The sequence below is a fragment of the Aquarana catesbeiana genome, linkage group LG01 (genome assembly GCF_042186555.1).
Source record: "Aquarana catesbeiana isolate 2022-GZ linkage group LG01, ASM4218655v1, whole genome shotgun sequence".
Taxonomy (NCBI): Eukaryota; Metazoa; Chordata; class Amphibia; order Anura; family Ranidae; genus Aquarana; species Aquarana catesbeiana.
In genome coordinates this window covers 95,094,945-95,163,621 of record NC_133324.1, presented here as the reverse complement: position 1 = coordinate 95,163,621, position 68,677 = coordinate 95,094,945, and the positions used below count along the sequence as shown (strand labels likewise).

Genomic DNA, 68,677 nt, shown 5'->3' with positions numbered 1-68,677 from the left:
TGCAGCGGTTCTTGGGCAGGTACCCGGGCTTACAGGATGTCCTGAGGCAGGCCAGGAAAGTCTGTGTGCATTTCCGCCGGTCATATAATGCCAGTGCTCGGCTGACGGACCTCCAAAAGGAGTTTAACCTGCCCAAGAACCGCCTAATCTGTGACATGCCCACCAGGTGGAACTCAACGTTGGCCATGCTGCAGCGGCTGCACACGCAGCAGAGGGCCATCAATGAGTACCTGTGCGACTATGGCACCAGGACAGGGTCAGGGGAGCTTGGTTTTTTTTCCCCACGCCAGTGGGCCATGATCAGGGATGCATGCACTGTCCTGTCACCATTCGAGGAGGCCACGAGGATGGTGAGCAGTGACAGTGCATGCATCAGTGACACTGTCCCCCTTGTCCACCTGTTGGAGCACACGCTGCGTGGAATAATGGACAGGGCACTTGAGGCAGAACAGAGGCAGGAAGAGGAGGACTTCCTTAGCTCTCAAGGCCCCCTTTATCCAGACAGTGTTCCTGCGTGCCCGCCGATCACACAGGAAGAGGACGAGGAGGAAGAGGAGGAGGAGGAAGATTGTGTCAGTATGGAGGTGGAGCCTGGCACTCAGCATCAGCAGCAGTCTTTAAGGGATCAGTCCCAAGAAACACATGGACTTGTACGTGGCTGGGAGGAGGTGGCTGCGGACCATGTCGTTCTTAGTGACCCAGAGGACTCCGGACCGAATGCCTCAGCAAACCTACGCTGCATGGCCTCCCTGATCCTGCAAAGCCTGCGTAAGGATCCTCGTATTCGTGGTATCAAGGAGAAGGACCAATACTGGCTGGCAACCCTCCTTGATCCACGTTACAAGGGTAAGGTTGCGGACCTTATCTTGCCATCGCAGAGGGAGCAGAGGATGAAACATCTTCGGGAGGCCTTGCAGAAAGGTCTGTGCAACGCGTTCCCAGAGACTGGGAGGTTACAAACTCCTGTTTCTGGACAACGTGTTGCTGAGGCTTCGGTCAGTCAAAGAAGGAGCGGTGGAGAAGGTGGCCGTCTGACCGATGCGTTCAGACAATTTTTTGGTCCGCAGCCCCAAGGTATGATCGGTTCCAGCAACCATCGCCAGCGTCTGTTTTACATGGTGCAGGAATACCTAGGGGCAAGATCAGACTTGGACACCTTTCCCACCGAAAATCCTCTGGGTTACTGGGTCTTGAGGATGGATCACTGGCCAGAGCTTGCACAGTATGCAATTGAGCTACTGGCCTGTCCTGCATCCAGCGTTCTTTCGGAACGCACATTCAGTGCTGCTGGAGGCGTGGTAACCGATCACAGGGTGCGTCTGTCCACCGACTCGGTCGATCGGCTGACCTTCATAAAAATGAATGAGTCTTGGATCACCACCAGCTACCAAGCACCTGATGCTGATGTAACCGAATAATTTTTTTTGAAATCTCAGATCCCTTCAAAGACTGCCTATGCTGATGCTGAGTGACTATCCCTGAGTAATTATCCTCTTCCTCCTCAATCATCACGCTGATAGCTTGTAAGAACATTTTTGGTTCTGGGCGCCACCACCAGTGCCTAAGGCACAATTTTTCAGCCCCTGTTTAACAGGGGCGTGTAATTACAATTTTTGATGTAATACTTTGCAGCAGGGCTCGTTCCTGCATTCCAACTAGAGTGTCTGTGAGGGGTTGCAGTGTTGTGGCACCAGCACCAGTGCCTAAGGCCCAATTTTTCTGCCCCTGTCTAACAGGGGCGTGTAATTACAATTTTTGATGCAATACTTTGCAGCAGGGCTCGTTCCTGCGTTCCAACTAGAGTGTCTGTGAGGGGTTGCAGTGTTGTGGCACCAGCACCAGTGCCTAAGGCCCAATTTTTCTGCCCCTGTCTAACAGGGGCGTGTAATTACAATTTTTGATGCAATACTTTGCAGCAGGGCTCGTTCCTGCGTTCCAACTAGAGTGTCTGTGAGGGGTTGCAGTGTTGTGGCACCAGCACCAGTGCCTAAGGCCCAATTTTTCTGCCCCTGTCTAACAGGGGCGTGTAATTACAATTTTTGATGCAATACTTTGCAGCAGGGCTCGTTCCTGCGTTCCAACTAGAGTGTCTGTGAGGGGTTGCAGTGTTGTGGCACCAGCACCAGTGCCTAAGGCCCAATTTTTCTGCCCCTGTCTAACAGGGGCGTGTAATTACAATTTTTGAAGCAATACTTTGCAGCAGGGCTCGTTCCTGCGTTCCAACTAGAGTGTCTGTGAGGGGTTGCAGTGTTGTGGCACCAGCACCAGTGCCTAAGGCCTAATTTTTCAGCTCCTGTTCAACAGGGGCATGTAATTACAATTCTTGATCTAATATTTCACAGCAGGGCCCTGTGAGGGCTTACAGTGTTGTGGCCACAGCAACACCTAAGGCCCAAATTTCTGCTGAGTATATAGGGCAGGACCCTACTTTCAAACATCTAACTTACAAACGACTCCTACTTGCAAACGGAAGGAGACAACAGGAAGTGAGATGAAATCTACCCCTAGGAAGGGAAATTCTTTCCTGTAAGAGTTAATATGGGAAAACAATTTCTCCTTTCCACTGATGCTTTCCAATCCTTGTTCCACAAAAAAACCCAAATTTTCAAAAAACATTTTTCATTGGGACAAAAAAGTGAGGTGAAATCTTCTGAAGAGGAGGAAAGACAGCAAAACAAATGTCACAGGGGTGATAACCCTTCCCTATGTTTTCCAAAAAGCTTAGAAAAGATTTTTTGGCTGGAGCTAAACACGTTAAAAATGTTCAAAATTACAAACAGATTCTACTTAACAACAAACCTACAGTCCCTGTCTTGTTTGCACCGCCTGTATACTGCTGTTCAGAGTATATAAGGCCTGGTGGCCCCACACCTTTCCTTATTTTAATTTGGGTGCAGGGTTCCCCTTAATATCCATACAAGACCCAAAGGGCCTGGTAATGGACTGGGGGGTACCCATGCCGTTTGTCTCACTGATTTTCATCCATATTGCCATGACCCGACATGACATTAAACCCGCAAGCAGTTTTAAATGAGAATTTTTCCTTTAAAAATGACATTTGGTGCAGGGACTGTTCTAAACATGGGAAACACGCATCACTTTACAGGCATACTATAGACACCCCCCAGGTACGATATTTAAAGGAATATTTCACTTTTTTTTTTTTTACTTTAAGCATCATTAAAATCACTGCTCCCGAAAAAACGGCCGTTTTTAAAAGTTTTTTTTGCATTGATACATGTCCCCTGGGGTAGGACCCGGGTCCCCAAACCCTTTTTAGGACAATACCATGCAAATTAGCCTTTAAAATGAGCACTTTTGATTTCGAACGTTCGAGTCCCATAGACGTCAATGGGGTTCTAACGTTCGTGCGAACTTTCGGTCCGTTCGCGGGTTCTGGTGCGAACCGAACCGGGGGGTGTTCGGCTCATCCCTATCAGGGAGTGTGTCCTGCACTGGGCTCACAGCAGCTGATTCCTACACCATCAATTTAACACACGTGTCTTCCTTTGTCTCCAGCCTCCTCCAATAGAGGCAATAAGGTGTCTGGATTCAAATGTACGCATTTTTCATTGTTAGATTTGTACATAAACAAACTCATATTTTAAACCTTTCATTAGACAAACATTTAGTTAGCTGTATATTTGCTGCACAGAATGTCGGACCATTAAAAATTAAATGTTTGACCAAAACAATATCTAACTTTGTCTAATAGCACCTTTGCATAAAAGCTGCAGCTCTGATATATCGGGGTGAACCATTTATTACTGGGTCCAGCTTGCATAAATATATTACAATAGCTTGTTTTCTATCATGCTGTTTGTGTAAGAACTCCAGTTTCATGTTTCAAAAGACAACTTTTTCCTGGCAATATTATAATAAATGATAACAATACCCTGCGGTCATGCAGAGATGTCCATAAATCCAAAACTATTCTTCTGCTTATACCACAGTACTTACAAGGAAAAGGGGCACATCATTTCACAATCCACACATTCTGCTTTGGATTTCAAAAATAAAAATAAATAAAAACAAAAGGACCAATCTGTATGATGGACCAGAAAGCATCAAAAACTATAAAACAACTGGCTGCAGGTGGCATCTATCCTAACAGGGTGTGTGGACTTGATGTGATGGGTCTGCTATATTTAAATTTTATTTATTATTACTCTTACATCATGGACCGCACATCAAAAACCTTACAATATCATTTTTGTAGAAAAACTTCTTATGTATCCCATCCATCTTGGCTTTGTTAAATATTATGGCAGCTTTATTCAAAATAACAACCTCATCTTAATCTTTTTTTCTCTCAATAAGGGCTTATTGTATAAATGTAAAATTACAAAATTGTTATCTTAATCTAAACTAATCCCATTCATTACAAATTTCCCCAATAACCTGGATTTCATTTCCAACCAAAGGTTGTCTAAACCAGTTTCATTATATCTATATAATTGTTAAACTCATATTAGAAATTAATACTCATTATTACTTAATTTTACTTAATTTCCCTTTTTTAAATGCACTGTTTCCACTATCAAAGGATATTCAATTTGTGTAATACACGGTTAAATGTAACCTTCATTTTACCATGTTTGGAAAACAGATTCAAAATAATTGTGATCACATTGTTTACCATTAGATTCGTTAACCCGGCACATTTTGTTATAAATGTTTTGTCTAAAAAACAGAAATTGGCAATGGTGTCCTTCCAGCTTATCACTGACCTCTCATCCCAGCCACATTTCTTTCATGAGAGCACAAAGGAGGGGGTCACATCTGTGTACATGACACACACAAGCAATAGAACTAAAGGTCCCAGCATTCGCACACACACCAATATCTCTCTAAAATCGCTTACATTTTTCCCATTTGTACACAACATGTGCATATCATTCTCTCACTTTCTTTTAACTCTTTAATATTTCCCTGCCTAAATTCTGCTTTCCTTATTTTGTTCAGATATCTTTTAATATTTAGCTCCTATGATCAGACGGGCAGCCAGAGTGCTCATCCCATCTTCCCTCTCTGACAACATATAAAGTATTCTGTTTTACCTCTCATTTCTCTGTTTCTGACTTTTACTAGTTGTAGTGCCTGACCCCAAATTCATCCCACAACTTAACATGAAAATGTCCCTTTCTGTCTAGTTCTAATGTCACCCTTGATCCATCCTGCTCACATAGATAACTGTTTCTCTAGCTGTTTACTCTGCACGATTCTTAGTCCCTGTGGACTTTGGTAACCCAGTTACCCATTGTGGATCCCTGTCCACTTTAACCATTAATCTAGGGGCTCAGTATAGGCGGAACCGCACCTTCGGTTCATATATAGCGCTCCTCTTGCGCTGGGCATTTTTGAGGGTCTCTTACCCTTCATTCCCTTACTTAATTCAATGCCCATAATGACTGGCCAGTCTTCTCTCTCTTCTCTACGTGTGCCTATACCTTCTTGCCTCTAAACTACTTTATCTAGCAGATGTACTACATATACCTGTGAACAGCACTATTCTTCCCTTTCTTATCTATAACACTCCGATGGACAATAGACAGGGACAACATAACATATAACCACCAATCAATACAGTTCGATTAAGGGGAGTAAAATAGGTACCCTTTGTCCCGAAAATGCCTTACCGATCAAGGAAGTCTGATAACGCAAATGTAAGCAAAAGGCTTACCTCAGCCGGCTGATTATCAGAAATTCCCGGATCGTCTCAAGCTCCTCGTTTCGGATACTCAGGGTCACCTGGAATCCCCTCCTAAGGCAAAGCTCGCCATGCTGACTCGGTTAAATTGATGATAGGCAACCCCTATCCTCATATTGATTAGTGGTTCCAAATTAATAATAACTACTGCAGTAGGGAACAGACACAAAAGATACGCTCAGCATCTTTCCAAATTACTGTTCTGCTTTATTATGACGCAATTGAAGGTTTTTATGCACATGATTATGTAGGTATCACATTAATATTACAATTGTACATTTATGGTAACAAGGGGCGTTACATAGGCAGGCTAATTCTAATCAGGACTCGAAAGAATGTAAACATTTACTGAAAACATTATTAGTGCTGTGTGCACAGTGAGGGCAGAGTGCAATACATACAAAATACAATACAATTATATACAGAACTTACAAATTTCCATTACAAAAGGATGGGGAGATGGCGAAGGTATTGAATTTATTCTTCTCCTCCTCAGTCTTCACAAGGGAATCGGGGGGCTTCAGTAACCAAAACTGCAGTGTTTATCCTCATGACACAACACAGGAAGCACCTCCATGGTTAACAGAGGACAGAATTAAAATTAGATTTGGGAAACCTAACATTAATAAATCACTGGGACCAGATGGCTTGCACCCGAGGGTACTTAGGGAACTTAGTCAAGTAATTGCCAGACTATTGTTCCTAATTTTTACTGATAGTCTACCGAATGGAATGCTACCAGCTGATTGGAGAAAAGCCAATGTAGCACCAATATTTAAAAAGGGCACAAAATATATCTCTGGGAATTACAGACCAGTTAGCCTAACATCGATAGTATGTAAACTCTTGGAGGGGTTGATAAGGGACTATATACAAGATTTTAGTAATGAGAACGGTATCATTAGCAGCAATCAGGATGGATTCATGAAGAATCGTTCTTGCCAAACCAATCTACTAACCTTCTATGAGGAGGTGAGTTGCCAGCTAGATAAAGGAAGGCCCGTAGATGTGGTGTATCTGAATTTTGCAAAAGCATTTGACACAGTTCCCCATAAATGTTTACTGTACAAAATAAGGTCCGTTGGCATGGACCATAGGGTGAGTACATGGATTGAAAACTGGCTACAAGGGCGAGTTCAGAGGGTGGTGATAAATGGGGAGTACTCGGAATGGTCAGGGGTGGGTAGTGGGGTTCCCCAGGGTTCTGTGCTGGGACCAATCCTATTTAATTTGTTTATAAACGACCTGGAGGATGGGATAAACAGTTCAATCTCTGTATTTGCAGACGATACTAAGCTAAGCGGGGCAATAACTTCTCCGCAGGATGTGGAAACCTTGCAAAAAGACCTGAACAAATTAATGGGGTGGGCAACTACATGGCAAATGAGGTTCAATGTAGAAAAATGTAAAATAATGCATTTGGGTGGCAAAAATATGAATGCAATCTATACACTGGGGGGAGAACCTCTGGGGGAATCTAGGATGGAAAAGGACTTGGGGGTCCTAGTAGATGATAGGCTCAGCAATGGCATGCAATGCCAAGCTGCTGCTAACAAAGCAAACAGAATATCGGCATGCATTAAAAAGGGGATCAACTCCAGAGATAAAATGATAATTCTCCCGCTCTACAAGACTCTGGTCTGGCCGCACCTAGAGTATGCTGTCCAGTTCTGGGCACCAGTCCTCAGGAAGGATGTACTGGAAATGGAGAGAGTACAAAGAAGGGCAACTAAGCTAATAAAGGGACTGGAGGATCTTAGTTATGAGGAAAGGTTGCGAGCACTGAACTTATTCTCTCTGGGGAAGAGACGCTTGAGAGGGGAAATGATTTCAATATACAAATACCATACTGGTGACCCCACAATAGGGATAAAACTATTTTGCTGAAGGGAGTTTAACAAGACTCGTGGCCACTCATTAAAATTAGAAGAAAAGAGGTTTAACCTTAAACTACGTAGAGAGTTCTTTAAGAGCGGCAAGAATGTGGAATTCCCTTCCACAGACGGTGGTCTCAGCGGGGGCCAATGATAGTTTCAAGAAACTATTAGATAAGCACCTGAATGACCACAACATACAGGGATATACAATGTAATACTGACACATAATCACACACATAGGTTGGACTTGATGGACTTGTGTCTTTTTTCAACCTCACCTACTATGTTACTATGTAACTATGTATGTGTGATTTTTTTCGTTTTTCATTTTTAATAAATTTTCAAAGATTTCAAACAAACTTCGTTCACGTTGTCATTATGGGGGATTGTTTATAGAATTTTGAGGAAAATTATGAGTTTGATCAATTTTGGAATAAGACTGTAACATAACAAAATGTGGAAAAAGTGAAGTGGTGTGAATACTTTCCGGATTCACTGTACTTCTGTACCATGCAATCCAGTGCATGCAAACGCAGTGCATTTGCGACCTGCATTTGGGATATCATTAACCACCTCCAGCTCCGGAAAGTTTTACCTCCTTCGTGACCAGGTCATTTTTTGTTATTTAATACTGAGCTACTTTAACCGCTTCAGCCCTGGAAGATTTGGCTGCTCAATGACCAGGCCATTTTTTGCGATTCGGCACTGTGTCGCTTTAACTGAGAATTGCGCGGTCGTGCAACGCTGTAACCAAACAAAATATACATCCTTTTTTCCCACAAATAGAGCTTTCTTTCAGTGGTATTTGAACATCTCTGCGCTTTTTTATTTTTTGCGCTACAAACAAAAGGAGAGCGACAATTTTGAAAAAAACAATTGGGGTTATTTACGAAAGGCAAATCCACTTTGCACTACAAGTACAAACTACAAGTGCAAAGTGCACTTGAAATTGCACTTAAAATTCACTTGGAAGTGCAGTCACTGTAAATCTGAGGGGTAGATCTGTAATGAGGGGAAGCTCTGCTGATTTTATCATCCAATCATGTGCAAGCTAAAATGTTGTTTTTTATTTTCCTTGCATGTCCCCCTCGAATCTGCAGCGACTGCACTTCCAAGTGCGCTTTCAGTGCAATTTCAAATGCACTTTGCACTTGTAGTTTGCACTTGTAGTGCAAAGTGGATTTGCCTTTCGTAAATAACCCCGAATATCTTTTACGTTTTGCTATAATAAATATCCCACAATTTTTATCAAAAAAACAAATTTTTTCCTCAGTTTAGGCCGATATGTATTCTACATTTTTTTGGTAAAAAAATAATTGCAATAGGCGTATATTGATTGGTTTGCGCAAAAGTTATAGCGTCTACAAAATAGGGGATAGATTTATGGCATTTTTATTATTATTAATTTTTTTTACTAGTAATGGCGGCGATCTGCGATTTTTATTGGGACTGTGACATTATGGTGGACACAGACACTTTTGACACATTTTTGAAACCATTGCCAATTATATAGCGATCAGTTCTATAAAAATGCACTGATTACTGTGTAAATGTCACTTGCAGGGAAGGGGTTAACACTAGGGGGGCGATCAAGGGGTTAAATGTGTTCCCTGGCTGTGTGTTTTAACTGGGGGGGTGGGACTGTCTAGGAGGAGAGAGAGATCGGTGCGCATAATTTGTATGAACACATGATCTGTCTTCTCTCCCCTGAAAGAACCAGGATCTGTGTGACAGATCCCGGTTCTCGCTTTGTCACGAGCGATCGCAGGAGCCCGGCGGGCACTCGCATTGGGGTCCGGCACATGCTGCGGGCATGCGCGCCCCTAGTGGCCAAAAGGCGAAGCGACGTAACATAATGTCGTTTCGCCCAGCCATGCCATTCTGCCGCAGTAAGGTACTGTAAATATCTCCTAAACTTAGAGATATTTACCATATACGCTTGTGCTGATGTCATCGGCGCATGCACTGTGAAGAAACGGCCCTCCATACCGTTTCTTCACTAGCAAGTGCCGTGACTGACTGCTCCCGTGCGCATGCGCAGGAGTGACGTCACACCAGTCACAGAGACGGAGCCCGCGGCCACAGAAGGAAGAGCTTTTACTTTGCAGGGGAATAAGTGGAAGTAAAACTCACCAGGGTTTACTTCCTCTTTAGCTGGTAATTGCGCTATCACTTAGCACTCTACCCAAACAAAATTTATATCATTTTTTTTCACACAGAGCTTTCTTTTGGTGTTTCTTTTGAAAATTATATATATATTTTACTTTCTGCTATAAAACATATCCAATGAAAAATGTAAAAAAAATCACATTTCTTTGTAAAATAAAAATGTGCTCTGCTACATGTTTTTGGTTAAAAAAATCCCAATAAGTGTATATTGATTGGTTTGCATGAACGTTATAGTGTCTACAAATGCATGGTAAATATTTTGGAGTTTTTTTTTAATACTAGTGATGGCACTGGCACCAATGATGGGGCACTATTCTTTCCACTGGCACCAATGATGGGGCACTATTCTTTCCACTGGCACCAATGATGGGGCACTATTCTTTGCACTGGCACCAATGAGGCGGGAACTATTCTTTGCACTGGCACCAATGATGGGGCACTATTCTTTGCACTGGCACCAATGATGGGGCACTATTCTTTGCACTGGTACCAATGATGGGGCACTATTCTTTCCACTGGCACCAATGATGGGGCACTATTCTTTCCACTGGCACCAATGATGGGGCACTATTCTTTGCACTGGCACCAATGAGGCGGGAACTATTCTTTGCACTGGCACCAATGATGGGGCACTATTCTTTGCACTGGCACCAATGATGGGGCACTATTCTTTGCACTGGTACCAATGATGGGGCACTATTCTTTGCACTGGAACCAATGATGGGGCACTATTCTTTGCACTGGAACCAATGATGGGGCACTATTCCTCCCACACAGAGCGACGGGTTGTTTTTCATCTTCTCTTTTGCTATTTTTATTAATGTCATTATATATATTTTTTTCTTTATTGTTATCACAAAGTGACCAGCAAGTTCCCTATGTGATGATATATTGCAGGTGACAGGTCCTCTTTATGGAGATATCAGCAGTCTATGAGACCCCCAATATCTCCCCTGCAGCTAACCAGGCACAGACCAGAGTGGACCATCTGATACAACATCCGGGGAACCCAGAAACACTCAGAGCCTCACACACAATGACAGCTGTCTGGTGGCAGCATCAGCATGAATGACGTGCCGTGATCCGCCTCTGCAGTAACCCCTCCTACATGGGCGGGGTTAGGTGAGTGGCTCAACCTTTCAGCCAATGGCACATTAAACGGCAGCGTCTAATCAGAGCTGGATTTTGGGGCCAATCCTCCCAGAGCCTCCCGGAAGATCCCGGCAGGTGCGGAGAGATCGTCTGTGTGAGAGGAGCTCCGTGTGTGTTCTCTTCTAAGGGGGCCCTTCATCTCCGGGGCCACAGTGTGATCTGTATGGAGGGCTGGAGGTAAGGAGCCGCTGTGCCGTCTTCACTTCTCTCAGCCTGACATGACGCGGTGTGTCCGGGGAGACTGAGAGCCGGGACTGCAGGATGTGCTATACAGGGGGGCCCCGGGGACCTTCACCCCACACACCCCCTACGTGACCCGGATCACCCCACACCCCCCTACGTGACCCGGATCACCCCACACACCCCCTACGTGACCCGGATCACCCCACACACCCCCTACGTGACCCGGATCACCCCACACCCCCCACTACATGACCCGGATCACCCCACACACCCCCTACGTGACCCGGATCACCCCACACACCCCCTACGTGACCCGGATCACCCCACACACCCCCCTACGTGACCCGGATCACCCCACACACCCCCCTACGTGACCCGGATCACCCCACACACCCCCCTACGTGACCCGGATCACCCCACACACCCCCCTACGTGACCCGGATCACCCCACACACCCCCTACGTGACCCGGATCACCCCACACCCCACTACGTGACCCGGATCACCCCACACACCCCCTACGTGACCCGGATCACCCCACACACCCCCTACGTGACCCGGATCACCCCACACACCCCCCTACGTGACCCGGATCACCCCACACCCCCCCCCCCTACGTGACCCGGATCACCCCACACACCCCCCTACGTGACCCGGATCACCCCACACACCCCCTACGTGACCCGGATCACCCCACACACCCCCCTACGTGACCCGGATCACCCCACACACCCCCTACGTGACCCGGATCACCCCACACACCCCCTACGTGACCCGGATCACCCCACACACCCCCCTACGTGACCCGGATCACCCCACACACCCCCCTACGTGACCCGGATCACCCCACACACCCCCTACTACGTGACCCGGATCACCCCACACACCCCCTACGTGACCCGGATCACCCCACACACCCCCTACGTGACCCGGATCACCCCACACACCCCCTACGTGACCCGGATCACCCCACACACCCCCTACGTGACCCGGATCACCCCACACACCCCCCTACGTGACCCGGATCACCCCACACACCCCCCTACGTGACCCGGATCACCCCACACACCCCCCTACGTGACCCGGATCACCCCACACACCCCCCTACGTGACCCGGATCACCCCACACACCCCCCTACGTGACCCGGATCACCCCACACACCCCCCTAGTGACCCGGATCACCCCACACACCCCCTACTACGTGACCCGGATCACCCCACACCCCCCACTACGTGACCCGGATCACCCCACACACCCCCCTACGTGACCCGGATCACCCCACACACCCCCCTACGTGACCCGGATCACCCCACACACCCCCCTACGTGACCCGGATCACCCCACACACCCCCCTACGTGACCCGGATCACCCCACACACCCCCTACGTGACCCGGATCACCCCACACACCCCCCTACGTGACCCGGATCACCCCACACACCCCCCTACTACGTGACCCGGATCACCCCACACCCCCCACTACGTGACCCGGATCACCCCACACACCCCCCTACGTGACCCGGATCACCCCACACACCCCCCTACGTGACCCGGATCACCCCACACCCCCCCCCCACGTGACTGGGATCACCCCACCCCCCCCCCCCCCCACGTGACCGGGATCACCCCACACCCCCCACCTACGTGACCGGGATCACCCCACACCCCCCACCTACGTGACCGGGATCACCCCACACCCCCCACCTACGTGACCGGGATCACCCCACACCTCCCCCCTACGTGACTGACCATACAGGAACCACCACCGCCAACATCAATTATAACAATCGTTTTATTCCTATTAGTATTATTATTGCAAATATTATTCCTAATGTTTTTTCTTTGTTTTTTTTTTTTTTTCTTTCTTCCCTTCTGTCTTCCCCCTCTTCTCTCTTCCCCCCCCCCCCCTCTTCTCTCTCCCCCCCCCCCTCACTCTCTCCCCCCCCCCTCTTCTCTCTCCCCCCCCCCTCTTCTCTCTCCCCCCCCCCCTCTTCTCTCTCCCCCCCCCCCTCTTCTCTCTTCCCCCCCCCCTCTTCTCTCTTCCCCCCCCCCTTCCCCCCCCCTCTTCTCTCTTCCCCCCCCTTCTCTCTCCCCCCTCTTCTCTCTTCCCCCCCTTCTTCTCTCTCTTCTCCCCCCCCCCCTTCTTCTTCTCTCTCTTCTCCCCCCCCCCCCCTTCTTCTTCTCTCTCTTCTCCCCCCCCCCCCTTCTTCTTCTCTCTCTTCTCCCCCCCCCTTCTTCTTCTCTCTCTTCTCTCCCCCCCCTTCTTCTTCTCTCTCTTCTCTCCCCCCCCTTCTTCTTCTCTCTCTTCTCTCCCCCCCCTTCTTCTTCTCTCTCTTCTCCCCCCCCTTCTTCTTCTCTCTCTTCTCCCCCCCCCCTTCTTCTTCTGCTCTCTTCTCCCCCCCCCCCTTCTTCTTCTCCTCTCTTCTCCCCCCCCCCCTTCTTCTTCTCTCTCTTCTCCCCCCCCCCCTTCTTCTTCTCTCTCTTCTCCCCCCCCCCCTTCTTCTTCTCTCTCTTCTCCCCCCCCCCCTTCTTCTTCTCTCTCTTCTCCCCCCCCCCCCTTCTTCTTCTCTCTCTTCTCCCCCCCCCCTTCTTCTTCTCTCTCTTCTCCCCCCCCCCCCTTCTTCTTCTCTCTCTTCTCCCCCCCCCTTCTTCTTCTCTCTCTTCTCCCCCCCCCCCTTCTTCTTCTCTCTCTTCTCCCCCCCCCCTTCTTCTTCTCTCTCCTCTTCTCCCCCCCCCCCCCTTCTTCTTCTCTCTCTTCTTCTCCCCCCCCCCCCTTCTTCTTCTCTCTCTTCTCCCCCCCCCTTCTTCTTCTCTCTCTTCTCCCCCCCCCCTTCTTCTTCTCTCTCTTCTCCCCCCCCCCCCTTCTTCTTCTCTCTCTTCTCCCCCCCCCCTTCTTCTTCTCTCTCTTCTCCCCCCCCCCCCCTTCTTCTTCTCTCTCTTCTCCCCCCCCCCCTTCTTCTTCTCTCTCTTCTCCCCCCCCTTCTTCTTCTCTCTCTTCTCCCCCCCCCTTCTTCTTCTCTCTCTTCCCCCCCCCCCCCTTCTCTCTCTCCCCCCCCCCCCCCCTTCTTCTTCTCTCTCTTCTCCCCCCCCCCCTTCTTCTTCTCTCTCTTCTCCCCCCCCCCCTTCTTCTTCTCTCTCCTCTTCTCCCCCCCCCCCCCCTTCTTCTTCTCTCTCTTCTTCTCCCCCCCCCCCCTTCTTCTTCTCTCTCCTTCTCCCCCCCCCTTCTTCTTCTCTCTCTTCTCCCCCCCCCCTTCTTCTTCTCTCTCTTCTCCCCCCCCCCCCTTCTTCTTCTCTCTCTTCTCCCCCCCCCCCTTCTTCTTCTCTCTCTTCTCCCCCCCCCCCCTTCTTCTTCTCTCTCTTCTCCCCCCCCCCCCTTCTTCTTCTCTCTCTTCTCCCCCCCCCCCTTCTTCTTCTCTCTCTTCTCCCCCCCCTTCTTCTTCTCTCTCTTCTCCCCCCCCCTTCTTCTTCTCTCTCTTCCCCCCCCCCCCCCTTCTCTCTCTTCCCCCCCCCCCCCCCCCTTCTTCTTCTCTCTCTTCCCCCCCCCCCCCCTTCTTCTTCTCTCTCTTCTCCCCCCCCCCCCTTCTTCTTCTCTCTCTTCTCCCCCCCCCCCTTCTTCTTCTTCTTCTCTCTCTTCTCCCCCCCCCCCCCCTTCTTCTTCTCTCTCTTCTCCCCCCCCCCTTCTTCTTCTCTCTCTTCTCCCCCCCCCTTCTTCTTCTCTCTCTTCTCCCCCCCCCCCTTCTTCTTCTCTCTCTTCTCCCCCCCCCCCTTCTTCTTCTCTCTCCTCTTCTCCCCCCCCCCCCCCTTCTTCTTCTCTCTCTTCTTCTCCCCCCCCCCCTTCTTCTTCTCTCTCCTTCTCCCCCCCCCTTCTTCTTCTCTCTCTTCTCCCCCCCCCCTTCTTCTTCTCTCTCTTCTCCCCCCCCCCCCTTCTTCTTCTCTCTCTTCTCCCCCCCCCCCTTCTTCTTCTCTCATATTATTATTATTGCTTTTTATTATTCCTAATACCGTATATACTCGAGTATAAGCCGAGTTTTTCAGCACATTTTTTTTTTTTTTGTGCTGAAAATGCCCCCCTCGGCTTATACTTGAGTCAAGCACTTTTCTGCAGCAGAGAATGACATTTTCCGAACCGACTTTGGGGCCCCGTATCTCCGGGCCACTTGGTGCTAGAAACCCTAGCTTTGGATTTGGGGTTCCTAGCACCAAGTGGCCTTGAGATACGGGGCCCCAAAGTTGGTCAACTGTGTCCATCTGTAACAATGTCATTTTGGGACCCTTTGGGTCCAGAGACCCCAAATTTTGGCTGCAGCTAGGGGGCATCCAGGAACCCTTAACTATCGAGTTTTAAGTTCGGGGGACCTATGACTGCAATTGGGCATTGTTGACCCTCTTTTCCACTTACAGTAGCTGCGCATTTCTGACCCTAGGCTTATACTCGAGTCAATACGTTTTCCCAGTTTTTCGTGGTAAAATTAGGTGCCTTGGCTTATATTTGGGTCGGCTTATACGCGAGTATATACGGTACTTTTATTATTTAATAAAACTTTTAGGAATAATATCAGCAATAATAACATTAATTAGGAATAATAAATAACAAAATTAGAAATGATAAAAATATTAGGAATAATATTTATAATAACAATAATAATTGTATTCTAATATATTAATATTATTAGCAATAATAATTTTAGGAATAATAACTATATATTACTAAGAATATTATTCCTAATATTTTTATTATTACTGGTCCTAATACTTATTGATTACTTGTATTTATATAGTGCTGAGAATTTACGCAGCGATTTACATTATAATATTGTACATTCACATCAGTCCCTGCCCTCAGGGCCGCTTCACACTGGGAATCGCACAGGAACGCGTTGTGCATTCCTGTGCGATTCCCATGAGGTTCAGTGCGGTGACATTTGAGCCAATTAATTTAGAATGAGCTTAAGTCGCAAAAAGTAGTGCATGCAGTACTTTTGGAAATGCACTGCAACCAGGTGGTGTGGTATTTTTGTACCATACAATCCAATGCAGGCAAACGCCCCGTGTTTGGGGTGTCCTTCACTTAACATCGACACCCGCTGCAGATCGCAACTGCAGTGCTTTTTTTTTTTTTTCTTGTGTGTTTTTATGACAAGTCAAAGCTCCTATTCAGCGTACTTTCTCCAGGCCTCTGATTCAGATCTTGAAGTTGTAGATTCAGGATAACTGCCAGGCGATTGGCACTTTCAGGAGGAGATGGCGGCAGCTTTCATCCATGATCATCACACGTTTCCTTTAGATGACCTCTATAAAAAGGCGCAGTAGTTATAGAGGTACTTCCGTCGTTCCTGAAACATTAGCAGCTACAAACACTGTAGCTGCTGACTTTTACCCAAGAGACACCTTGTTCCAGGATCCAGCGCTGTCCTCACCCGGGCCAGTTCTTCACTGGTCTTTGGCTCCCTGGGGGGGCCGCCATCTTGCATGTGGGAAAAGTGACTCCCGGTGTGTCATAGCTGGCTCCACGCTGCACGAGATGCACTGTACTTTTAAAATGGTCCCACAGTCTACTGGGAACTGTCACATCCCTGGAGGTTGCAGGGGGACCTTCCAATCTTCTTGCCTAGGAGTGGGGACCTGTCAAAAATAGGTACCCGCTACCCGAAGAAAAAAAGATCACTTTTGTGAGAGTGTTTGAGGAAGATGAGCAGAACTTTTTTGGTGAAGTTCCACTTTGATTTATCTGTTATACAATGAGATTTGCTGGTCTCAGGGGGCAGATCTGGTGCTGTATTCCTGCAGTATCACACACTGATAGCAGTCCATGTACTGAATGTGGTCACACTTGTTTTTCATGAGCGCCTCCGGAGGTTCTTATTACCGTGTGTGTAGTTTTTTTGCAATGCAACACTATTTGCATTTAAAGTGGCCACATAACTTTTAACCCCTGTGCCTTCCCGATAAGCAACCTTGTTTAGAGCAAAATAATCTACTTTTGGCTAGTAACCACATTGCCTTGTGGAAGATTTACCCCCTTCATAACCAGGCTATTTTTTGCCCTTTGACACTGTTACTTTTAAGTCTAGGTCCACATCTAGCTGTGCTTGATGCGTTTCACTGGCGCGCTTTGCAGTGCCTTTTGTGTGTTTAAACCTGCGATTTTGATGCATTTTTTTATGCATTAAAAAAAAATAAAATCCATACCAGACCCTTATCTGCACATGCAGGTCAGGAAAGGGAGGGGGACGAGTAACCTCCTCTGGAAGCTGCCCCACTGTAGAATAAAAATATATATATATATATATATATATATATATATATATATATATATATATATATATATATAGCTAGCTAGCATTTCTACTTCAATTGGTGTTATTTTACCAGTGGCGGGATTTCAGCTTTAAACACCTCCCGCCCGCGCTATAGCCGAATGACAGCTATTGCGCGGGCCTTAAGCCTTAATTGCCGAGAGGACGTCTATTGCCTGCACACCCCGCTCTGTGATCACTGAGTCAATGAGACTTGAGACTTGGCCGATCAGCCAATGACAGCTGATCATGCGATATAAACAGAAGATCAGTAATCTGCTTTTTTAAAAAATTTTTTTACCTCACGCTGACAGCATGAGGGGGAAAAAAAAACACTTCTGACAGAGGGACATCGCTCCCGAACAGGGAGAGGCACTGCTGCTACGCAGTGCCCACCAGTACCACCTACAGGTGCAAATCAGTGCCCATCGGTGCCACCAGTCTGTGCAGCCTCATCAGCAATTTTTTTTTTTTTTTTTTTTTGTGACTGTGACATTATGGCGGACATGTCGGACATTTTTGACCATTGTCATTTATACAGCGATCAGTGCTATAAAAATGCACTGATTCCTGTGTAAATGACACTGGCAGTGAAGGGGTTAACCACTAGGGGGCAGGGAGGGGTTAAGTCATTACTAGGGAGTGATTACTAACTGTAAGGAGGATGGGCTAGCTGTGACACTACACTGATCTCTGCTCCCGATGACATGGAGCAGAAATCGGTGACACTGTCACTAGGGCTGGGGAAAATATCGATTTAAATCTTGAATCAAGTTGAGAGGTCAAATCTATTCAAAATTTAAGCAAATCGATTTTTTTTTTTTTTTTTTTTTTTTTTCACCGTGGCGGTCCTGAGGTGCTGCGGGCATGAGTTTTTATGTGAGTCCGCGGCTTCGGCCTAGTCCGCAGCTTCGGCCGGACGCCGCGGACTAGGCCGAAGCCGCGTCCTCGCCTAAAATCTCCTGCCTGCAGCTCTCCAGGACCGTCGCTGACACTGCGCCGGTCCTGAGGAGCTGTGGGTAAGAGCCTTTAGGTGAGGCCGCGGCTTCGGCCTAGTCCGCGAGGCCGGATGCTGCGGACTAGGCCGAAGCCGCGGCCTCACCTAAAAACTCATGCCCGCAGCACCTCAGGACCAGCGCGGTGTCCAAAAAAAAATAAAAAATTCGAATCGTGAATCGAGTTTTTTTAAGAAAATCTCCCAGCCCTAACTGTCACTAGGCAGAATGGGGAGATGCTGTTTACATCAGCATCTCCCCGTTCGTCCTCTCCATGAGGCAATCACAGGTATCCCTGCGGCGATCGAGTCCGTGGGACCCGCGACTCCACTCACGGAGCTCCCGGCCGGCACGCACGCAATGGCACGGCGGGGGAATTCAAATAGACGTACCTGTAAGCCCATTTGCCCAGCCGTGCCATTCTGCCATTCGGCGTGCGCCGGATGGAAAGGGGTTAATATATCTAAAAAAATTTTTTACATTTTTTTTACTGTCCACCGTTGTGTCTCTTGTAATCTTTTTTTTTTTTAGCCACCCTGATTGTGTTTTTACACTTCTTATTGGATTCCTTTGTAGTGTTGGAATGCTGATGATGACCCATCCCTTTTTTTATATTTTTTTTAAAAGGCCATATTTTTCTCTTTTTGATGAGGCTTTTTACATGGTTTAGTCCCCCAGGTTTAACCTTCTCTCTTCTATATTTATTGCCCATTGGAATGCATTGTGTGGTACCTTTTTGTTTAATATCCTCCAAAAGCATTCCCATTTTTCTTCTGTGTTCAATGTTTCTAGGATTTTGTCCCGATTGATGTCGTGTAGTAATAACCGCAGTTCAGAAAAATTGGCTCGTTTTTGTGCTACCCTCGTGCCTCCCTTTTTCTATGATTTACACTAAATGTGATCATCCTTTGATCACTGGATCCCAAGTTGTCCCGTATTGCCACATCGGAGATCAGATTTGGATCGTTTGTAACTAATAGATCTAGCAGGGCATTCTTTCTAGTCCACCAATTGGGACATGAAGTTGTCCTGTAGGACATTCATGAAATGACGGGCCTTTAATAGGTGAGCTGTCTCCTCTGCCCGGTTAATATCGGGATAATTGAAGTCCCCCATTATGATGACATTTCCCTACCTCACTGCCATTTCTAACTGACAGTAGCTCCTCTCCTCTCCATTTCCCACTTCTTCTCTTTGAAGTTCTACCCACACGGATTCCACCTCCACCCCTGTCCCATTCACAATGACACTCCTCTCTACCACCCTTGCATCATTTTTGACATATAGACACATCCCTCCCCCTCTTCTACCTTCCCTGTCCTTCCGATACAAGGAATACCCCTGGATATTTGCCAGCCAATTGTGTAAGCTGTCAAACCGAGTTTCTGTTATTCCCACAAAGTCTAAGTCCACCTCGTGTAATGGCAATGGCAGCTCCAGTTCCTCCATTTTATTAGCTAGGCCCCTAGCATTTGTGTATATGCCTCTGTGTTGTATGAGTGCATATTATTTCCTCATTATGTTTCCTCGGGCTTTGTTTTCATATTGTCCATTCACCTCGGATTAGAAGTTATGGCTATATTATCACTGCTGACTCCCCTATTACCCTCTGTCCCTTGTTCACTGCTGGCTATTTCTTCCTCTGACCCCCCCCCCCCAATACCTAGTTTAAAAGCCCCTCCAGCTTTGAGGTCCTCTTTCTTTCCAATAGAGCTGCACCATCCCCATTCAGGTGCAGCCCGTCCTTACTAAAGAGCCAGTACCCGATTGAGAACTCGGCCTAGTTCTCCAGGATTGGGGAAATAAGTGGAGCACCTATAAATGCATGTTGGAAGGATTGTGTCACTCTGATCCACAGTGCGAAGGGGGAGGTCAAGGCATTAATGAACATTTCTTGGCAGAACTATACGATACTATAAAATTCTTGGCAGAACTGTACAATTATACAATTCTTGGCAGAACTGTGTTGCCTTAGCTTAGCCAGTTGATTCATACTATATTGAGCTTTGACAAGAGGCCCCCTCTAGACCACTGCAACTGTTTGTGTTTTACACCCACACCGACATCTACTATGGAGTCAGTTCCACCTATTAACATCAAGTTGAAATTTTGAATTTTTCTGTACTCTTCACAATGGCGGACTCCTGATGTATGGTCACCCATATATATGTGCAAATCCAATATATGAGCTGGAACATCCTATATCCATTGGATCCTTTAGGATCACTATTCCATTTCAATTTTATGAGCAATGCATTTCAATTGTGTTGGAAATTATGGTCACTGGCTGATATAGCCAGATTGTGAGATGTGGTATCAATGTTTTATATATACAGTTAATGTTTTTGTAATCGATAAACGTTTGTATTTAAAGTGGAGGTCCGCTGAAAAAAAAAATATTAAAAGCCAGCAGCTACAAATACTGTAGCTGCTGACTTTTAATATATGGACACTTACCTGTCCAGGGAGCCCGCTATGTCGGCAGCCGAAGCCGATCCATCCTTCAGCTCTCGGCTGCTGCCGCCGCCATCCTCGGTAAGGGAATAAGGAAGTGAAGCCGTGCGGCTTCACTTCCTGGTTCCGTACTGCGCATGCGCGAGTCCCGCTGCACGTCCTCTCAGGTCCCTGCTGTGTTCTGTGTCTCACAGAATACAGCGGGGGAGGACGGGGTAGGCGCCGGAAGTGGCATAGGTCACCGCAAGCTCCGCAGTGATCTATGCCAGGAAGTGGGAGCAAATACCTGTATTAGACAGGTATCTGCTCCCTCCTCCCCCCTGAAAGGTGCCAAATGTGACACCGGAGGGGGGGAGGTATCCAAAAAGTGGAAGTTCCGTTTTTGGGTGGAACTACACTTTAACTCGCTGAGCTAAATGGAAAGCTTTTCTTCCTATCCTCTTTACCATTTTTCTTCTTTGCCTTTTTCTTCTCCTCTTCTTCGTTGCCCTTTTTCTTCTTCTTCTCCTCTTCTTCGTTGCCCTTTTTCTTCTTCTTCTCCTCTTCTTCGTTGCCCTTTTTCTTCTTCGTTGCCCTTTTTCTTCTTCGTTGCCCTTTTTCTTCTTCGTTGCCCTTTTTCTTCTTCGTTGCCCTTTTTCTTCTTCGTTGCCCTTTTTCTTCTTCGTTGCCCTTTTTCTTCTTCTCCTTCTCGGCTGGTTGAGCACAAATCTGTTTTTTATCTCCTCAGTTTTAGTTATATGCTTTTTACCGATTTAGCTCCCACCTCCTATTTATGGGGAATACTGGTTCAGGTTACCCCCCCCCACTTTCACTTTTACCTTATTTTGGATTTTGATGACATTTTAATATTTTCATTTTGAGGGGCAGCATGTTGAGGGTCTAATTTTCTGTTTGTTGAGCTTATTCATTAATAACTTCTGGTGAAATTCCTAACTGGACTATAACGTTTCTTGCGTTTGCCTGAAGCTCCACTTTAATACAAGCAGGTTTTATAACCAATGGCATGCAAGAGTTTTCCTGAAGCAGAGAGAGGATTTACATTACAGTCGTAAAATGAATGCACATGCAGAGGGCTGTAACATTAATTACATTCTTTACCAGGATGGTAAGGGAAATGGCTGGGCGCAGAGAGCAATAAAATAGAAGAAAACAAGGCAGTGTCTTCTGTCTCTAATTCAAGGTCATTAATAGGAGAAGAATGTAGGATAGATCAGTGGGCACCTGAGTCACTGTGCGGCTAATTAAATGGAGTGCCGGAAATAGTGTTTTACAGCTGCACTGCCCTCATTTACCAGCTTGATCTATCCCTGCAGTGATTAATGGGTTTATACAGCCGCCCTCCATATCCTGGGCAATGAATATTCATTTCTAGACTTCTAAGGAGCAGAACTCCACTCATCTTGTATGCTAAATGATCCATTTTGTAATTTGATGTTAGGGAGCCTCTTCATTCTCCATCAAGCTGTGAATTTCTAAAAGTATCATAAGAGCACACCTTTCCGCAAAGCACTGTATATGTGCCATTTGTTCTTAATCACACACTATTGGACATCACAATGTACAGATACTGTGTGCTGCATTGTAGAAAATAACATATCCATGTTTTGTGCATTCAACACATGAAAACGCATGCCCTGCAACCCTGGTAACAGATTTTATGTTAATGTCGTCATATACACTGTCTGAGGAGACAACCTGGCCATTGAGAAAAACAGCCCAGTCCTTCCTCTATAACGTGCTCTTGTTCTCTGAGGTTCTGTTCACTTCATTGTAAATGGCACTCCAGTGTAATGTAAAGTAGAGCCCAGCCCACTGCACCAACACATGCTATATATGCATTGTGGTGTGCTGCATTGCTAAAAAATGGTCACGTACATTTATTTTACTTTTAATCCATTTGGGGGTGCATTGGCAGTTTGTTTATAATAAGCTGCTTTAACGGGCATAATGGTATGTGTTACCAAAGTACTGTTAACTTTTGCATTAACACGACACAATGGAGTGCGTAGAATTCCTGTCTAACACAATGTTTACAAATGTTCCCTCATCCTACCTAATGTGTGTGTGTGTGTGTATGTGTGTGTGTATATATATATATATATATATATATATATATATATATATATATATATATATATATATATATATATTAGTATGTATATTAGAGCTGCACAATTAATCATTAAAAAAATCGTGATCTCGATTCAACCTCCCCGATCTCTATTGCAGAGTTTGCCGATTTCTTTCATAATAACAAGTGGAGAGACTTATCTGCTCATTCAGCTGTCAAAAGAAAACATCTGGGCTAGGGCTGAAACAACTAATCGATTATGAAATTAATCGATTACTATTTTCAGAATCAGTTAATTGGCCAGTAACATAATGGGGTTAAAAAAGCTAAAATTAGCCCTATATAGTACATAGGCATTACTGCACTGGACTTGAACGGAATGGTTGATGTTTCTTTGAGGCTCTACATTTACTACAGGGATCCCTCTCCACTTTTGCCTCAGTACACTCACCTGGCCTGGCCGCCCTCGTTTGGAGTACATGAGGGATTCCTTTCCTTTCTTCTCTATTGGAAAACTCCTGTGCATATGTACAGTTGACATACATGCTCATTTAACTGATCCATTACCAGTCCAGTATCTCGAATGCCACTCCAATTGCAAGGTCCTATGAGAATCAACGAACTATGATTTAAACATCCTACTAACCAGATATATAAAAGGTCCTCTTAAATCTTCACACCCTTGAAGAAGATTTTGACACATATATCGAAACGCGTTGGGTGTAAAGAGCACCTTTACCTTATTTTTCATATCATTATATATGTGATGTACAATAATTTATGCCTTGCTTCACTTGTTTTAAAGTTTTTTTTTCAATAAAATTTATATTTTTATAGACATGTTTGTAGTTGTCTGATCTCCTCAAGTGCCTAAAAAGTCCATTTAGGGGAACCCCCGTTTTTTTCTTGGATTAATTATTGGATGTGGCACTCCCCCTTTTTACTGCATGGTTTGCCTGTCCAATTTTCTTTGTATATAGTACAAAAAGAGCAAATTATCTCTACTGTAAATATTACTTTCACTCTTGCACAGTAAAAAAAACTATTTTTTTTTTAACTCCATTATGTTACTAAATGTCTTAGGCCTGGTTCCCACCCATGTGTTTTTTGGTGCTTTTTGCAGAAATGCACTACAGTTTGGAAAGGGTCAAGGACCTTTTTCAATGCAAAACGGTGCTTTTTTGGTTCAATATACTTCAATGGAGAAGCTGCAGAAAAGCATGTAATATTACAGTTCTGTTTGAAAATCTGCAAAACAGTCTAGAATTTTTTTTTTTTCTTTAAATAAAAAAAATTTGTCCAGATTCAATCTCTAATAGTATATAGAGTATATCTCTTCTGTCTGTTATTCTCAGAGAGGATTAAAGATTTTACTCCCTAACCGTATAGTTGGTTACTTATATTTACCCCTGCGTATGAAGATATTTAGGAATAAATTTGCCTTTTTTTAAACTTTACATATTAACTAAATTATACGCCACACTTTTTTTTTTAACTGATTAATCGAAACCATAATCGGCCAACTAATCGATTATGAAAATAATCGTTAGTTGCAGCCCTAATCTGGGCAGTCTGCCAAGTTTTTAACATGAAACATTGTAACTAACTCTTCAGTCTTCATTCTTAGGTCAAACATTCTGCTTAAAAATTTGTGAATCAGTACTGCTTGGACCTTGAAGAAGGGGACATACCCCGAAAGCTTGTCCTGAAAAATTGTATGTTCGTGCAAATAAAAGTATCACAGACAGTACTCAATTTTCTAGGTCAAAGGGATAAACTTCTGTGTGTAAAAAAACTTGGCAGACTGCCTGAATTTTTTCTAACAACGTGTAAACGCAGGAAGTTTAAAGCAGTTTTTTTATACACCTGTAAGGTAAAAGGCATAATGAGCTAGTATGCACCGCTTACCTTAGAACGAATGGACATCGGTATCTCACCTGGTCCACGCCGAGGTAGCTGACATGTTGCGTGGGAGACTTCTTTCCGGCAAGGTCCGGCATCTGCCGGGCTTTCAGCCGAGAATCCCCTGTGCGCATGCGCCGCTGCAGTCAGCGGCTCATTTCAAGGGGAATATCTCCTCCAGGTTTAGGAGATATTTTTTTTACCTACAGGTAAGCCTTATTATAGGCTTACCTGTAGGTAAAAGTAAAAAATTTGACTATACAACCACTTAAAGTCTAAATCTTTTTCTGACGCTTTTTTTTTTTTTTTTTTTTTTTAAGTTAAAATCAATTTTTTTGCTAGAAAATGAATTGGAACCCCCAAACATTATATATATTTTAGCAGAGACCCTAGGGAATAAAATGTCAATTGCTGCAATATTTTATGTCGCACTATTTGGCCAGCGGTCTTTCAAACGCTATTTTTTGGGAAAAAATACACTTCAATGAATAAAAGAAAAAAAAAACGAAACAGTAAAGTTAGCCCAATTTTTTTTTTTTTTTTGTTTTAATGTGAAAAATTATGTTACGCCACGAGAATCGTGATCTATCTTCTAAGCAAAAAAATTGTGATTCTCATTTTTGCCACAATCGTGCTGCTCTAATGTATATACAATATTATACTTGCCTATTTTCAGCCTGCTCCAGTCACGTGATCTCCTCCCATGCCAGTGAACAGCGGCTGCTGAAGAGGAGGGAGCGCTCGACAATGGCTATGAATTCCGAGAGCTGTAACGTCACCCATAGGATCCCATGGCCCAGCAGGTGTCGGCACTCCCTCCTCTCCCCTGCTGCTGCCTGATGCAAGGGAGTTGGTGCTGCAGATCACGTGACTGGACCAGAACGAGTTGAAGATTGGAAATATATTATTTATTTATTTATTTTTTAACACATTTGGGGTGGATGGGGGAATTGCTCCCACGGTATATAAATAAAGCAACCTATATGCAATCTGGCCCTATTTAATAATAATAATCATCTAGGACTGGTGCTCTTTAGTGTCCATCTCTTTCACCTCCCTTCCAGGAGGGATATTCTCACTGACCACTAGGAGGGACAGGGCCAACCTTGTGTGGTTGTTTGTTTTGTTTTTGTTTTTTTTTTGGTTGAGATTTGCGCATAACATCAGCTGCCTGTATCTCTTGATTGGATATGCTGTGCATGTATCCTGTACTTATATTTTTTTTTTCTGCTATATTCTGCTCAGACAAATTTTACTTTTTACTAAACTTTACAACACTCAAATTTTATTTTTACAATTTAAACTGAATAGAACTATTGGCTGTTCTATATTTCATAATCGTGCAGCTGCATAAGGGAAAACATTTTCTGGCTCCATTCTCGGGGGGATTGATTGTAAGTGGCAGTTATTAATAAAGTTAATTACTGAAGCACAGTAGTACAGTTGGGTGGATGTGTCCCTCGGTACATCTAATGAGATGCTTTTATTGTTCTATTCAATTTTGCTCTTTTTTGTTTTATTTGGGTTTAATGAAAATTTAAAGTGGTTCTAAAATCAAAAGGTTTTTTACCTTTTAATGTATTACCTGTCAGTGTCTATGGAGGCTCACAGCCTGGCTTGGAAGCATGCCCACATGTGTGCCACCGTAGAAAGCGACTTGCTATGGTGGTACTTACAGAGAAGAAGAGGAGAGCATCGGCGGGGGACCCTGTTGTCAAGATCCTTGCACAGAGCAGGTAAGTATAACCTCTTATTTTAGGGGGGGGGGATAAAAAAAAATTCTGACTAAAGCGGGGGTCCACCTACCTATCGTGTTTTTAGTTCATTCACAAACTTTTCTTCTCAGCATTACATACTCACATATTGTGTGTAATATGTCCGCCTGTGTCAGATTTCGCCGGAAAGAATAACTTATATTATTCACTGCAGGCGGTTTCCATCTTCATTGTGGGCATTTGAAGCCCACAAGCATTTATTTCCTGGATGTGGTGAATGCTGTGCTCCCAGCATTCACCGCTCGTTCCCGCACATGCTCAGTGGCATCCTGGGAAGCCTGAGACTAGCTCCCAGAAGTCTGGGAGAGGCTAGAAACACGCCTACTCCCACGGGAGGAGAACCAGGAAGTGCAAAGAAGAATAGAAAAATAAAAAGGTAATTACGGCGATTTAAATTTTTTTAAATGGCATGTCAGCATCTAGGCAAGGAAGAGAATACATACAGATATTGTTCAAAATTTGGGTGGAACTCCGCTTTAAGTTCAACAATGGCAGCACCCATGTTTCTCTCTGTCTGGTTTCTTTTAAAGCTACCCTGTCACTATGTTAAATATTTTAAAATTCAGACATACCCATAAAAGAAGTCTTGCCTGTAAAAGTAAATATCTTTTCTGCTGATTGTGCCACCAAACTCCACTCTCTGAGGCTCCATGCACACTGGAGATGATAAACTGCAGTTTATTGGCGTTTGTGCATTTTTTTGTTTTTGTTTTTTTAAAGCCTATAAACTCCACTCTGTTAGCCTATGTGTCCATGTACAAATAGACCTTTTTAGCTTTAATGGAGTTTATGGGCTTTTTTGTGAACGCCAGAAATTCGTGTTCAAAGTGCCATTTTTCACCGCTAAAAAACCAAACGCTCATAAACGCGCGTTAATTAGCGTTCGGCGTTCTATTTTTCAATACATTGTGGGAGTTTGGAATGCATTGTGGGATTTTTGGAGTGTCCTCTGTGTATTTTTATTAAAAACGCCCATTAACGCTAACGCTATAAAACGCTCATTAACGCTAGTACAAAATGCTGTTAGAAGCTAGTTTTTTAACCAGCGTTTTCTGCCAGCAATCTGGCGTCAAGAAAAAGCTTTTTTGAGCTCCAGTCTGCATGGAGCCTAATGCTGAGAAGTCTTCTCCTGAAGTCCTGTACTGAAAGCGACTCTTCCGGTAGTGTCCGGCTCTCTGTGGTTCCTCCTGCTGACCTGCAAGTTGCTATTGAACCCTGTGATGGGTGAAGGAAGATCAGAGGGAGGAATGAGTAAAGCAGAGTATACAAGGACCGAAAATTGACCGGCTTCGAATGGTCCTGCTGGAGAACCAGCTTTCAATCAGCTCTTGTAGCCAATGTATTCTGGCAGGGGTGGGAAGTCCCCGCTGTCAGAATACAAATGCTCAGTAGTAGAATACAAATGCTCAGTAGGAAAGATTCTTGAACCAACATTGTATGTATGTATGTATGTGTATGTATATATGTATATGTGTGTGTGTATATATTATTATTATTATTTTCCACCTACTGGTTGAAAGAAAAAAAAAAAAACAAGGTGTATACTCAGCTTTAGAGCTGTTAGGGACTTTTACAGCTATTACTGCCTTTAAAACCTTTTACCAAAGTGACAGGTTCCTTTTTAAGTTTTCAATTCATGGAATTAAAAAAATGTGTACATAAACAAGTTTCTGAAAGTACAGATATAATATTATAACCCTCTCCCTTTCCAATCTGTATTCTCCTGCAAAACTACACCTTCTAGTAAACCCCCCCTCCCAGAAGACTGTTAAGCCAGCCATAGAGGGTTTCAAATCTTAGCTGGTCCCTGCTGAACCGGCTGAGATTTGATCCCATCTATGGGCGGGCTGATTGTACCCAAGTCAATCCATCGATCAACTTGTGTACAGCCAGCATGTCTTATTTTCTAGCATGTGATTTTTGCCTGCTGCTAACAGCGGGACTCGTTGTTGCAGGAAAGAAAATCACATAATTTAGGCAGGCTGTATAGGATTTGTTTTCTTTTGTTCGAACAGCAGGCTGATCAAAAGTCCATCCACACATTTGAGGTGGATTGGGGAATCCCTCCCGCAGTGGTATTGTATTGTATTCTGACAGCAGGGAGGCTTCCCCCACGCTCAGAATACACTCATCAGCACTGCTGGTTATAGCCAGCAGCACTGATCAAATGAAACGTTTCCAGCAGGCTTGGTTACACAGAAGTTGATCAAAAGCTGTACAACCAGCCTGCCCATTGATAGATCAAAACTTGGCCAGTCCCTGCTGAACCGGCCAAATTTCAATCCATCTATGACTGGCTTTAGTGTGTCACTTTTGAGCGGCAGGAACAAATTGGTGACATAGCGGCTGGGGATGAGCTGCGCATTATCAACACCCTGGAAATATTCTAGCTATGCAAGAGTGAAGATTATCTGAATGGGAGATGATACGACTTTCATTATTTTTCTTTAAAATGTCTAACATAATGCAAATACTCTGGAGATGCTTTTCCTTTTTTTTTTTTTTTTTTTTTTTAAGAATTAACATTTGCATTTGCTCATGGTTTTCTGTGTTTTGCAGAATGAATCGCTGTTGAGATGGGCTGGTGGCGACCCGGAGATTTAGTGCCTTCATCGTTGCAATGGCTTCAGAGGTGGAGAAGGCAGACGCCCTCCTCCAGACGTTCAGCACGGCCTCTGTAGTCTTCAGCTTAGGCCTGGGAATTTTCTGCTTCCTGGCAGACAAAGTGCAGCAAACCTCTTTAATCCAACAAAATGACTGGCTGAGAGCCATGTCTGACAATGCCACCCATGGGGTGATAGGAATGTGGTCATGGGCCATTGTGATTGGCCTCCGGAAGAGAAGTGACTTCTGTGAAGTTATCCTTGCCGGATTCTTTGCTTGCATCATTGACCTGGATCACTTCTACCTGGCTGGGTCTCTGTCATTAAAGGTAGGTGATCATTTTTTTTTTTTTCATTTCTATTTGCCAAATCTGAGTAAAGTACTTCTTCTTCCTCTTTTCCTCTCTTCCTCTTCCCCTCTTTCCCTCTCCCTCTCCCTCTCCCTAATCCGGCGGACAATCCAATCGTGTGTGGGCTTTACTGGACCTTCAGCGGACTTTTCCAGTCGCAAGTCTGATGGACTTTAGATTTGGAACATGCTTCAAATCTTTACGTCGTAACTCCGCCGGACCCAGAAATCCGCTCGTCTGTATGCTAGTCAGATGGACAAAAACCCACGCTAGGACAGCTATTGGCTACTGGCTATGAACTTCCTTATTTTAGTCCGGTGTACGTCGAATCCGTTGTACTTTGGTGTGATCGCGTGTAGGAAAGTCCGCTGGAAAGTCTGTCGGACCGGTCCGGTCGATAAGTCCGTATACGCAGCATAAGTTATATGGGCTGTCTAATATAAGACCAAGCTAGGTTATTTTTTGTTTTTTTGGGCTTCAAAGAGGTTGTAAACCTCCCTGCAGTACTTGTACCTATAGGTAAGGCAATGGGATGGGAATACTCCTTGTAATTGGAATAAAAATGATTGATTCAAAAAAATAAAAGACAGTGTAAAAAAAAAAAAAGGAAAAAAATTAAATTTTAAGCGCCCCAAACTCTATGTGCTCACGTGCAAAAGCATACGCAAGTCTCGCACGCATATGTAAACGGTGCTTGCACCACACATGTGAGGTATCCCTGTGAATGTTGGAGCGAGAGCAATAATTCTCTTTCAATGATTTTTTTTTTATTGAAAATTGCAAGGCATTTCTGACATTTTTGGTGTAAACTGTTTGCCATACCTTAAAATAATTATACAATGTGATCTTAACAGATAAGTAAATCATTTTCTTCCGGCCTGCAACATCCAATGTTGTACAATTACAATTTCGAAAAGAGCAAAACACTAACACAACCAGTCAACATAACACTAGTCTAGATGGGAAATACGAACAGTCCCGGTCCCCCAGAGGGGGGGGGGTCGGGAAGACCACAGTCAATTTCCAGAAGAAAAAGGAAAGGAATAGAAGTAGTTAGAAAGGAATAACAGAGATGAAAGTGCACTCCCTAATGTTAGGTTGATCTCTGAAGTCTCACAGGGGGTCGGACAAGTATTTAACCCATGGTTCCCATATCTTATCAGATAGGGTCCTTCTTTTTGTCCTGTAAGATCGCCGTGAGGCGTTCATTCACCATGATCCATGTCAATTTGTTTTTCACCAGTTTGAATGGGATCATGGGTGTCTTCCATGATCTGGCAATTGACTGCTGTGAAAATAAAGGCTACAAGTTTCCCTGCCTGTTTAGGTGTACCCTCTACTGGGCGTCCCAGGAGAACTTGTTGTGGTGATTTAATTAAGTTTACCTGTGTTAGTGAGAAGATAAAATTATAAAGGCGGATCCAAAAACATTTGACCTTTGGACAGAACCACCATACATGGATCGTCGTTCCTTCCATTCCGCACCCTCTAAAGCAAGAGGGAGAGGCCCCTGGAACAAACGAGGCTATTCTCGTTGGTACCATGTACCATCCAAGCAGAACCTTATAGTTTGCTTCGATTAATGAGGAATTTTATGTATGATTTTGACGCACACTGTGACATTGTGGACCATTCGGCAAGTGTGAGTGTCTCGCCTAGATCTTGTTCCCACTTCGTCATATAAAACAGTTTTTCTGGGGTAGAAGTCAATATACTATAGATTTTGGAAATGAAGCCAGTGTGCTTGTCAAAGGTTCTACACAAGTACTAGAGCAATCATTCTAATGCTAGACCTCCTCTGTAACTCTAAGGCCTCATGCACACGAGACGCCGGTGTAAACTCTGCTGAACACATGTTTTTAAAAGCTGAAACCGGCGTTTAGAAACGCCCATTTTGCCGCGTTTGCGTCTAGAAGCGTCTGCAGAGTAGAGAATGACATTTTGCGACCCAAATTTGGGGCCCCGTATCTCTCGGCCACTAGGTGCTAGGAACCCAAAATTTAGTGTACTAGCACTACAATATATCCAAATTTGGGGTTCCTAGCACCAAGTGGCCCCGAGATACGGGGCCCCAAAGTCGGGTCGCAAAATGTCAAGCACTTCTGCAGCAGAGAATGACATTTTCCGACCTGAAGTTGGGGCCCCATATCTTGGGGCCACTTAGTGCTAGGAACCCCAAATCTGGATATGTTATAGTGTTCGTCCAACTGTGCTAGCACACCAAATTTGGGGTTCCTAGCACCAAGTGACCCAGAGACATGGGGCCCCAAATTCGGGTCATAAAATGTTACTTTAAAAACACTTATAAATGCAAACGCGGCTAAACGCGGTACCGGCGTTTGGCGTCTGAAACGTGGAAAAGTTTTGCGTCTGAACCCATTTTTTTGCTTCTGGAAAAACGAGGTTAAACGCAACTGCCTAAAAATGCCAAAAAACGAGACTGTGTACATGGACACATAGGATAACATTGAATGGGTTCAGGGGCAGTTGAAAAAAGTGTCCAACTGCCTCTGAACGCGTGTTTAACAGCGTCTCGTGTGCATGAGGCCTTAACGTGTAACCTGCAAAGGTCGCCTATGGAGATTTTTTAAGTATTGTACTTTGTCGCCATTCCACGAGCGTATGCAATTTTAAAGCGTGACATTTTAGGTATCTATTTACTTGGCGTAACATCATCTTTTATATTTTACAAAAAAATGGGAGTATATATTGTATGGTGTGTTTTTTTTTTTTTTTTTTTATTCATTAAAGTGTATTTTTTCCCAAAACATTGCATTTGAAAAACCGTTGCGCAAAATACCACGTGACAAAAATTGTAAACGATCGGCATTTTATTCCCTAGGGTCCCTGCTAATGTTTGGGGGTTATAAGCAATTTTCAGGCAAAAAATACAGATTTTTTTTTTGCTTGTAAACAGTGCCATAAAAGGCCTGGTCTTCAAGTGTTATAATGGGAGTATTGTGTCTATGCTGATTATCCTGTGCTGTATATTGAAAAAAAAAAGAAAAATTATATATTATATACATACCTCTTTTATATTATCATTGTGAAGAGGCTGGGAGAGTTTAGAATGCGATGTTCAAGCTGTTATAATTTCTTGGATTAGTTTTCCTATATGTGATTACTGCTGCTTGGCCTGCCAAGGTGTAACATCTGCATGCAGTATAGTGAAGAGTCTGCTGGGAGAAATCTTCAGGACGCAGTGATCTGCGGGATTCAATCAGATAAACAATTCGCTCGTGACATTCACAGAATCCTACATACTAAGATTAGGAGTAACATTGGGGAAGCGGTGGTGTAGTGGGAGGAAGAGATGAAAATAGATAATTGACGAGAGGAAAACAGATTGACAGAATGATTTCTATGTTGGCTGGTAGTCTCTAACGAGCAGAGCTCTCTGATTCCTATTGTATTGTAATTCTACAGCCTGCCCTAATGTTGTAAAGTGCTCTGTAAACTGTTGGCTCTATATGAATCGTATAATATAATAATACTCCATTTACACACCTACACTAGGTAAGTTTTGTCAATATCCTAGCATACATAGCCCTCGCTCCCATCACATATTTTCCCATTAGAATAAAAAAAAAAAGCTGTATACCTCACTGGCGGTGCATACTAGTGCATTATGCCATTAACTTGTAGGGGGGTCTTTTTTTTTTTTCTTAAGACTTTACTACCACCTTAACAAAAAAGACCCTTGAGAGCACAGGGATCCAGCGTGGTCTTTACCTAGGCCGGTTATTTGCCGGTTTTCGGGTCCTCAGGGATGCCATGTTGACTATGGGAAGCAGGCTGTGGCTTCCTATTGGCTCACAGCCGGCTCCCCTTTCTGCGTGCACGAGATGCGCTGCTCTTTCTGAATGGTCCCGCAGCCTCCTGTGACATGTCCCAGGAAGTTGTGGGCACAGGATGTTCCTCACTGCTTGCCTAGGCAAGAAAGCAGAAGTGGGAAGTGAGTACCTGTCAAAACTAGGTACCCACTCCCTGAAAGAAAAGTTTACAGAGGAACTTCTTCCCTTTTCAGGTGATCCGCTTTCACACGATTTTGGAAGGAGTTCTGGCAGGAAAACAAGGTGACGGGGTATAAATTGGGAAGATTTAATATGAACTGAGATGGTGAGACATTCAGCAAACCTGTTACTTTAAGCAAAGTACGATTTCACTTTAGGCTGGGTTCACACTTATGCAAATTGAATAGGGGTTTCCCCGCATCCAATTGGAATGCCGGACGAGTGTGCCTGGCTCGCAATGGAGTCGGTTCACACACCTCCTGGGTGGCCGCAGTCTGTATTTGGAAAGGGTCCTGTGCATCTTTGGTGCAAATTCAGGCAAAAAAATTCAGTCCTGAATCGGTGTACAGTAGGGGTGCAACAGATCGTCGTTGATCCGTACGGGACACCCGCGATCCGCCGAGCGCTCTGTGGCTTCGGCCATAGGAAAGGCCGCGGCTTTGGCCTAGCTCCGGAGCGGCGGCCATCTTGGTACACCCGGCGGCCGTTTAGCACGTGATCGCTCCGTCATGACTCCGGTTCCTCTCTCCCCTCTGTGTACTGATCTGTACAGTGGAGGGGAGAGATCGGATGGCACAGTGCCAATACTCTGCAATGCCCTGCCAATACTCTGCAGTGCCCTGCTGCAATACCCTGCCAATACTCTGCAATACCCTGCTGCAATGCTCTGCCAATACTCTGCAGTGTCCTGCCAATACTCTGCAGTGTCCTGCCAATACTCTGCAGTGTCCTGCCAATACTCTGCAGTGTCCTGCCAATACTCTGCAGTGTCCTGCCAATACTCTGCAGTGTCCTGCCAATACTCTGCAGTGTCCTGCCAATACTCTGCAGTGTCCTGCCAATACTCTGCAGTGTCCTGCCAATACTCTGCAGTGCCCTGCCAATACTCTGCAGTGCCCTGCTGCAATGCTCTGTCAATACTCTGCAATGCCCTGACAATACTCTGCCAATATACCCGCCAATACTCTGCCAATACCCTGCAATACTCTGCCAATAGGGGGATTGTGGCTATTACAGTGGGGGAGATTTTTTTTTTGTTGATCCGAAAATGATCCGAACCGTGACTCCTGATCAAGGAACGATCCGAACCGTGAGTTTTTTGATCCGTTGCACCCCTAGTGTACAGGGACGCACCGAACCCCATGCTGTGAACTGCGGCCGCAGCAAGTGTCGACCCAACCCTAAAGTATGTGTTGCCTTTTAAAATAACATTCCATACAGGAAAATGGAAAGATTTCCCAAGGGGTTTTTTTAGGCAGCAAAAGATTATGTAAAAATCTTTTATTAGATCAAGATATTAGATTTATTGATCTAATAAAAGATTTTTACATAATCAATCTTTTGCTGCCTAAAAAACCCCCCTGGGGAAATCTTTCCTTTTTTTTTGTATACTTTTGGATTGTGCAGCCTCGGGGACTCTCTATATGTGTTTTCCTATTTTCCTATTCAACATTCCATACAGGTATTGTATTGTGTTAAACATATACAGGCAGTCCCCGACTTACGAACGACCTCAATGCCGGCTGCTTGTGCTCCACGCTGCTCCTGTACCACGGAATCGACTAAGCTTCTTGCCTACTTCTGCTAGCCCTGCAATGGGCAGGCAGAGAGATCATCCCGCTCTTCTGTTCTTTGTGCTGTGCTTGTCATAGCCTTGGCAGAAGAGAAAACTGATTTCTCCTAATTAAAGTGGAGCTAAACTGTCAATCAACATTAACTATTAATCCTTATGCTGCTAAGCTCAGTAAATAGGTAGGAGGTTATGTTGTATTTACTTGTTTCAACCTTTTTCTGGCCTAGGCCAAAATGATGTCTTGCATGCCAGGAGTCTTCATGGTCTTTTTTTGTCTTTGACCTGGAGGAGGGCTTTCCTCAGCGAAATGCACCCTCCTGCCACCATGCTTGAGTTAAGGGCAGATGGATTCCAGGAAGGGTGGTGTGTGTGTGTGTGTGTGTGTGTGTGTGTGTGTGTGTGTGTGTGTGTGTGTGTGTGTGTGTGTGTGTGTGTGTGTGAACTGCCACATGATTGCATCATAAAACAACTTAAATATAACATTTTTAATTTTTTATTTTTATTTTTTTTTATGAATGTGTGGCTTTGTGATGTCAGTAGCATCATTTTATGTTTTTTGTATCCTTTTGCAATCACATATTTACTTTTTTTATTCTTACCTGCTTAACTCCCTGTTTATTATTGGAAAATATTGATCAGCGGTTCAATTAAAGAATGGTGTACTTATGTCACGTCTTTAGCCAATAATAGTCATAGACTGTGATTGATAAATGCTCTGTCCGTCAGGGGCAGCTCTGACATGAGGAAGCAAAGCCCTGCTCTTCTCCTAAGATGCCCGTCTCCATGTAGACAATAGTGCCTTATTTTTGGTATTCAGAGTAGGAATGGTACCCCATCATTGCTCTGTAAGTGGAAAAGAGGGTCAATAAAAACAATACCTTGTTTCCCCGAAAATGAGACCTAGCATGATTGTTGGTGATGGCTGCAATATAAGCCCTACCCTAAAAATAAGACCTACAAGGACTTTAACTAGGACTTATTTAAGGGGTAGGGCTTATATTACAGCCATCACCGACAATCACGCAAGGTCTTATTTTTGGGAAAACAGGGTATGGTATCAACAATAACTTTAAAAGTACTAAAACCTCATAATACACATTCTACCAGTGCCCATGAGGTCCAGCCTGCCAGTCCTGGTAATGGGATGTCACGCTGTGTGTCAGAGATCTGAATCGCCGTTCAGCCGCTGTAACCATGTCCCGCCTCCTATGACACACGGCACAATGATTCCTAGCATTGGATCGGTGTGCCGTCTATCACAAGAGGTGGTCTAGGAGGCAGGACATCGTTACAGTGGCTGCACGGTGATTCAGATCTCTGACACACAGCATGAGATCACCATACCAGGCACTGGGGTGGCTGCACATGACACTTGTGAGAAGAGCAGGAGGGAGGGGAAACTGACAGGGGCGCGCCGGGATGATACATGCCGACACCCAGCGGGGCAGCCCCGCCCCTTTTTCTGGACTTTTTTTTTTTTTTTTTTTCTTAAGTGGGACCCTCACTCGAGTATAAGCCGGGGGGGGGGGTTCGGCATAAAAAATGTGCTGAAAAACTTGGCTTTTACTCTAGTATATACAGTGAATTAAAACTGCCACGAAAGAAATAAAGGAGCTTTAGTGTTGTCCTGCTTTATTTATCTGCCCTTCTTGTTGATCTGGAACAAATGCATGCGCATGTCCCTTCCATAACCCTGTATATTTGCACAGTCCCCATAAGGATATAAATATGGGATTGCTGAATTTGTTTTAAAGGTGCAGGATAAGCTTTCATCTTGGTCTTGCCTCACAGATCTGGAACAGGCACATGGCCAGCAAAGTCTGAAGAGTCATGTACTCCTGTGTCACAGCCATGTTTCAGGTTGGTGACTAGCTGGTGGTAGTGAAGACAGATGGATGGTGACAGCTCGGGAGCTCTGTTCCCCCTTAAAGGAAAAGCCGGCAATGGACGTGCCAACATTTCTTTATGCTGTTTCCTATTATTTACGAGGAATCGGTACCAGTTATTGCCATTTTTATTGCTGTATACTCACTTTCCTGGCTTTCTTCAGTGTGCAGTGCTGGTTGAAGTATTGTTCCCATTGCTACAGGTAATTGAGCCTATAATAATGGAGCTTGTTGTGTCTTGTTCCTCAGGGAAGTGTTTCTCTGCATGGATCAAATGAAACGCCGAAAGAGCTCCATCTCAGCACTCAGAAGTGTGATCCATGTGTCTGCCGGCTGGTTATCTCTGTGCCCAGGGAATGTTTATTATCGGCTTATTGGAGTGAACAAGCTGTACGGTAAAAATTGGGAACAGCTACGCCAGTGGCTTTGCTTTGAACAGGATGTTGTCTAGTCTCCGTCTGTTATGTTTCATCTTACTGGTCTGTAGCTTACTTTATAGTGAGGTTGTATGAGCTCAGAAGTCAGATTATTCCTTCCTCTGATGAAGGGTGCTCCTTACTCCCGGATACCCACTTAGAGGAGGTCCAGACTCCCCATGAAAAATTAAGTCCGCACCTACAAATACTGCAGCTGCTGACTTTTAATATATGGACACTTACCTGTCCAGGGATCCCGCGATGTCGGCACCCCAGTTGATCTTTGCTGCGCTTTCTAATTGGACGGTGGAGGAAGGAGAAGGGGGCCGAACCGAAACTCCGAGAGACCGGGCTGTGGTCCAGTCTCCCAGAAGTGGGGAACGATTTGTGTCAAACACACCGCCCAAAGATGCTGCTTTTTTTTTTTGTTCTTTCCCCGTCCTGTAAGCGCACCGCTACAGTGTGAAAGCACTCAGGCTTTCACACTGGGGTGGCTTGGGAGGCAGTTTTCAGGCACTTTACAGGCGCTATTTTTAGCGCTAAAACGCCTGAAAACTGCCTCAGTGTGAGAGGGGTCTAAGGACCAGGCCAATTCTTCTTCTTTTTTATTATTTTTTTTATTATTATTACATTTTTATTAATTTTCAACATATCCATTAAAACATACTTCTTCATATCGCGAATATTCATATATTTATCAAAAATAGATGCATCCTTATCCCTAACAACAACTATCTTCCCCTCCCAAAAAACAAAATAATAAAAAAAAAGGAACAAACAAAAAAGATTTACCGGTAATTCTAATTATACCTCCCCCCCCCCCCCCCCCCCCTCTTCCTCCAAATGCACCAGGAGGAACCAGGCCAATTCTGACACTTATTGTTTACAAGTAAAAATCTGTATTTTTTTTTTTTTTTCTAGAAAACATCTTAGAACCCCGAAAACGTTAAAAAATAAATAAATAAATAAAAAAATGATCTATCTATCTATTGCAGTGGTTTTTCAAACTTAAAAATAAATAAATTTGATGTTACGCCCAAGTAAATAGATACCCAACATGTCATGCTTTAAAATTGTGCACACTTGTGGAATGGCGCTATTTTGTGGTACTTAAAATTCTTTTTTTTTTAAATGCTTATAAGTTACCAGTTTAGAGCTACAGAGAAGGTCTAGTGCTAGAAATATTGCTCTCGCTCTAACGTCCGTGGTGATACCTTTACATGTGTGGTGCGAACAACGTTTACATATGTGGACGTGACCTACATATGCGTTTGCCACTGAGCGCGAGTACAGGGGAGCTTTAAAAAAAAAAAAAATCACTTTTATTACTGTCACAAGAAATGCAAACATCTCTTCTGACAACAATAACAGGTCCTCTTTATAGCGAGATCTGGGGTCAATAAGACCCCACTTCTTTCCACTACAATGGAAAGCATCAGATCAAAACAAAAAAACAAAAAAAACTTGATCTATTGCTTTCCAAAAAACAAAATGGCCTTGTGCACATTGGAAGTGGCTTCATGACATCGCTCCAGGCCTCCTAGGCCATAGAGATGAGCGCAGGTCATCTTTCCTCTGCTCATCTCTATGGCCAGCCACCGGCTTTGCTGAATTAGCAGACCCCTCCTTCCGCTTCTAAAAGTGATCCAGAGGCTTATTAGCTGCTCTGATCACTTTTTGCAGAAAGAGCAGTGGCTGCTGGGAATTTTAAAACCGAACCTCCAAAAGATACAGTAATAATGGGTGAGTGTCATTATGAGTATCATGAGCCCTGGCCAGCAGTACAGCCCGGAGTCATGGGAAGTGGGTTGAATGATACTGGGCACCATTTATTGCAGATGGGGGCTTGTGCTGAATAGCAAACTGGTGAGTCAGGGGGCACATTAGTGTTAAGTAGAGTTGGGCTTTAAAGCCATGTAAACACCACTTGGTGACTTGAACCTATAATAAAGCTTACCTGTAGGTACAAGGAATCTCTCCTAAATGTGCATATAGTCACTATTTCTGCAGCTGGTGACATCACTGGCGCATGCGCACTGCACTCTGAAAGGAGGGCATACTGAGTGAATTTGCACAATGGCGGTGGTGACTTCATCGCGGCTCAGCCATTCAAACGGACGGAGCCCGTAAACCCCGAAAGAAGACCAGATGAAGATGGAAGCCCTGTCAGTGTTGACAGCGTGCCGCTGGAGGGATCTGTTTTAAGGTAAGTATTAGGGTTGCACCGATCAAAATTCTTTTTTTTTTTTTTTTTTTTTTTTACGGAGTACAAGTACTTATACTTTCGATCAAGTACTCGCCTATACCAAGTACCAATACCTTTTGTGTGATTTGAGCCCATACAAAATGAATGGGCTCAAATCGCACTGCAAAGAATCGCATGCAATGTGAGTAGTAATGCGGTGCGATTCTTGTCATGGGGTTTTCTGCACCGCTCCTGTGTGAACCCAGGCTGAAGTTACTGTGACAAGTACGTCACTGGTATTAAGTGGATAATAGTCTCACCAAGCTAAATACACGATTACCAAATGTATTGGGACGTCTGCCTTTACATGCACATGAACTTGAACGGCATCCCAGTCTTAGTCCGTAGGGTTCAATATTGAGTTGGCCCACCCTTTGCAGCTATAAAAGCTTCAACTCTTCTGGGAAGGCTGTCCACAAGGTTTAGGAGTGTGTCTATGGGAATGTTTGACCATTTTCCAGAAGTGTATTTGTGAGGTCAGGCACTGATGTGGATGAGAAGGCCTGGCTCACAGTCTCTGCTCTAATTCATCCCAAAAGTGTTCTATCGGGTTGAGGTCAGGACTCTGTGTCAAGTTTCTCCACCCCAAACTCACTCATCCATGTCATTATGCTTTGTTCGCTGGTCCAAATCATTTGGTGTACAAGGAATTATGGTGTTGGGTTGTTTTTCAGGGGTTGGGCTTGGCCCCTTCATTCCAGTGAAGGGAACTCCTCCTAAGGCGTTAGCATACCAAGACATTTTGGACAATTTCATGCTCCCAACTTTGTGGGAACAGTTTGGGGATGGCCCCTTCCTGTTCCAACATGACTGCGCACCAGTGCACAAAGCAAGGTCCATAAAGACATGGATGAGCGAGTTTGGGGTGGAGGAACTTGACTGGCCTGCACAGTCTCCTGACCTCAACCTGATAGAAAAAATTTGGAATGAATTAGAGCGGACATTGCGTGACCTCACAAATATGCTTCTGTAAGAATGGTCAAACATTCCCATAGACACACTCCTAAAGCTTGTGGACAGCCTTCCCAGAAGAATTGAAGCTGTTATAGCTGCAAAGGGTGGGCCAACTCCATACTGAACCCTACGGACTAAGACTGGGATGCCATTAAAGTTCATGTGTGCGTAAAGGCAGGTGCCCCAATACTTTTATACACTCACCGGCCACTTTATTAGGTACACCTGTTCAATTGCTTGGTAACACAAATTGCTAATTAGCCAATCATATGGCAGCAAGGCATCTAGACGTGGTGAAGATGACTTGCTGAAATTCAAACTGAGCATCAGAATGGGGGAAGAAAGGGGATTTAAGTGACTTTGAACATGGCATGGTTGTTGGTGCCAGACCGGCTGATCTGAGTATTTCAAAAACTGCTGATCTACTGGGGTTTTCACGCACAACCATCTCTCGGGTTTACAGAGAATGGTCCGCAAAAGACAAACTATCCAGTGAGCGGCGGTTGTGTGGAGGAAAATGCCTTGTTGGTGTCAGAGGAGAATGGGCAGACTGGTTTGTGATGATAGAAAGGCAACCGTAACTCGAATAACCACTTGTTACAACCAAGGTATGCAGAATAACATCTCTGAACACATTGAACGTTGAAGCAGATGGACTACAGCAGCAGAAGACCACACTGGGTGCCACTCCGGTCCGCTAAGAACGGGAAACAGAGGCTACAATCCACACAGAATCACCAAAATTGGACAAAATAAAATTGGAAAAACGTTGCCTGGTCTGATGACTCTCGATTTCACCTGCCACATTCAGATGGTGGGGTCAGAATTTGGCGTAAACAACATGAAATCATGGATCCATCCTGCCTTGTATCAATGGTTCAGGCTGGTGGTGGTGTAATGGTGGGGGGGATATTTTCTTGGCACACTTTGGGCCCCTTAGTACCAGCTGAGCATCATTTAATGTTGCTGACCATGTCCATCCCTTTATGACTACAGTGTACCCATCTTCTGATGGCTCCTTCCAGCAGGATAATGCACCATATCACAAAGCTCCAATCATCTCACCACTGGTTTCTTGAACATGCCAATGAGGTCACTGTTCTCCAATGGTCTCCACAGTCACCAGATCTCAATCCAATTGAACAATTTTTGGGGTGTGGAGGAGATTGGCATTATGGATGTGCAGCCGACAAATCTGCAGCAACTGCTATCATGTCAATATGGAGCAAAGTCTCTGAGGAACATTTCCAACACCTTGTAGAATCTATGCCACAAAGAATTAAGGCAGTTCTGAAGGCAAAAGGGGGTCCAACCCGATACTAGCAAGGTATACCTAATAAAGTGGTCGGTGAGTGTCTATTCCTAGTTATGGGTTTATCTTGATGACATTTCAGCTTTACAAGGCCCTAAGGACAGACAGAATGAAGATGCTGATCTGTATAATATGGAGCATTAGATATAATGCGTCACTTGCAGCCAAAGAATGTTCTCCTCCTGTGACGTGTCGAGCAATGATGGTGGATTGGTAAAGGTCGTATATTAAGTGTAAACCTGCCATTCACAGCAGGTCAGGAACATGCGAGGTTAAATGATGATTGGGTATTTGCAGCACAAGGAAAACACTCGGCCTTTCTGGTGTGGGTGGTTTCCATAGAAACAGAGAACACGTTCAGGGAACACACACACGTATGTTTAGCCTTCCGGAACGGATATCAGATTATCTCCAACTCAGTAGATGCATCAGAGAATCAGAATCTTTTGCTTAAAAATAGTATTCCATAAAGGGCATGTAAATTACCCAAGTGGGGTTCATCAGACTTTTGTACGGTGCCATACAGCGGACCAGGCAATGCAGCAGGCAGGTACCCTGCTTGTTCCTTATTTTTGGAAAAAAACTTTTTTTTTATTTTTTTTTATTTTTTTATTTTTTTATTGGAGAACAGTATCAAGATTATAGTATTATCATACATTCGTTGAGGAATCGGAACATTGTTAAGGGTAAAACAGGTGTGACAAAGGCATGTAAACAACAATGACTATCTTGAACTCCAAGGGGAGATAAAGTATTATGCAGAGTATAAAGATCAACTGTGGTTATACTTAGAGAGAATATTCCTAAGTATCGTAACAAGTCTTTTTGTCTTGTGCTAAAAGTAATCAGGGTAGATTCCATATGCGTGGATGATGTGAGCATTTGTATGATTTTAATCCAAAGGAATATGATGTTACCAACTTGGTGCTCCTATCTTGAGCACCTGATTAGCAACATGTAGTAAAAAGGGGGTTTAGTAGATGATGTAAGACATTCATAGAGGTGAGAGGATGGGGGGGGAGGTTAATGGGATAGGTGGGTTAGTAGTTTTCTCCTCAGTATCCGCTAATAGGTAGTTACTGTATATCTTAGAAAGGTGATGGAGAATGGCTGTATTTTGCTAGGACATCTTTTGCTGGAAAGCCGCGGATGGAAAAAATCGACATGGGACCTCCCGAACTCATCCCTTGGGTAGGGGTGGGGGGCCATGTCCCATGGTAAAGAAGAGAAAGGGGGGGAGGGGTTGGGTGATATATGCAAGGAAATCGGTAAGTGTTTACCATGAGTGAGCAGATCATGGTGAGTGGTTAGCCCGTTATAGTCCGATATCTATTTGTTGTACTGAAGTGGTTCCAACAGGCCCATGCCTTTAGTATTTAGCTGAGGAATCTCGGGCAATGAATATGAGTTCTTCCATTTCAACAATTTTTGTTAATTTGTTCAAACCATTCTGGGATTGGTTTCATTATTGTCAGTATGAGTAGAGCCCCAATGTCAGGGAATACACATTTTGGCCGCATTGATTAGAGGTAGAATTAATGTTTTACGATAATGGTGTGCCAGTATGTCAGAGTGATGAAAAAGTAATTGGTCTGGGGTATGTTCTAAAGAGTATGTGGAGATCAATGCTGTTAATTCTTGGACTTTTAGTCGGAATGGTTGGATTAGCGGGCATGACCACAGGATGTGTATCAAGGTGCCAGGCTCTTTGGCACATCTTCAGCATTTGTTGGGGAAGGAAGGATTATACTTATTTAGAATCTCTGGAGTTCTGTACCAGCGAGTCAGGGTCTTGTAATTGTTTTCTTGAATGGAGACATTAAGAGAGCCTTTATGGGCAATTATAAATATACGTTCCCATTGGTCTTCTGATAATTTTGAATGCATTTCTTTTTCCCATGTTGTGCAAGCCTTTCCAGCCTTAGGGGAGATATCTGCAAATAGCATAGTATAAATATTAGAGATCAAATGCTGTTGGGGGCTAGATTGGGAGCGTGAGTGTTAGTGAAATTGAGGAATTGCGGTTAAACTCTTGTAGGAAATGGCAGATTTGGAAGTGGATCCAGAGCGGGAAAGGGTTATTGGTGAGATTAGGCTCTAACGCGAGACGATCTAAGAAAAAGCCGTCATGAAAAAATTGATGTGCCAATATATTTCTGGGTGCTGCCATTGATTTGTTAGGAATTGTGCGGACATACCAGGGGGGAAGGCAGGGTTAAGTCTTATAGGAGTAAAGGGTCCCGGAATGGAAGAGATGTGTAATTTGTTACATGTTTCCCTGAAACAACGGAGTGTCGGGTCAATGAGAGGGTGTTCCTTGAGTGTTTAGGGGATATGGTTGAGCAACAACCAGGGTACCGAACGTAATGGTACAGGGGATAGGGCGTTTTCTAGTCTAACCTAATCTTTGCAGTGACTATACAGTGCCCAATCAAAAATTCTAGCAAGATGACATGAACAGTAGTATTTCTTGGGGTCTGGGAGACCAATAGCCCCTTTCGTTTTGGGTCGTGTCAAAAGGTCATATGTTATTCTCGGGTGATTTTGTTTCCATAAGAATCCTGTACATATCCTTTTTATAGAATAGGAAAAAGGATGGGGGCAGTTTAATGGGAATAGTTTATAGGAGGTAAAAAATACGGGGGGGGGGGGTGGCACTAGGAGACCACCCTAAAATGTTAAGTGACTTGACAGGACTGCTAGATGTTGGCGTGGATAAAATAAGCACCAATTGGTGTCAGTGGTTGTAAAACAAGGCCGATCATTGAATGAATCCTAGTGAAGAAGTAACAAGCATTGCTGTCGGTGCTAGTCAAACAAGCCAGTGGGAAAACCCCAATCAGTGGAGAAAATAAGCCCTATCATTGATGTCATTGTGAAAAAAAAATATAAGGCTCATTATTGGTGTCATTGAGATAAAATCCCATTCAATGGTGTCAGTGGGATAAAATAAGCCCCATCATTGGTGTCATTGGGATAAATAAAGTTCTATTTATTGATGTCAGTGGAATAAAATGAGCCCAAGTCATTACTGTCAGTGAGAATAACAATAGTCCCATCATTGGTGTAATTGGAATAAATAAATAAAGTCCCATTCATTGGTGTCAGCAGCATAAAATAAGGTCCCATTAATGGTGTAAGTGGGGAAAAAATAAGCCCCTTCATTGCTGTCGGTGGGATAAAATGAGCCCAAGTCATTGGTGTTGGTTGGATAAAATAAGCCCAAGTCATTGGTGTAAGTGGGTAAAAAAAAAGCCCCATCAGTGTCATTGGGATAAATGAGCCCAAGTCATTGGTGTCAGTAGGATAAAATGAGCCCCATCGTTGGGGTAAGTGGGATAATACAAGTCCCAAATGGTGTCAGTTATTGGGAGCAAAATACAGACCCCCGGTCCAGCACTGCACTGGTTACCTTACCGGATCACAATGGTCTGCTCTGCTTCTCTCTTCAGTCAGGCAAGAACTTTTTTCGAGCACAAGATTACTCTGACAAACACTAGCTTAGTTGCAGGGCTAGGTGTGTTCCATTAAAATTCCCAAATTCTGAAGATTAAGGGCTCATGACGATGTGCATTTTTTGGAACATACAGCAAATGCAATTCAGCAAAATCCTATTGACTTTCTTTAACTGATTCAGGACTGCCCTTTAGCTGTTTTACTGCTACAGGGTGGCACCTGTGCTCCGGATCACAAGTAATGTTGACTTGCACGTATATACATTTATTATTTACATTTATTTATTTTTTATTAAGTTTTAAGCAATAAATATTTTAATGAATGGAGGAGCCCAGGGGATCCATTAAAAAAAAAAATTAAAAGTCAGCAGCTACAAATACTGAAGCTGCTGACTTTTAATTGGACACTTACCTGTCCCTGGGTCCAGCGATGCGGGGGATCGAAGCCCCGCTCGTCCCCCCCCCCCCCCTCCACTCGTCGGCGCTGGCATTTCAACTGTGGGCGCCGGGCTGTGGCTTCACAGCCTGGCACCCACTGCGCATGCGCGAACGGCGCCGCGTGCCATGATTGGCCGCTCAATCACCTGGGACCTGTAATGGGTCCCAGATGATTGACAGGAGGGAGGGAGCAGAGCCGAGCCCTTCCTGTGCTGAGGGGGAAGTGATGTCACCAGCCCAGGCAAAGGAAGAGGCAGACTACGAGGGACCACCTAGCAACAGGCATTTAGAGGTAAGTAAAAAAAAAAAAAAAAAAAAAAATATCCAAATGTTTTTTGTTTTTTAGAATTTTTCAGGTATTTTAGTTTTTTTGGGTGGAACCCCACTTTAAGTCAGAACAAAGGCTGGGAACTGCCGTTTGGTTTATTTCCATACCCGCAGTGGTCACAACTTTGACCAGTGCGGAATTCTTCATTTTTTTTTTTTTTTTTTTTTTTAAAGGATGAGGTCACCTTCAGAAATATTTTACATATTCCACCGTTTTAAGGATCTTCTCCCCACACCCGCTGTCACAATTTAAAAAGAGCGCGGCTGTGTGGGGCGTCATTCATGCATAGAATGAATAGACCACAAGTACCGACAGCCTTTGTGGTGGACGGCTTGTAGTTCCTAAAGAACTAGGAGGGCACTGGTGAGCATCCTCAAAAAGCATTGTGAAAAAAATTAAAAACAAATTGTAAAAAAATCAATACGTAAAAATAAACTACTGACACCATCCACTGCCACATACCCTCTTCTCCAGAAGCACCGTGAAAAAATATTTATTATTTTTTTTAAATCATTTTTTAAACAACAAAACTGTAAAACATTAATAGATAAAATTAATAAAAACAAAAAAATCACTGACACCGTCCACTGCTCTCCTGACACTTTCCACTACCCCCCACCCCAAATCATTGTGAAAAACAAAAAAAAACAAAAATGTAATTGTAAAAAAATAAAAAAAAATTCTGACACTGTCCATTGCTCTACGGGCGCCATCCACTGGCCCCCAAAAAGCATTTTGAAAAAATAAAAATACTAAATTAAATTGTAAAAAAATAAAGAACTACTGACACCATCCACTGCCCTACTGACACTATCCTGCACATGCTGCCCACTGCTGTACGCTCCTCACGTGCACATTATACCTACCTACATACACTCTGGACTCCTCTCCTGCACATAATACCTACCACCATACATTCCATACTCCTCTTCTGCACATACTACCCACCTCCATACACCCCACACTCCTCTCTTGTACATACCACCCACCGCCGGACACTCCGCACTGTACGTTCCCTATTTAACATTACTGCACTATGTAAGTCATCTCAGACCTTTAAGCCACGTCCACATTTCACCACCGGGGGGGGTGCAAACTTCCCTGAAATGAGTTCTTCCAGGTTGGGATGTCTGTTTTTGATTGGTGAGAACCAGAGGATGGTGGGCAGTGTTTTTCGTAGCACTGCGGCGTCACTTCCTGTTTCCCGGCCGTAACTCATTGTGATGTGTGACTGGACTGTGGAGTCAACTGCGGATTGAGGCAGGCCTGAGCTGAGCGGCGACTGTGAGTAACGGAAAGTGCCTGCACCGCGGGCCTCAGGCCTCCGGCTCAACCTCAGTCTGACTTCTCCTGCACTCGGACTCACTTGTGAGACTCAGCTACCCCTCCGTTCCTCCGCACACGCTTCTCTGCAGAGTGAAGACAGTCATTCTGATCTCCACTTTGATCGGGCCCAGGCCAGGGCGGATGATGGCACGGCTGGACTAGAGCCACCATTTGGGGATTATTTCTGCTCTACCTGGCGTGTGTGTGTATATATAGCTGTATACACAAATTGTGAGTACGTTTGTCCTGTGTAGTGTATACAGCTATACCCACCCACCTTCTTCCTTCCTGTATATAGAGAGTCTCTATATACAGGAAGGAAGAAGGTGGGTGGATATAGCTGTATACACTACACAGGACCGATGTACTCAGTTTGTATATATTAGCTGTGTAGTAGTGTATACAGCTATGTATACCCACCTTCTTCCTTCCTGTATATAGAGACTTTATATACAGGAATATATCCTTCCTGTATATAGACTCTGTATACACTCTCTCGGTGGGCACAGATGAGGCGCACTGGTGGACACTGATATGCTGCACTTTTGGGCACCGATGAGCAATGGACACAGTCCACTGCCCTACTGACACATAGGGGTGCAACGGATCGTCATCGATCCGTGATCCGATCCGCAGAGGTTGATCCGTACGGGACACCCGCGATCCGCCGAGCACTCTGTGGCCTCGGCCATAGGAAAGACCGCTGCTTTGGCCTAGCTCCGGAGCGGTGGCCATCTTGGTACACCCGGCAAACGTTTAGCACGTGATCGCTCCGTCATGACTCCGGTTCCTCTCTCCCCTCTGTGTACTGATCTGTACAGTGGAGGGGAGAGATCGGATGGCAGCAGTGCCAATACTCTGCAATGCCCTGCCAATACTCTGCAATGCCCTGCCAATACTCTGCAATGCCCTGCCAATACTCTGTAATGCCCTGCTGCAATACCCTGCCAATACTCTGCAATACCCTGCTGCAATGCTCTGTCAATACTCTGCCTTACTCTGCCAATACTCTGCCAATATACCCGCCAATACCCTGCCAATATACCCACCAATACCCTGCCAATACCCTGCAATACTCTGCCAATAGGGAGATTGTGGATATTACAGTGGGGGAGATTTTTTTTTTTTGTTGATCCGAACCGTGACTCCTGATCGAGGAACGATCCGAACCGTGAGTTTTTTGACCCGTTGCACCCCTACTGACACAGTCCACTGCTTTACTGACAGTCCACAGCCAAATATCTGTAGGAGGGGTTTCCACCATCCCTGCTAAGTTTGCACTCATTTTTTTATGTCTTATTTTCAGTGTGATGTGTATTATATGTGACGTTGCATATCACAGAGACCGGTATTGTGGTGATATTAAAGTTTGAGATTTCCATACATTAGAGGGTTCCGCCATTATTGTGTTATTGATTAGTAAGTTACAAGCAGTTTAAATAAGGGGTATCAAGCAGCACTCACAAATTGTGAGTACATCTGTCCTGTGTAGTGTATACAGCTATATACACCCACCTTCTTCCTTCCTGTATATAGAGACCTTTCTACATGCAGATATACATCATCTGTCCTGTTACTGTATATATAGCTGTGTTCAGGACAGATGATGTATATCTGCAGTCAGTGATGATGGAGGAAGGTGGGTGTATATAGCTAGCTGTATACAGGACAGATGATTTATACCTGCATACCCTGATCTGTGAGACTGAGCTATATACCCTGATCTGTGAGACTGAGCTGTATACTCTGTCCTGTGATTCTGGGGCTTTATAATCTTTTCCTGTGATGCTGAACTGTATACTACTCCTGACACTATGGGTGGAATACAGGGGATGGAGTGGGTGGATTCTATAAGGGGTGGGGCTTATGAGAAGTAGGATGGTCAAAAAGGAAGGGCGACCCCCCCCCCCCCCCCCCCCTAAAACTTCACCAGCCGCCACTGCAATGGGGTGTAATGATTGGCCTGAGAGGGTCCCGGGAAACCTATATCGCACGTACTGATGACCAGTCATGTCTTAATGTGGACCTCTAATTACAGAGTACATGCAATTTGAAACAGTGACAAGTGCATATACATCTGGTTAATAATGATCAAACAGGAAAGTCTGATTTAGACAAGGTAATTCCCTGCTGGATGTCACCAGCTAGGTGCAGAACCAGGATACTGCACTGAAGGTCACATGGAGAGTAAAATGTACATGCCTAATGATCACAGCATATATGGAGTGGACTCTGGTACAGCAAGATGGTATAGCCCAGGTGAATTCAGTAGACTATAATGACTAAAGTCAGTACAGCATAAAATGGAGGTGCCACATTGGGAGCGGTAAAGGACACACTGGGGAAATCTCTAGAGAGTGCAACCATCCCTTACAAATGGGTGATGGTAAATCCCAGATGACTACACATGGATAACCAGTTCTCACTTGCTGCTTCAACCCCCGGGTGGGGAGACTCATGGTCTTGGAGAGATAGATTGGTCATCCGCTGCTGTGTCAGATCATTTTGCTGTTCTCCACCTGGTGGTGTAGCCACTGTACGCTGGAGCTTTCTCTGGAAGTGACAGCTGGCTGGAAAACGAAGCACAGAAGACCGGAGGAGAGCTGTCTGGCCATTCACTTCCAGTTTCTGGGTGCATGTGGACTTCCGGTTAGCGGTGATGGAGGGGGGCTAGAAGATGGCAGAGTGCCCAGGCAGGCTTGAGGTGACGGGCATGCGTGGGCCTGAACACCTACGTGTTTTGCCCATTTAATCTGTGGGTTTCTTCAGGGTGTGCCCTTTCCTTTACTGCTCCCAATGTGCTCCCATTTTATGCTATGCTGACTCACAGTAATTATGGTTCACTGAATTCACCTGGGCTATACCATCTTGCTGTACTGGAGCCCACTCCATATATGCTGTGATCATTAGGCAAGTACATCTTACTCTCCATGTGACCTTCAGTGCAGTATCCTGGTTCTGTACCTAGCTGGTGACATCCAGCAGGGAATTACCTTGTCTAAATCAGACTTTCCTGTTTGATCATTATTAACCTGTTGTATACGCACTTGTCGCTGTTTTAAATTGAATGTACTCTGTAATTGGGACATATAGAGAGCCTAAAGGTCCTCATTAGGCACAAGACTGGTCATCCGTGTGTGCGATATAGGTTTTCCAGGACGCTCTCAGTCCAATCATTACACCCTATTCACATATATACACCGTTGACTGACTGACTTGATCTGAGTGGCATGTGCAGTGGATGTGATGTGGCTGAGCCCATGGGCGTGCGTTTTTAAATTTTGACAACGTTGTCATTTTTTAATTGTGTGGAATTGCCCATTTATGCCTTTTTCATATTTTTATTTCCAATAAAGATTTAAAGGAGAAGTTCAGCCTGCGCTCATTTGGCTGGGCTTCTCCTATGGGTCACAGGAGTGCAATTCGTTTTGCACTCCTGTGACCTGTTTTCAGCAGAGAGCGGTCTGAAGTCCGCTCTCTGCTGACGTCACCAAGATCAGTCCAGGCACCACATTATCCCCACTCTAGAAGTCTGGATCCGCCAGGTGCCTTTACTGATGGCAGTCTCAGCGAGCCGCTGAGAGCCTGAGATGGCCGCTGCCCTCCCCTCCACAGCTCAGTGCTCCAGTGAGCATGGAGGAGCAGAGCAGGAGAGCTGCTAATTGACAGGCAGCAGCTCTCTGGTCGGGGAGCTGAGAGAACCGAGCCATCGGCTGTGCTCAGTGGCTCGGTTCTCAGTGAAGAGGCGGAAGGGGGACAGATGCAGCATCGGACATCCACCTAGATAAGTATGATTATGGAATAAAGTAAAATCCCATACTTCTTTTAATAAGGTTTACATTGCTGTTAGTTCCATTTCCTTTTCTGGAGTGAAGGACTACTTTTGGAGTACCTTTTGTCTACCCTCGTAAAGTTGGGCTTTAAGCCCTTGATTACACTTGCAGTTGGGGCACAGAAAAGCCCTGCAGTTGAGCCACGATAATGTCAGTTATGACAAAACCCATTGGGCGGAGCTAACACACGTGACGTTGCCACGCCTCTCTGGACCGGTAAATTGTTTGGAGTATTTGCTACACTGCCTAAGAATGTTTTACATAAGCTCTAAATCATTGTACAAATGTCAGTAGTTTTATACACTTTGAAGTTCAATAAAGGTTTTATGTGGATTTACACTGTGGAATTTCCCATTTTGGTTTTACGGTGAAATATATGGTTGCCTTTGATATATTGGAGAGTGGGAGACGTTGCAGAACTTCAGCCAAGCAGTGTAGGTCGGACCTCCTTTTTGATGATTGTCATCTTGCGGGCTGATTTGACTCTGTAATAGGGTCTATCTTTTCCGGTAAGAGTCCATTTCTCATGGTTAGTGATGGTCCTTGTGGTGATCGCAAGATTTGATTTAACATAATACTTTGCAATTGACACAGTGCTGATTTGGCATTCTGTTGGGACTATTATCACATTTTTGTGGACATTATGACTTTGAATTTGGATTTTATTTAATTGAATGATTCTTTCTGTTTGCACCGTATTACATTTAGCACGGCAATCAATCAAAACCATCACTTTGAGGTCTACTGCTTTGCAATTATGACAGAAAATGGAATTGAAGGTTTGATTGCTCTATTAAATTGCCACATGTATAGCTTTACTCTTGAGAACTGAACAGAGTTTTCATGTCGCCTCTTGAGGTTCTATGATCTCAAGCATTTTTTTATGGTTTTCTATGTAGAAATTTAGCTGTTTGACTTGTGTGTGAGAATTGACTAAAGTGTTATTTCTTGGCCATAGCTGTGTACAAAGCTGGAGCTCTTGAAGTTGCATTTTTTTTTTTTTTTTTCATTGCAGATCAGCTAAAGTTTTAAAAGTCCTTTTGGAAGTAACAGAACTCAGAAGCCAAAGCTAATCTGTGCTGATAAAGGGCATTTAGCTTCTAGATGATCCTTTTTAATATTAATTAAATATTTTATTATCTACACTCTAATTCCTCACTATCATTGTAGTAGAACATATTGGCTACAGCAGGGAAGTTTGGAAGTAATTAACTTTATCTTTTTTTCTTTTTTTTTTTTTTTTTTTTTTCCCCCCTCAGGCTGCTCTCAGTCTTCCTCATCGTCCTCCCTTGCATTGTTCTACACTCATCCCCATCATGGCTCTTGCTCTGAAGTTCCTCATGCAACTCCTAAGGCTGAAGGACTCTTGGTGTTTCCTTCCTTGGATGTTATTCATCTCATGGACTTCCCACCACGTGCGAGATGGGATCCGGCATGGGCTGTGGCTTTGTCCGTTTGGAAAGACTGCTCCTCTTCCTTACTGGCTGTATGTGGCCATCACTGCCTCTTTGCCCAATCTGTGCTCGCTCATCATGTACCTCACTGGAACAAGAGAAATGATGACCAAAAAACATGGAATACACATTGATGTCTGAGTGTGAGGAGGCCGCTAAAGTTTTATGGGTTTAGGTGTTTAAAGGGAACCTGTTAGCCTGGTACATTTTTATATAATAATAATATTAATAATAATATAGGGCCTCATGCACTAGGCACATGAAGAAAGCTTAAGATACTTTTTTGCATCTGTTCATGAGCCCTAGTAAAACTCTGGTCTATATAACTGCATACATACTACAATGTGCTGTAAGCCCTGTTTGCCACCAGTGCGGTTTTGAAGTCACCCGTCTTCAAAGCAGTGTGATTTCATGTGCAAGTCACACTAAAATCACACAGAAATGGCGCAGGAACCTTTTTTAAAGTTGCTGCGACTTGAATGATTCCATTGCCGCAAATGGGGTGCGGAGTATCATGTGACTTTGAACTGACAAGTCGCACTGGTGTGAACCAGGGCTTTAGGTATATACTCATTGTAGGACGGAACAGTGGTACAGAACAATAATAAATGGGAAGAATCCCTGATGGGTTTATTCCCTAATCAATTAAAATTAATCTTTCCACAATATCGCTAAGGATGGATGATGTGGAAACTAACACTAACAAAAGGACATTATAGCCTGGAAAACCAGACCAAATTTAACAGTGTCCCTATGTGGGACCAATGCTATAATTAATTTGCCTACCTAAATTATTTTCAACCCTCTTATGACCGCTGTACCTTCATTTGTTTTTTTTTTCAGTCGCCTTGCTACCAGCATGATTCCTCATTTCCTAAAAATTGTGGCAAAAAAAAAAAAAAAAAAAAAAATCACCTTGGGGTGTCCACTTTGCGAAAAAGGGGTCATTTTGAAGGTATTTGTACTGTCCTGGTATTTTCATTTGACATTTTGTGATACTAAAAATGATATATATTTTTAGTATATAAATTTTATATGTGCTTAAATGATTTAGGACCAGCATGTTGCACCTCTTTCCTGTCCAGGTCATTTTTCAGTACTAGGATTGTCCGACAATTACTTGGTCATGCAACACCGTACACTAGTTTTATATAAAAAAAAAAAAAAAAAATTAAAGCATAAATGGTTCTTTTGGTGACATTTATTAACTAGTTACTTTATTCCTATTTTAAAAAAAAAAAAGAAAAAAATATATATAATTTTTTTTCTTTTTTGTAAATATAGGCATAAAGTAAGTAGTTAATAAATGTCACCAAAAGAACCATTTATCCTTTAATTTTTTTTTTATAAAAAAACTAGTGAACGGTGTTGCATGACCAAGTAATTGTCGGACAATCCTAGTACTGAAAAATGACCTGGACAGGAAAGAGGTGCAACATGCTGGTCCTGAATCATTTAAGCACATATAAAATTTTAATTTAGTCAATATTCAATACAATTTCATATTAATAATATGAGGGTTTCTCAAAAAAGTGTCTGCACTTATTTTTTTTTTAAATCAGGGAAAAGTTTATTGAAAAGAAAAAAATCGACAAACCAAGCAGGGATAACCAGAACATTCCAGAGTCCATACATAATAAAATGCACCATCAGAAAATGATCACAGAGCAAGATCATGACATTTACATGTACATAATTCAGCTACAGAAATTCGACTCGTGTACTACAATAAGGAACTGTAACATGTAGGAAGAGCAAGTTCCTACCTCGCTTTCAATAAACTTTATCAATAAACCAAAATATCCAATCATGACTTAGAGCCTTAGACATTACAGTAGGAGTCTATCCATTATCAAATCTACTGGAGCCGGTCCGAGTATGGCCAACCATCCACACTTTTAAATATAAAAAAGTGTGGTAACTTTTTGAAGACCCCTCCTACCTAAATTTTTAGACTGACAAATGGTCAAAAAAGTTTTAAATGCATTTTTGATCACTAATATTGATACTAATATATTTTTTGAATTTTTTTGTTTTTTGCTCTGTAATCTACAAAGGTGGCTACAGTCCCATGTTTCTTTGCGTAAAGGACAGTGAGCGCTAAAGCTATCAGGTTTGTTTTTATAAACAAACCTCATATTATAATCATGAATGGAGTCAGTGCAATCACATGATTGAAGTTCGTACAGATCCCACTGATGAGTAGGATGTTTGCATTGGGTGGATATGTATGAGGCAGAATTAAATTATCCTTGTGCTTTCCACCTACCTAAAATGTAACCAAATTGAAGTCTTCTGAGAGACTTGTGTGTTTTCTGAGCCCATAGTTGGGGAATCGTGAGCTAAGTTATCAAGGAAGCTAGAATCAAGTGTATATGATGTGTTTCCCAAAATTTCTAGAGCAAAGGGATTTAAAAAAAATAAAATCCGGTCTACTTAATGTATCTAAGCCTAAAAACATATTGTATGAGTACATTACTAGCTTACCATAATAAAGTTTCATATTGCCATTGCCCCCTATTTCTCTGCATTAAATGTACGACCAGGTCATACTCGGGTACAACTTCCTGCTCTAGGGTGACAGCACTTTCTAACCATGGGTGGTGGTGTCACCTTAGTAGGTGTGCTTTGAAATATGGACTTCAAGAGGAAGTGCTAGAATGTACAGCTTGATCGTTCACAGTAAAGCTGGCCATTCATGGGCTGAAATTCAACCAGTTCAGCAAGGACTGGACAAATTTCAATCCATTTATGGGCAGGCTGATTGTCCCCAAGTCAACCCTTTAAATGACTTGGGTACAACCAGCCTGTCAGATTTTTAGCATGTTATTACTGCCAGAGGCTATAGCTGCCAGCAGTAATCATTGTGTTCTGCCAGCTGGGAATTCTCCCCCGCCAGGTGAACACTGTGTAAGGGGATCTCAAGCGATTTTCTTTTCTTCCACTCATGGTGGAAGGAAAGAAAACTGAGGCATCATGCCCTGCTTAAGGCATTCAAACTCTAGAAACCTACACTCTTTGTCACCCACAGCCCCATAGATTGGATCCTGTGATTGTGGTGTGTGTGCACGCCTTGTTTTGAGCCAGTCTGTCAGTGTCCCCTTACAGTAGTAAGCATTTATTATAGGTATTTATATAGCACCGACAATTTATACAGCGCTTTACATATATATTGTACACACCTCAGTCCCTGCCCTTAAGGCGCTTACAATCCTAAGGTCCTTAACTTACATTCATACATACACTTACTAGGGCCAATTTAGATATATCCCAAATCCTTAGCAATGTATTGATATTATGGTCAATTTCCTAAGAAAGAAACTGCAGTTAAGACTTTTTTTGCTGATTTAGCCGCTTTATAGCCAAAAGACACTTGAGTGTCTATGTGCCTACATCAAACAGAAGTTGCTCTACATACGCACTGCCATTTAATTACAAAGAAGGGTACATTTTTTAAAGTATTAAAAAAAATGTGCTAATAAGGATATTATGTATTAGGAAACTAGTCTTAGGTTATTCATAAAATACATGTCCGTCATGAAAAATTTCCATTTATCTGGTTTAGTGGACATTTGTAGCTGCTTAGAGGTTCTAATTGCCATTCTGGCATTCAGTTTCTGCATATACCTGCCAACTACACCAGTATTGTGAAAATGCAAATTTTGGTTTAGGTTATTCCTTCTCCAAGTCCACTCCTGCCTTGGCCATGCACACTAGCGCATGTAATTTACCCACACAGAGGCCATTTGAATAGTTCTTACTGCAAGGACTTCAGTGTAAATCCAGTGGTCTCACTGACTAGCACAGCAGCAAAGTTTCCTGGATACGGTAAGCCGTACTATATAAGGGACCAGAAGTACCAAGCTGACCAGTTCTCTTTTAAGCAAATATCATATGTTTCAGTGTGCAGTTTGATGGATTGTAGAAGGAACATACAGGTATTACATTATCGTATATCAATTTTCACATTGAAAGATCTATTGAAGGTCAACAATTGCTATGCTACTGTTACTGAATTGTATAGTCTATTTATTTTTTACTAGAAATGCACATTTAATTTTGCAGTACTGTTCTTCTGTATATAACACTTGTATGGCTCTGTAGATGTTTACAGGGCCTGGCTGGCCCACACCAGGGTTAATGTTGTACAGTCACACACTAAGCTTCAAGTAAAGAAAATGGTCAGTTGACGATCTTTGAGTGTGTCTCAAAAAGCTTGTGTAAGCCAATGGGCATTCCCTTTCACTCTGCTTTACTACACAGAGGCAATGCAGTCTGGTGAGGTTCCTGCCTTGGGCTTACAGATAAACAGTGCCCAAAAGTTATAGTCTAAAATGCAATTTACTTAAAGTTTTGCAGCCTTTTTAATAGCTTATGCAGGAAACCATGTGCTGGGTAGTTGGTAAGGCCAAGTCACTATTCTTCATCTATGGTCATGATTTTTGGGTAATGACCAGACTGGGCAATTGGGCACCTTTTTGCTTATCTGTTTACGTAAATTGTCTGAGATCTGGAGGTCCTCTGTGGACTGCCACTACCCTTGATGGCATGTATATACTGTAACTACTGGGCATGGCATGAGTATTTAAAGCCCTGCTCCAGGCTACTGGGACAAAGGATACCACCAAGAGACTTGTAACCTATGCAGATTGTGTTGGTAAGCTGTGTAAGGCCAGTCATACACAGTTCGAATCAAAATTCAAACCATTAGCAGGCAGGCTGAATGTACCAAGTTGATCGATCAACTTGGGTACAACTAGCCTGCTGGACTCTGTTGCAATTATCTCTAGTGGCTGCTACAGCTACTAGCAATAATCGCTGTCATCTCCCGGAACGTTGACGGCCTGTCCTGCTGGGAGAAGAACTGTGCAAATCTTTGCTGCAACCCATGGTATGGGTAATGTAAAATCTTATCAGGATGGAGATCTTATCTAGTGAGGAAAGGGAGGGGGGTCATGAAGTCACCACCCCCACCTCTCCACCTTATTCAATCAGGACACCTTGTATTCATTGAAAAAAAAAAAATACAAGGTGTTCTGTGAATGGTGGCAATTCAAAGCACGCCCCTCCTGTGGTTACATTTCAGAAGAGCAGCTGCTCAGCACTGGACCCAGAAGTCTGCTGCAATCAACTTAGTAGTGGCAACTAAGACCATGAATTGCAGGGAAAAAGGACCCTCACCTTGCCAACATCCAAGTATTAGAAAAAAAGGATTGAGAAAGTACGACAGTGAATTGTAGCCTCCACAAAGCTATTGCTCAGGTATGAGATATGCATACTTACATTGGTCCAACTGGAGCAATGTAACTCTGCCATAAAACTATAAACGTTAAGACAACACTGCTTTGGGAAGTAAAAAAAAGTTCTTACTTCAAAGGCACATTTACATTTCTTTGAGACATTACTGCACCCATGTTATGTTAGGGCAGCCCAATTATTTGATTGGTCTTCCTATTGCACCTAAAAAGATGCCTAGAATGTGATTTTTTTTTTTTTTAATGACACTGCAGCACACCAACCGCTATCCCCTCTCCGCCATGCACTGGAAAGTTACTCCGCACATCTGCCTCCATTTTATGGGCCTGTTCATGTGTGATGTAAAGCCTTCAGTGAGTGTTAATGTTGCAGGGAGAACTCTGATTGGAAGGCAGGCTGGTCACATGCCTTTAATGGGTCATGTGACCTGATCTCCTGGCTTTTTTTAACCCCCCCCCCCCCTCCTGCTCCACCTACTGTTTATGGTTGGAGGGACATGTGTTCCCGTGCTTTCGTTCGCTTCAAGAGGGTTTTGCATTCTCATTCATGTCTATGGGAATGCAAAATGCAGTTCAGGAGAAGGTCGGATGCACCTGACAATGAATTCTGGATGATCTCAGAAGCGCCTCAAACTGATGTCACAAGTTCAAAGTCTGTCAACAAGGGCCAATATAAAAGTATATTGCTGTGTATTTTTTAATCATGCGTATTTCAGTGCATTTTTTGCAACACATTTTTGTGTGGTTTTTGAGGTGTTGTCATGCTTCACCAGGGAGGAGACTGGCTGTTAAACAGAAAACCCGACAAAAACGCATGTACCTGCACTTTTCAAGCACTCACATTGAAGTCTAGGGGCCAAAAACATTCCATGCTACACCAAAAGAAGTGCCTGCACCTTTTTGAAAAATCACATTGCACCATGTTGCATTGATGTGAATGATCATCATAGAGAATAATGTGATTTTTCCCATTGCAGCGTGACAGACCCAGGAAAAATTGCACTCATTTTGAACGTAAACTCCCAGGCACATGTATGAAATGCAACTCAATCTAATAACAATGGTAAGTTCCCATGAAAGAGACCTTTGCCCTATATCCACTTCTGACCAGACATAAAATGAATGTAAATCCTGACATATACCCAGTGAAGTGAACAGCCTCAGATGATACACAGAGATGAAACAAATCTCACTACATAAGTTTTACATGTATATCTGCTGTCTTCAGCTTTATATATTCCTTAGAAAGTGCACATCTTGTTACAGATTTTCTCTTCCTGTTCAGCACTGGGAGTGGATTCTTGGCATACAGCCAAGACAACTGATTGGAGGATAGGCACAACACCCCCTCTCCACATAGGCAGAGACTTGCAGAGCTGTGTTGTGACAAGGCAAGCTCTCTGCTAATCTATTTATAGCAACCTCCCTCCACACAAAATTCAGCCTGATTTTATCTTGGTTGTCGGAGAACTTGTCAGAAGTTATGCTAATAGCAGAGCAACGAAACGGCAGAAAGACAGGGGTCTAAGTGCTTTGGAGAGAGATAAGAAAACACTACAGATATATGTGCTTAGGTCAAATTTCACTTTAAGCCCTAGTACACACTGCTATTTTTTTTTTCAACCCTGCAGAGCTGAATGAAATACACCTGACAGCTCAGGTCGGAGTTGCTGTACTAACTATGTGATGTTAGTAGCGTGATCTCCCCTGCTGTCCTATCATGTTCTGACAGGGGGGCGGCACCCCCCACCAGAACACTCCGGTCAGCGCTCTTAGCCACTGGCTGGTCGGCAGACATTTTTCGATCCTACCCCTTCGACAGAAGACATCCGAAAGGCCGGCTTCTATCAGACCAGCTGCAGTACACACACAGGGCTGCATCTTGGCCGGTTTCTATTGAACCGGCCGATGCCACCCGACATTCGGCTTTGTGTGTACAGGGCTTTACAGAAAACAGCGGAAGTACTGGATAATCCCAATTGGGCTTGGGGACAGATTTGAAATCCACGCAAAGAGAGAAGCCACCCTACTCCGTTCACTAAAACTTTTCCTGGGTCAGGAAGATGAAGGGTGAGGGAAATTTATACAGGAGGCACTTCCACTGCTGGTAGGCCAAATGTAACCTTCCCCACATGAAAGGTTTCAGTCAATTAGTTGATCATTGTGATGAGTCAATGAATGTGAATTCCGGGAGCCGCTTTTATCTTGTAGTAGAAAGTCAGACTTGTCTGGACATGATTATTCTTGGATGTTTCCTGACGCCACTGAGCTCCTCACAGGCGATGTGCACCTTATAAAACACACACTGAATGCAGAAGATGTTCCTTGCCTTGTGTATTTTAGATTTTAATGATTTGATTTGCTATTATGTAAACCACTTCTACAGCACCCAGATATTCCCTCTAGATCAGGACTTGCACATCAAAGACTTCCACAAATTTTAGGCACTGTGCTTTTGATTTACAAAAACTGGAGAGTGCAAAATCTGGTGCATCTCTGCATGGAAACCAATCGGCTTCCATTTTTCTTTTTTTTTTGTCAAAGCTTAATTGAAAAAGCTAAAGTTAGAAGCTGATTGGTTACCATGTACAGCTGCACCAGATTTTGCACTCTCCAGTTATAGTAAATCAGCTTCTAGGACTCTTCTACAAGCTGTGATAAGTGGTCACAATTTATGTTGTATGAATAAATAAAAATAAATGGTGGTAAATATTTTTTTTGGCAAGATCATTTTTTGTTATGGTCATTTCATCCTATCTTGCTTTACACTGATGTTTTACATTTAGACGAAAAAATGTGGTTCTGAGGATGTCTGTGTCTCGCCAAAAAGACATTTAGGTTATGTCTACTTTCACACTGAGGCGCTTTACAGACGCTATAACGCTAAAAATAGCGCCTGCAAGGCGCCTTGAAAGAGCCTTTCCTCTCACTCCAATGTGAAAGCCAGAGGGCTTTCACACTGGAGTGTTGCGCTGGAAGGACGGTAAAAAAAAGTCCTGCAAGCCGCATCTTTGCAGCGCTGTAGGAGCGATGTATACACCGCTCCTAAAGTGCCCTTGCCCATTGAAATCAATGGGCAGTGCCCCCGAACCGCCGGCAATGCGCTGCTGCAGCACCGCTTTGTGGGTGGTTTTAACCCATTTTCGTCCGCTAGCGGGGGTTAAAAACGCCCCGCTGGCAGCCGAAAACCTCCGCAAAAACGACGTTAAAGCGCAGCTAAAAATAGCAGCGCTTTACCGCCAACACCCCAGTGTGAAAGTAGCCTTAAATATGCTGATTAATTGTAAGTTAAAGTGTAATCCTAACCTTCTAACTTAAGGCTAAGTTCGTGGCTGTGCAGGCCACGGTTTGCACAGGCACGAGAGCCCATTCATTTGAACGAGCTGCTATGTCCCGTGACACGCAGGAAAGAACTCCCTGCACCATTTGTTAAATTGCAGCCCACACAGGAACAGAGGTTCCCACTATGGGTGTGATTTCCAGTGCAGGTGGCATGCCATTGGAATTAAAGGCACCCACCATTCTCTGTGTGGGTAGTTGCAGCTGCTGGTATTTGTGCGGGTCCCACAGTGGCATCACCTGCACAGATGTGATTCTAGCCTAAAGGTATGTCTTTACATTTTGAAATGGTTTAAACCCTGTCAGTTTGGGGTTTTTTTTTTTTTTTTTTTTTTTTTTGCAATCTGTGTTTCACTGGGGAGACTTTCATTCACTTCCTGTCCCATGGCCAAAATAGGACATTGGAGGAGTGAGGGAATCCCTGGTTGTCACCAGAACTAGTGTTTCCATTGGAAGATTTCCCCTTTTATTCCTGTTTTAGGAACAACCCAAAATTTGACATTTTCTTTAACTTTCATCCTTGATGGTGACAGTCATCAAGACAAATGGGGAAATTTACCGTAACGGGGGCACAGACTGCAATAAAAAACTGATGTTCCTGTTCTAATACCTCTCCACTCTATCTAAAACCAAAACAACTTTGGCTTTTAGGTATAAAAGTCGGTTGGAACCCCTTCCTGTTTTTTTGGGTGCCTAGTTAGGGAGGTATCTCTTTTTGTCTGTCCCAGTGACAAATTTGTCACCATGAGGGAAAGTGAGGGAAAAATTCTAATGGTGACAGATGGCAAAAAAAGCTGATAAGATTGTAACCCTCTCCTATTCTAATACAAAAACATTATTTTGCCATGTGTGCCTGTTGGAGATTTCCTCTTACTTTCATGTCCAGGTGGCAACACAGTCAGTAACCAAGGAGGTGATGGATCGTCCCCAGCAGAGCCACGGGCAGCAGTAAGAGCCCATGGTTGTAACTCTTACACATTCTGTTTAATATTAAAAAGAAATAAAAAGTTTTGCTCAGAGATGCATTATGTTATAATTGCTTACATAGGATGGTATTGCTGCCTTTGCTTCTCTCTGGTCTGTTCTTTCTGGGGCAGATCTGACCATGTCATGTGACCAATGATGTCTGCTTCAGAGCCAGTGATAGTTACATAACCAAGATAAAATTTGCAGTGATGATACCCCCCCCCCCCCTCTTCCCCACTCAATTTTAGGCCTTTTTTTTCACCTGGTAATCCAGCCAGTAACACACTTCCTGTCTTAGGGTGTCTCCACTGTCAGTGGAGAAGCAACGGAGACACCTTTTGGACAGTGGTATTGTCAATCCAGGGGGAGGGTAGTGTTAGATGCACTACCGTCATGTATAAACCCTTCTCAGTGTAAAGAGAAGTATGAGATTTAAATTTTTTTATATCATACTTGCCTAGGTGGATGCAGCATTGGTCTCCTGAGAACTAAGCGATCAAACACCGCCAATCGCTCAGTTCTCAGTGCTCCCTGAGCAGAGAGCTGGTGACTCTTGGTCACTGCTGTCTGCTCTGCCCTCCCGTGCTCACTAGAGTGCTGGGCTGTGAAGGGGGCGGGAGCGGGTGCGGCTGGCTCAGGCGCTCTTGCTGAGAGCCTGAGCCAGGTGCCGGTCCAGACATGTGGGCGGATTCTGACCATATGGTTACGATCTTCCCCAAGCCTGGACCGACTCCGACGTCAGCCGACAGTGGGCTTCAGCCTGAGAAGCTAAAAATGGGTCACAAAAATACAGAATGGTCTCCACTCCTGTGATCCACAGCAGTACAGACAAATGAGCTTTGGCTGCAGCAGTAATTTGAGCAACTGCAATGATGGGTGTGAGGAGCGGACGTGTCTGAGTGAGAGCTTCACCTCCCTCAGGATTCCGGGGCAGGGACCACGAACGAAGCAGCTGATCAGCCGGTCAGCTGACTATGACGACGCACAGACAAGCCGCGCTACAGCCAGCTGGAGGAGGTCGGAGCTCGGCGGATGGAATCCTAGCTTCGGATTCAGGATCGGGGCAGCAAACGGGGAGACAGGAGGAAAGGAAGTGCAGCAGTGCAAACGCTAGTGGCGGCATGGACCGAACGGAGCGGGGGCCCTCAGCGCTGAACCATGGCACCCAGACAACGGGACGCGGTCTCGTGAAGCATGGTAGGAGATCTCCTACAGCAGGAAGGGGGAGGAACGCCCCCGAACAGGGTATCCCAGGAGCCAGACAGGGTCCGTGGAGGACAGGAGAAGAGGTGAGGACCACCAAGCAGGGCCACCTAAGGCCCGGTGGGGGAACCCCAGCGGTGGACTATGGCAATAATGGGCATAAGGACATAAACTCCTTAAGCAAACAAGACCCACGGACACAGGAATAGGGTAATCTGGGTCACTTGGCAGCCGATGGGGGGACATTAGAGGCTCCACACTGTAGAGGCCATATCCATAACAGGGAGAGATGCCCTAGCTCCAAACATGGGTCATACAAGGTAAACAAACATTGTCCGATGTAGGTCCTGGTCCTGGTTTGCAGGAAGACAATCAGACCCTACCGGCAAATAATTTAAACCCAAAAAATGGAGGAAGGTGGCCCCCGGGACTAAATAAGCATATGGAAGACACTGAGATGGACATTAGGGAATTATTGAGGGCCCTCCCTACAAAGACGGATATCCAACAATTAATAAGTGCCGTGGAACAGTCATGTCTGCAAGCTGTGGAAGGTTTAAGGGAGGACACCCGGGCTCTGGGACACAGAGTAGAAAAAGTGGAGAATGACCAGTAGGTTATGGTACACGCAGTGGCGGATGTTCAAGACGCTATTAAAAATTATGAAGATGTGCTAAATTCTTATAGGGATCAGTTGGATGACTATGAGAATAGGGACAGAAGACAAAATATCCGCATAAAGGGATTGCCCGAATCAATTCAAATGCCCGAATTGGTCTCAACAGTCCAAAAAATATTTTGTCAGATTTTGGGGGACTTTGCACCAGAAAGCGGGCCCACCGGACTCCATCCCATAATGCTCAGAAGGTAGAGACACCAAGAGATGTCATTTGTAAAGTGCATAAATATGCAGTGAAAGAGAGAATTATGAAGATAACCCGCAGTAAGCCCCAAATTGTTCTTGATGGTATAAATATTGCCTTGTACCCAGATATATCGTGCCGGACTCTCTATCAACATCGTTTGGTCCGACCTTTGTTAGAAGCTCTACGTTCAGCGGAGCTTAAATACCGGTAGGGGTACCCATTTCGTCCAACAGCCTCTAGGAATGGTAAAACGGCAACCCTTCGCACTGAAGATGATTTAGAGTCATTCGTGGAAATTTTGGATCTTCCCCTGGTGGACTTTATAGATTGGAGAATAAATCATCTGGGATCTCTTTTACAATGGCCTGAGCGATGGCAAGAAATCCATGCAAAAGGCCAACGTGGAAATCGCTCAAGAAGACATAGACCCACATAGGGACTACCTAAAGGAGTGGAGGTATATATAGAGGTGGGGGGGGGGGGGTTGGGTTTTTTTTGTTTTTTTTTTGAAGGGGAAAGATGATATTTATTTCAATTAAGATCAAGAGGGGCAGGGGAGTGATGAGTTTAAATATAAAACAAAATATAATATGCAAAGTAAATGTATTCGGCATATGCCTATGTGAAGAGATTGGGGGGTTCCCCCCCTTTCTTTTCCTTTTTTTTTGTTTTTGTTGTTGTTTTTTTTTTGTAGTCCTATGGAAGGGATAAGGTTATATAGATCCAGTCACCAGGGTGGGGAATTAAAGGTAAAAATGCACAGGGATTAGGGAGGTAATGAGTACTGTGGGAAATGGGGATCATTTTATGGTCAATAGGTTGGTCCCGATTTAAGGGATTAGTTAATCTGCTAAGAGCAGGGAGGGGGGGAGGCCTGGGCACAAGGTGTTTATTTGCACAGACCCCCCCCAGATTAGTTGACATACTCCAGGGTGGAGTATTTAGTTACGGAAGAGTTTTTTTTTCTTTTAATGGTAGGTTTTTTTATTATGTTTTATTTGTTATTTGGTTATTAGGATCAGTAGCAAGAGTAATAAGGGACAGAAGTGTCATGGGGACAGTACCATGGGATTGGTTTTGGAAGTTTTGGTGGATATCTTAGGAAATGGCTGCTGTATTAAAAATGATATCATATAATGTAAGGGGGTTGCGCTCACCACATAAAAGGGGGAGCCTCTGGTTGGAACTGCGTCATCACGCAGCAGATGTGGTTTTCTTACAAGAGACAAATTTTTATGGAAGGCTCCATACCCAGCTTGCCTCAATACACAATTAATCAATGGTACCATGCAGTGTCACCTATTGCAAGAGCAAGGGGGGTTACAATCGCTTTTAGGAAATCGTGCCCATGGAAAATGGAGTCTTTGCAGATTGACCCAGAGGGACGTTTTCTATTTGTGAAAGGTACACTGCATGGTGTACACTATACGTTTGCATCGATTTATGCACCTAATGAAGGGACAGTTAATTTTCTTGCTAAGACTTTAAGGATATTGGAAAAATTTAGAGAAGGATGTTTGATTTTAGGTGGGGATTTTAATCTTACACTAGATCCAAGTATGGACACATCAACAGGTAGAACTGTGCTGTCCTTTAGAGCTCTAAAACATGTTAAGCAACTTTTACGTTCTCAACATCTTGTAGATAGTTGGCGGGTAACGCACACAGGAGTTAAAGATTATAGTTATTACTCTAAAACACATGGTATGTATTCGCGCCTGGATTTATTTCTGGTAGATCAATTTTATTTGGAGAATGTCCTTACCTGTACAATCTAATCCATAACCATTTCGGATCACGCCCCTATAACTTTGTCCCTTTATCCAATTCAAGTAGGTCATATAGAGCGAACTTGGCGACTGAATGAGTCATTATTAGATAAAAAAAATATAGTGGAGGAACTATTCCTTAAAATAAAAGCATACTTTGAAATAAACGAGCCAGGGGAAGTGTCAGAACAAGCTGTGTGGGAAGCACATAAAACAGTCATCAGAGGGGAATTGATAGCATATGGTTCATATATTAAAAAAGAAAGGAAGAAAGAAATAAAGGATTTATTGGAGAAAATCAGCGTATTAGAGACGAAACATAAAAAAAACCTTGACCCCGCAGATATTTAGCAATTGGAGAACTTGCGATTAGAGCTTTCACAATGCCTGGATCGTAGAGTTAAAAATAAAATCAGGTATTTTGCAAACAGGTCTTATGAACAGGGGAATAAGTGTGGGCGGTTATTGGCCAAACAACTTAAAAAACAACAGGAATCCAGACATGTTCATAACCTACTAGCGCAGGGTAAAAAGATAATTGAAACTCAAGCTATAGCGACAGAATTCTGTAGATTTTATGAGGCACTATATAATATTCCAATGACGGACACACCGCAATCAGGGGACAAAGAGAAACAACACAGGGACGAGATACGGGACTACATCAAAGACGCATCAATGCCCACATTATCTAATACAATCATAGAAGAAATAGAATGCCCAATTACGGTAGAGGAGCTGAGTGTGATAGCAGCCTTGCCACTAGGAAAGAGCCCAGGGCTGGATGGCCTGACGAATTTATATTATAAAAAATTTCTTTCAGTATTAGTAGTACCATTATGTAACTATTTTAACTCAATTAATGCAACCAATCCATTACCTCCAGAAGCCCTATTGGCCTATATAATGGTACTTCCAAAAGGGGGGAAAGACCCCCAACATTGTGCCAATTACAGGCCTAGCTCTTTACTTAACTCTGATACTAAACTGTTAGCGAAGATTTTGGCCCTTAGACTTCAAGAGCATATGGGTGAACTAGTGCATCCAGACCAGACAGGGTTTATGAAGGGACGTGAGGTGAGGGATAATACTATCCGAGCGCTTCACGTTCTTCATTGGATGCACCATGGCCCTGATAGAGCTCCAAGGATCATACTGTCAATGGATGCCGAAAAGGCATTTGATAGGGTGAATTGGGGCTTTATGATAGAAGTATTGAGGGGGGTGGGTCTGGGGGAACGTATGATGGGATGGATAATGTCCTTGTATACGGAGCCAAGAGCAAGGGTTAAGGTGAACGGCACTCTATCAGAATATTTTAATATACGAATCGGTACGAGGCAGGGGTGCCCATTATCCCCATTAATATTTGCTATGATACTGGAGCCCCTCCGTAAGATTAGAAGAAATAGAGAGATATTAGGGATGTGTATTGGATCTGATGAACATAAAGTATCAGCTTATGCGGATGATCTCCTCTTCTATCTCTTTCCGCCCCACAGACATCTCTGCCAGCACTCATGTCGGAAGTGCATAGATTCGGTAATCTATCTAATTTTAGAATCAACTTTGAAAAATCTACTCTCCTACCTAGTCATGTTCCTTCAATATTGGCAAGGTCACTGCAACATATATACCCATTTATTTGGAATAAAGACTCCTTGGTTTACTTGGGGGTACATATTAGCGCAGATCAGAAACTGTTATATGATCTTAATTATGGCTCCCTACTTACAGGGATAATAGGAGACATGAAGAAGTGGAAGGGCCAGTATCTAACCTGGTTTGGGCGAGTAAGCGCTGTAAAAATGAATATATTACCCAGAATAATTTTATATACTACATACGGTACCGATTAAATTACCAGAGACCCTCTTTAGACAAATATGAAAGTCGTTTGTGGCCTTTGTGTGGAACGATAGAAGACCAAGATTGGCCTATGACATCCTGCGTAGGAGTAAAGCAGAAGGGGGTTTGGGACTACCAGATATCGCATTGTATTATAAGGATATGGCTTTAGTTCGGATTCTGAACTGGTGCCACTATTCTCAGAATAAATTATGGGTTTGATTAGAAAAGATAATGGCAGGGAGGAATCTGGCAGGGGCCCCTTGGATTCCAAGTTCATCAAGAGGGCTTTCACAGTGGACATCACCATTGACACAGAATTCTTTGTCAGTATGGGATAAATTGAATAAGATGGGTAAATATGCCCCTCAGATGTCCCCTCTGGCTCCACTGGAGGGATTCCTTTGGTTCCCACCGGGGGAGGAGATGGGTTATCTGGGGGCATGGGGCCAGGATAGAGACACCACGTGGAGTCCTGTTAACCTTAACAGAACTGGTATCAAGCTTAGGGAATATACCTTTAGCGGAATGGAAATACCATCAATTGGTGAGTTTTTTTAATAAAATAAAGCTTTTATTAAGATCTCTAAATTTACTCACTATATTTGAAAAGCAGTGTGTACAACTGTCGGACGCTAGACATTTGCTGTCACAAATGTATA

At 43.9% G+C, this 68,677-nt stretch overlaps 1 protein-coding gene across 1 annotated transcript; it reads left to right on the top strand.

The window, feature by feature from the left end:
• The first annotated feature begins 10,855 nt into the window (after nucleotides 1-10,855).
• Nucleotides 10,856-53,876, top strand: TMEM267 (transmembrane protein 267). Its single transcript, XM_073621999.1, has 3 exons — nucleotides 10,856-11,085; nucleotides 29,143-29,515; nucleotides 52,575-53,876. Exons 2-3 carry the CDS (start codon nucleotides 29,204-29,206, stop codon nucleotides 52,908-52,910), a joined length of 648 nt encoding a protein of 215 aa, XP_073478100.1. The 5' UTR covers nucleotides 10,856-11,085; nucleotides 29,143-29,203; the 3' UTR covers nucleotides 52,911-53,876.
• The last annotated feature ends 14,801 nt before the right edge of the window (nucleotides 53,877-68,677 follow it).

Bases quoted from the DNA above. Each gene is read 5' to 3' on its own strand.
- TMEM267 (XM_073621999.1), top strand. From the start codon at position 29,204: ATGGCTTCAGAGGTGGAGAAGGCAGACGCCCTCCTCCAGACGTTCAGC. The intron at 29,516-52,574 runs GTAGGTGATCAT...TTCCCCCCTCAG, and splicing joins CTGGGTCTCTGTCATTAAAG to GCTGCTCTCAGTCTTCCTCA.